The 72,089-nt window shown below is 40.6% G+C and overlaps 2 protein-coding genes across 2 annotated transcripts; one reads left to right on the top strand and one right to left on the bottom strand.

The window, feature by feature from the left end:
- Positions 1 to 42,745: 42,745 nt before the first annotated feature.
- LOC110901936 lies at positions 42,746 to 43,665 on the bottom strand. The gene is made up of 3 exons (XM_022148692.1): positions 43,633 to 43,665; positions 43,271 to 43,586; positions 42,746 to 43,188 (listed from the first exon to the last, which is right to left on the bottom strand). The coding sequence occupies exons 1-3, from the start codon at positions 43,663 to 43,665 to the stop codon at positions 42,746 to 42,748; spliced, it is 792 nt and encodes a 263-aa protein (XP_022004384.1).
- A 12,665-nt stretch (positions 43,666 to 56,330) lies between these two features.
- On the top strand, positions 56,331 to 57,141 carry LOC118481654 (TMV resistance protein N-like). Its single transcript, XM_035976825.1, has 2 exons — positions 56,331 to 56,804; positions 56,919 to 57,141. The coding sequence occupies exons 1-2, from the start codon at positions 56,331 to 56,333 to the stop codon at positions 57,111 to 57,113; spliced, it is 669 nt and encodes a 222-aa protein (XP_035832718.1). The 3' UTR covers positions 57,114 to 57,141.
- The last annotated feature ends 14,948 nt before the right edge of the window (positions 57,142 to 72,089 follow it).

Genomic DNA, 72,089 nt, shown 5'->3' with positions numbered 1-72,089 from the left:
GTCCTTGAAGTTAAACAACTAAGGATCCCTGATCCTTATTTCTCTCTAAGGTTTATCTTATAGTTATCCTGATTATGGTTAGGATCCTAACTTGGATCCTCAGGTATGATCCTTAACTATTTTTATCTTCTTCATTGTTTGTTTGAATAACCCTTATACTTTGACAACTGAACTTATGATCCTTAAAACATATACTACTTTTTGGGATTTTTCAACTATAGGATATTTGATCATGGATCATATCCTAAATGTTTCCAATATGAGTTAATTCAAAGTAACTTATTTAATAAGTGTTTTGGTCAAAAATCACACAAGGATAATGTAACCAAACTTTATGAAAACGGGGTATGATTCTTGGTTAATTATGAAAGTAAAGGATCACTTCTGTGATTGATGTATTGCAAAATACATCGGTATTCGCGTCGGTTTTAGTCGTTAGTTAGTTAGTTTTAGTGTCGATTTAGTTTAGAATGTACATACTATTGATTTATTTATGTTTCCAGGTTTTTCCAGCCAAAAGGAGCGAAAACGAGCCGGAATCTTGAATGGCAAAAGGCTGGCACGGAAACCGAGGAAGTCGGGAGCTGAAACTAACAAAATTTGCAGTTCTGGAGCTTCCAGGCGGCCCGCGTTGACTAAACATGCATTCTGAGGCGGGCCGCTTTGACTTAAAGAATGAACAGAAGAAATACACCCTCTCGCGCCCCGCGTAAACTTGAACAGAAACGTGAGGCGGGCCGCGAGCATCTTGTAAAACAACTCAGGAGTTATTAGCTTAGGCGACCCGCATAAGATCAAGTTAATATTCCACGCGGGCCGCCTAAAGTTGTTCTGTCGGCAGACTTGCGAGGATTGCATGGCAAGTTAGGGTTTTCGGTTATAAAAACACATGTTCGCATCAGCAGCCGAATATTGACGAACGAGGGCAACTTTGGGGCTGTTTTGACTGCTGATTGAAGGCTGTGATCGTGTCGGAGGCATACCGGAAGCTGGGAATCATCGGGAAAGCATTCGTGAGCATTCGGGAGTGAAGATTCGGGTTTTATACACCTATTTCTTGCATTCTTTGTTTGTTTAGACTTAGTTAACGATGAATTCAGTTGATACCTTGATTTTGACTTTGTTTCTGATTATGTTTTCCGGCTAAAACTCATAAACTACCTAGACGCAGGCTAAACTCGGACTGGATTCCTAAATGATAGTGATGTGGTGTGAAACCGGGATCGTGAAATTCTCACTTCTAGGGAGATCTAAGGACCCCTAATCCCTCTCAAGAGCACACTAAGATTCCCTAGAGGTTGTTAAACTACCGGTTTTCTAGATTTCTTGTCCGTCCTCTAGTTTCTTGAAAGTGCTTATGCAAGACGCTCTACTTTGCCGCGCGAACGTCTAAAGCAACTATGGGTTCAATCTTGGCTTGATAGACAATGGGTGGTTAATTCCTTTTAACTACTCCTAGACCTACCAATATCCTCGAGCCTTTCCGCGACGAGTCTAGCAGCACACTTGATTTTAATTAATTACCGAATATTGTTCCTAAGGTTACTAGTGCACTTTTCACCCTAGAGAATTAATGACCTATTATGTGATATAGACACTCACCTAAGCCAAAAACCCTAATTCAACTCTATTCCGTGATAAAGACCGTCACCAAGAATTGAATGGAACAAATAAACGATTAACTAAGAAATCACAAGCATACAAACGCACCAAGACAAACTAACATAGTGTTTACAATGCAAGAAAAATCACAACCACATCAATAATCATATAAAAATCCAATCTTCGTTATGCCATAATCATCGCCTAGGTAGTTTATGAGTTTTAGCCGGAAAACATAATCAGAAACAAAGTCAAAATCAAGGTATCAACTGAATTCATCGTTAACTAAGTCTAAACAAACAAAGAATGCAAGAAATAGGTGTATAAAACCCGAATCTTCACTCCCGAATGCTCACGAATGCTTTCCTGATGATTCCCAGCTTCCGGTATGCCTCTGACACGATCACAGCCTTCAATCAGCAGTCAAAACAGCCCCAAAGTTGCCCTCGTTCGTCAATATTCGGCTGCTGATGCGAACATGTGTTTTTATAACCGAAAACCCTAACTTGCCATGCAATCCTCGCAAGTCTGCCGACAGAACAACTTTAGGCGGCCCGCGTGGAATATTAACTTGATCTTATGCGGGTCGCCTAAGCTAATAACTCCTGAGTTGTTTTACAAGATGCTCGCGGCCCGCCTCACGTTTCTGTTCAAGTTTACGCGGGGCGCGAGAGGGTGTATTTCTTCTGTTCATTCTTTAAGTCAAAGCGGCCCGCCTCAGAATGCATGTTTAGTCAACGCGGGCCGCCTGGAAGCTCCAGAACTGCAAATTTTGTTAGTTTCAGCTCCCGACTTCCTCGGTTTCCGTGCCAGCCTTTTGCCATTCAAGATTCCGGCTCGTTTTCGCTCCTTTTGGCTGGAAAAACCTGGAAACATAAATAAATCAATAGTATGTACATTCTAAACTAAATCGACACTAAAACTAACTAACTAACGACTAAAACCGACGCGAATACCGATGTATTTTGCAATACATCAAATATCCCCACACTTATCTTTTTTTCGTCCTCGAAAAAGAATAATGCAAACGGAATCATAGTCAAGATAGTCGATCGGGACAAAAGCTTAGATTATTTTATTAAATCGATACTCGTGTTAGCCGCGATTGCAAGTATAATGATCCTCTTAAACCCAACCCGGTTTCAAGCCCTTATCATGCAATTTAGGTTCAAGTTCGGTCAATCCACCTAGGGTCTCACACTACGAATTGCAAGTCCACCTACTCCCCCCTCAAGCTTATAGGACAAAAGGAACCACCACTGGGTTATTTCCTAACCGCCTTATACCAAGATCAAGAGAGTTTAAAATCAAATCTATTTTTCCATTTTTTTTTTTCATTCATTTTTTTTTTTCATTTACGAGCGTAGACGTTGCTTTCCCTAATCCTAGAGGTATTCCGGCTGTAGAGTCGCTATCCCCAACCACAGATTACATAGGCCTCAGTACTTTTTATTTATTTTGCAAGGTCGATTTCACACATTCTAGCGGTATTCCGGCTGTAGAGTCGCTATCCCCAACCACAGATTACATAGAATGGCTACTTTCATTTAGTTTCTAGCTCGCTTATTTATTTATTATTTTTTTCTTTTTCGACGAGATAATGACCAAAAACTCTAACGATCTTAGCTTATAACGGCATCCCTTATACTATTATTGGCGGTTTCAATTTCCCCACTTTCCCTAGATGAGAACCCACTAGTAGACCGACAATTAGGTATAATTAATATCAAAGGAACCCGAAACCGAATCAAGCCTACCCGCGCATCCCAAACTAGACACAAGCACGAATATTTTATCTCATATTATTATTATTTGAACCCGATCAAAAACCCGACTTTTCTATCATTTTCCGTTTTTATTTTGCAAACTTCTTATTTCAAAAGACATTTTTCTATTTTTTAATTTTTTTTTTTGGATTTTTTTTTTTTTTTCAATTTATGACTCACTAACTACAACTTACTAACTACAAGTTCCCATCCCCACACTTGAATGTTGCATTGTCCCTAATGCAAGGATGGAAACCGGACTCCTAAAAACTCAAAACAAAAATATAATAAAATAATATACAAGTATACAAGTGGAACGACTTAGCTGAATCATATGTGAGACTGTCAATATGCCAGTCGATACCACACATGCCCTCCAATCCATAACGCGCTCAGCAAACTGTACTAACTCGGACACGCGAACGGAAGCGGCAAAACAACCTAACAATTCAAACATACCAAACCCAAAATAATATATACAATCAAGCATCAACCAACAAGTATCATCCAACCCAAAAACCCAACCAACCAAATATATCGTATTATACAAACCGACTATCGAGGATTAAAACAGCATAAAAATAAAACAAAAGATATAACCGCTGCTATCACTGCTGCTCATCCTCATGCATCTCCACTATCCTGCTCCTCCTCTCCACCAGCGGGACCCCCCTGCTGTGGCTGCAGTGCTGGTGGTAACTGTAACTGAAAGTGGTCATACAGACCCTGAAAACCCAGCTGCATCTCATGTCTCACCTGCTCGACCCGATCATACAAACCCTCTAACGTAAGCGGCTCTGACCGCGGCTGCCTGAGTGGATACTCCCGAGCTGGGAGCTGATGTCGCTGAAGTGGCACCTGGTACCGCTCCGGAATCGTAGTGGTCGCTGCCTCCTCGGCAGTCGGATCCGGAGACGGTGGTGCTGGCAAAACCTCTGTCCACGCTAGCGGCTCAATGAATGTGACAATCCCGGCTAGCTGTAGACTCCTCAACTCCACAAGAGATGGAGCGGGGCCCGCAGTCATCCTATCAGCTGGAAACCTAGCAAACACTCCTAAATTGGCGGCCAACAAAGTGATATACGGCCCACCATACAACCTGGCCGTACTACCCCCCTTCTTCGGCCTCGCCAACGACCACGCCAGAATACTAGCTAAATTGGCTGGCCGCCTCTCAACCATGCACATCAAGCAGAACAAACTATGCTGGTTCACCTTATCTCCCTCGTGCTTTCCTATCAGCGTAGAACATAGAATCTTATGCACGAACCTATAAACTGGATCCCTAATGTCCGACGCCACCAAATTGCTAGAAAACGGTGAAATAGCAATGGTGTGCCAGAAACGTGCTAAATCCTCCTTCACAACACACGCCTCAGCTGGGTCCCTCATCACCTGCCTCAGTAAACTCCTAAACTCAGCTGACCCAACCTCCTCAGCTGAATACAACCCTGTCGCCTCTGCAAACTGAATCAGGCTCATATTGTAAACCTGTTTACCTAATGCAAACGACACTAAATCTGACTGATCAAACCCCCCTGGGTGCCTATAAATAAACGTGGAGTGAAACTCCATAGTCAGCTCTAAATACTGTGGCCACTCACACTCCACTGCCCACCTAAACTTATCACCCAGCAACTCCTGAACTCTCTCAACCTGCCCTAACCTCCCAAGCAAACCCCAGTCAACCCGCTTACTTTCTAACAACCTCACATCCTTCAGCGCCTCAAATTTCATAAACTCGTACGATCCTACCTCAAACCGCAACAACGGACTCTGAACCAACCTATCACTCTGTCCATGTGGGACCCCAGCATCCCTATACCTAATCTCCTGAAGTACCGGAGTACCCGGCTGCTCCGATGCAGCCGTCTGTGAACGAGTGGTGCGCCTCTTGCGCTTTGTGCCCGACGACGTTCCTTCACCTGACATCCTGTTCACAAAGAATCAAACAAACACGCAAAACAGGTGAACCGTTAGTAATCACAAACTATTTTTGTTCTTTTTGAATTTTTTTGATTTTTTTTTTATTATTTTTTTATTATTATTTTTTTTTTTATATAATAAAATAATATTATAATAGTGTACAATCGGACGACGGACGTATAGCATTTCGTTCGCGGCCGTCGTTCGATACAAGTGCATATCACACAACAACTCGAAACTAGGCCAACCTCGCTCGAATGGAGATTGAGTACGAGCGACGTGGCCTAAAATCAAGCGATGCAATAGTACGCGCACGACACGAAACTAAAAAAAAAAAAAAACGCGACTATGACTCGAAACAAGTAAAGGACCCTAAATGACGCGAAACTAGACGCTACGACACTACATGACTCATTTACAAAACTTTACAACACTTACCCCCTCCCGGCACCTTGCTCGCCCCCGAGCAATCCTGAGTGCCGAGAATTGAAGACTAACCTCGAAGCGTGGAAGCAATGGAGGCTATTCGCGCAAAGTGGGTGAAAATGGTACTTTTTATGATATGGCGCGAAAAACCTCCCCACACTTATCTTAAAACAACTGTCCGCGCCTAATAATGTGATCGCACACTCCGCGGACAAAACCACCCCTCCTATATTTATCTATCATACCCCACGCGCACGTCGCTCAAAACAAGCAATCGATACAAACAAACCAACCCTGTACCGCCCGCACCCTGACAATATTCAACACGCAGAAAATACGGACTCGAACACAGACTGACTCGAACATAATTGTACAAAACTGACGCACACAGAACTGGGCTCCATAATTCTAACCGGAACTGACCTGACATCTAAACATTGACCAAAACACTGACTAACTACTGACCCGACACCGAACAATAACCGAGACACTGACTCGAAACAAAACAGACCTAAAATACGGACTCGACACAAGAGTAGAGTGCAAGAACCATACCTGGTAACCGACGACTCAGAACCCGATGGTAAAACAGATGGCGGATGCACAGCGGGTGTGGTGGTTCAGTGACAGGTGGTGCGTGGTGTACGGTGGTCTCAGGGGGTATGACGGTGGTAGTGGAATGGGTGGATAGTGGTGATGGCAGTGGTGGATCGGTGGTGGAAAGTGGTGGTTTAAAGTGGACGGGATGATGGGGGTTGGTGTATGGCAGTGGTGGAGATCGGTGGTGATGGTGGTTGTCGGTACAAAGTGGTGGTGACCGGAGGTAATAGGGGATGGTCTAGTTGGTGGGGGTGGTGGAAAACGGTGGTTAAGATGGTGGAAAGTGTGGGGATCGGCGGAGAAAAGGGTGGTTGTGATGGTTTGATTCGCCGGAGAGGGGTGTCAAAGGTGACTAGGGTTTCAAATGATGCATTTTTGGGGGTTTTGAAGGGGGAACCGACTGAGATGATGTACGCGACCCGCATGAAGTGTGAAGCCAATATGAAGCGGGTCGCTTCATCTTTATTATTTTTTTAAATCTTTTAACAACCAGGCGACCCGCGTGAAAGATAATGGAAAGTAAAGGCGGGTCGCGAGTGTTTGTTGATTGCTGAAAACGTTTTTAAGTCCAGGCGACCCGTGTGAACTAGGGAATAACCCTACGCGGGCCGCTTGGACAGTGCAGAACTGCACTTTTGTTAACAGCAACAGCATGTTTCAACTACAAATCATTTTCTTTAATTCCCATTTTACCCCCTGCGTTAATTTCCGAGTTTTTAGCGTTAAACGTACCTGCATCACTGTTGGTTGATCGATGTCGGCTCCGATAAAGGCGATGAATCCTGCAACAACACTCAAAACACACACACGACGCAAAGACACACAAAACGACACAAATGACGCAAAAACGCACAAAAACTAAACTAAAGACACGACACGGACAATGACGCAATATACAAACTCTACACTTGAGTTTTCACTCAAAAACCTACGTGGCGGTGCTAGGCGGGTCCGAAAGAGGAACGGTTTCCTCTTCGGTGGTATCGATAGGACCTCCGATGTAATGTTTCAACCTATGCCCATTTACCTTCCACACATGCGAACTCTCCTCATCAAACAACTCAATGGTACCATACGGGAAAACCTCCTTCACGACGTACGGCCCGGACCACCTCGACTTCAACTTCCCGGCGATCAATTTCAACCTCGAGTTGAATAATAGCACCCGATCGCCCACTTTAAACTCCTTCAACTTCCGCAACTTCCTATCATGCAACGCTTTCGACTTCTCCTTGATACTCCAAGAACGATCATACGCGGCGTCACGAAGCGCCTCTAACTCATGGAGTTGGAAAAACCGTCTCTTAGCGGCCTCGGTCAAATCTAAATTCACCGTTTTGAGCGCCCAAAGAGCCCGATGCTCTAACTCGACCGGTAAGTGGCACGCTTTCCCGTAGACGACCATAAACGGTGTCGTCCCTAATGGCGTCTTGTAGGCGGTTCGGAAAGCCCACAACGCATCGTCCAACTTGTCGGACCAATCTTGCCTACTCTTCCCTACCGTCTTCTCTAAAATTCGCTTCACTCCTCGATTTGCATTCTCCACTTGACCGCTCGTTTGTGGGTGATACGCGGTAGACAAGCGGTGCGTAACCCCGTATCTCTCCAACGCCTTCTCCATAACCGCATTGCAAAAATGCGTGCCGCGATCACTAATAATGGCTCTAGGCGTACCAAATCGCGTAAACAACTTCTTCAAGAACCTCACCACCACTCGTGCGTCATTAGTGGGCGAAGCTTGAGCTTCCACCCACTTCGAAACGTAATCAATAGCAACGAGGATGTACCGATTTCCTCTCGAAGATGGAAATGGTCCCATGAAATCGATGCCCCAAACGTCGAAGACTTCTAATACCTGAATGGGATTCTGGGGCATCTCATCCTTGGATGAGATGTTACCGGTTCGCTGACACCGGTCACATTTCCTCACAAACTCGGCCGCATCATCTACTACTGTCGGCCAATAAAAACCACAATCAAACACCTTTTGCGCGGTCGCATGCGCGCCATGGTGTCCGCCAGTCAATCCCTCGTGCACGTGCCTCAGGATACTCTCGCCCTCTTCTCTACTCACACATCTCCTCAAGACTCTATCACCGCCTATCCTGAAGAGATAGGGATCGTCCCAAATGTACTTCCTAGCGTCCCTCGTCAGCTTGCGCTTCTCCTGCAAGCTCCAACTCTCCATCACAAACCCGTCGGCCAAATAATTGGCTATGTCGCTAAACCACGGGAGGTCTACGGCTCCTGCCGTGACAGCATCAATGGACTCGTGAGGGAATCTATCTCCTATCGCCTCCTCACGAATCTCCTCACGCTTCGGATCCTCTAATCGGGACAGGTGGTCCGCTGCCACATTCTCTGCCCCCTTCTTATCCTTAATTTCAATGTCGAACTCGGAAAGAAGCAGAATCCATCGTATGAGACGCGGCTTCGCGTCCTTCTTCTGAAACAAGTGGCGAAGAGCAGAATGATCAGTGAACACGACGGTCTTTGAAAGAACGAGATATGATCGGAATTTATCGAACGCAAACACCACCGCCAACAACTCCTTCTCCGTGGTGGTGTAATTTTCCTGGGCATCATTCAACGTTTTACTCGCGTAGTAAATCGGGTGAAAATGCTTCTCCCGTCTCTGCCCTAACACCGCACCAACTGCGTAGTCACTCGCATCGCACATCAGCTCGAATGGTAAGCTCCAATCAGGCGATACGAGGATCGGTGCACTCACTAACCTCTCCTTCAGAAACTCAAACGCTCGAAGGCACTCCTCGTCAAAGACGAAAGGAACGTCCTTCTCCAACAGTCGTGTCATGGGGCGAGTGATTTTGGAAAAATCCCTAATGAAGCGCCTATAAAATCCCGCATGACCGAGAAAACTACGAACCGACTTGACACTAGTCGGCGGAGGAAGCTGGCTAATCGTATCTATCTTCGCTCTATCAACCTCAATACCTGCTCGCGAAATCTTGTGCCCTAGCACAATCCCCTCGGTCACCATGAAGTGACACTTCTCCCAGTTCAGCATCAACTTCGTCTCTACACATCTCTTCAACATCCTCTCAAGATTCACTAGACACTGATCGAAAGAATTACCGTACACTGAGAAATCATCCATAAACACCTCCATCGAACTCTCGACCATATCCTGAAAGATCGCGATCATACAACGCTGAAATGTAGCAGGAGCGTTACATAATCCAAACGGCATGCGTCGGTACGCATAGGTGCCATATGGACATGTAAAAGTGGTTTTCTCCTGATCCTCTGGTGCAATAGGAATCTGGAAATAACCCGAAAACCCGTCGAGAAAGCAATAGAACTGCTGACCCGCGAGACGCTCAAGCATCTGATCAATGAATGGGAGCGGAAAATGATCTTTACGAGTGGCGTCATTTAACTTTCGATAGTCAATGCATACACGCCAACCCGTAACAGTGCGAGACGGAATAAGCTCATTCTTCGAATTCAGAACAACCGTCATCCCCCCTTTCTTCGGGACAACCTGCGTAGGACTCACCCAAGCTGAGTCAGAAATGGGGTAGATCAACCCAGACGCTAACAACTTCATCACCTCCTTCTTCACTACCTCCTGCATATTCGGATTCAACCGACGCTGTGGCTGCACTACAGGCTTGAAGACGTCCTCCATCAGAATGCGATGCGTGCAAAAGGTAGGGCTGATGCCCTTGATGTCAGATAGCCTCCATGCAATCGCATCACTGTGCTCTCTAAGCACCTCAATCAGCCTCGACTTCTCCTCCTCTGTCAACCTCGACGAAATGATGACAGGCATATCCGGCTTTTCTCCTAAGAACGCGTACTCGAGATGGGATGGAAGAACCTTAAGTTCTAAGGGCGGTGGAATCTCTACCGGAGTACTCTCATCACTAATCGCATCTAGCCCTAATGGCTCAGCACTAACCTCATCGCTCTCATCTAAACACTCCTCCTCTACCTCGTCTACCTCATCCTTAGAATGCTCGTCGACAACTCCCTCACATACCAGATCGGCTCCACTAATGTACTCGAAGCACGTGTCGACACAAGACATGAATGAATTAAGAAAATAGACGGAATGACACGGCCCACTAACATCATCTCCACAACTAGGATGCTGCATCGCTCTATCGATCTCAAATGTGACAACCTCGTCACCCGCACGAAGAGAAATCTTACCGTCAAAGACGTCAATGATCGCCTTTGCGGTTCGAAGGAATGGACGGCCAAGAATAATAGGAACTCTCTCATCGGCCTCCATATCAAGCACAACGAAGTCTACTGGGAACACAAACCTATCGACCTTCACCAACAAATTCTCTACTACCCCCCGAGGATACTTGACTGATCGGTCAGCCAAGGACAATGACATGCGCGTGGGGGTAAGCTCTCCTAGACCAAGACGCTCATACAACGAGAATGGCATCAGATTGATGTTGGCTCCTAAATCGGCTAAGGCGTGAGAAGGGGTAGCGGCTCCCCCGAAGAAACATGGAATCGTGAATGTGCCGGGGTCAGTCAACTTCTCTGGTAGCTTATTCAAGACTACCGCAGAACAACCCCCTGTCAGTGGAATATTCGAAAGCTCACCGATCCTCTCCTTACGCTTCAAAAGATCCTTAAGAAATTTTGCGTATTTAGGCATAGACTGAAGCGCCTCGATGAACGGAAGATTTATCTTCAACTGAGTAAACATCTCAAGGAATTTCCCGTATTCCTGAGCATATTTCTGCTGCCTGGCACGGGCGGGAAATGGAAGGCGGGAATGATCAATCACGGGTGCCGGCCGACCTCTCGTCGGCTGTCTCTCCACTCTCTGCTCTACTGGCGACTCCTCGGCGTGTGCTGTACTTGCTGGGGCTAGCCTCGTGTGCACCTTGCCTGGAGCCTCCATCTCAATCTCCTCATCAACCTCTTCCTCTACCTCTTCGACCTCTCTCTCTCTAGCTACCTCTCCTACACTCCTCCCACTACGAGTCGTAATCGCCTTCGCTGACTGATTCGCTGGATTCGGGAAAGTGTTTCCCGAAAACTGACCCGGTGGGTGCTCCTGTAACTGCTGAGCAATTCCGCCTACTGTCCTCTGAAGGTCGAGGAGGGCGGCCTGCTGATTTTTGAACTGAAGGTCATTATTCTTATTGATTTGCTCCTGATTTTTCATGAATGCATCGCTACGCGTCATCATCTGAGCAAACATCTCCTCTAACCTACTCGTGCTAACCTCAGGGGCTTTCGCACCACCCTGACTCTCCTGAGGCGGTCCCCTATTCGAAAACTGACCACTAGACCCCGACCCACTAAACTGCCCTGAACTAGACTGCGTGTAAATACCGGGCCCTCTACTCTGATACTGACCAGAAAAACCAGGAGGGTTTCCAGACGAACGATACCCACTCGAATTACCACTACCTCGCCAGTTGGAACTAGAATTATTGAACGGATTCGTGGGACCCCTAGGCTGACCAGCTATATACTCTACTTGCTCAAGAGTGAGCGTGGGGCAATCTATGGTGTCGTGACCTCCTCGACAAACTTCACACCTATCGACTTTCTTCTTTATCTCACTCAACTCCTGCCTCATCTCCTGCCTAATCTCCTCTTTCGCTCTCTCGACTGCAGCAGCTACCGATGAATCCAAGCTAACTTGGTTTACCCCTCGACCGGCCGAGGTGGTACGCACAGGAATGGAAGTCCTGCTGGTAGTGCTGTAGTCCATATCGGAGTGGGCAAAACTCTCAAACAAATCGTTGCACTCTGCAACTGTCTTCTTCCCCATAAGCTGACCTCCTGCTGAGGTGTCGAAACGAGCCCTAATCTCTGGAGTAAGTCCATTGTAGAACTTCTCCACTAACGCCCAATCAGATAGACCATGCTGAGAACAACGGGTGATCAGGGTCTGAAAACGCTCCCAAGCCAGATGATACGGCTCATCTGGCTCCATACGAAATGAGTGGATCTGGTCACGAAGGCGAGATGCCTTGGCTGGCGGAAAATATTTGGCTAAGAATGCATCGCGAAGGCCTGCCCAAGTACGGAAAGTGCCAGCAGGCTGGGAATCGAACCAGACGGCTGCGCGTCCAGCAAGTGAGAACGGAAAAACCTGGAGATACCTAGCGTCAAGATTGACACCCTCAATGGAGAAGGTGCTGCAGAGACGAGTGATGCGATTGATATGAGCGGGGGCATCCTCGTCGTCACGACCATGGAACTGGCAGGAATTGGTGATGGCGGTCATAATGTAGGATGGTATCTGCCAAGATCGATCGTTCGGGATCTCAGGAAGGGTGATGGGGGAATTACCACCGGCGAAGCCAGTGGTAGCCTGGTCGTAAACTGTCCTACGGGCCATGTGAGCTACGGGTGGTGGACTAGGTGGGCGGGTGGGTGGTGGGGAATTGTGGGGTGAAGATTTTGGTGTAAGATCGAAAAATGGGGTGGACTGAGAAAATGAAGTAGAGCTAGAAGCACGTACCTCAGACGTAGATGACGAGAAGGAAGACCTGAGTGCAAGCGGCAACGGCGGCGGTCCCTGCGAGCGCGTATGGGGCATCCACTGCAAAAACCGAAAACAAACAAGTAAGAAGACTCTACTAAACGACTCGACTAACTATAAAAAGACACTAAAAATACTTAGACACCTACGACTCAAACAAAGAAACAAAATAGCACGTAATATGTCAAGTAAGTCCAAACAAAGTAATCAGCGCAATCGCCAAGAGTCCCCGGCAACGGCGCCAAAAACTTGATGTGCTAAAAATGGGTCAAATAAAATTAACTAGAATACCCTAATTCTAGACTCTCTAAGCTTTAAATTTATAAAACTAAGACTCGACCTAAACCCTAAACACACAATCGGCAAGTGAACCGATCGAATGTAGTAAAGCTAAAGTAAGTCCGAGTGTCGAACCCACAAGACTCTACTGACTACGCTACGACTCTATCTAGACTCGGACTGACACGACATACTAATTTGTTTATTAATTTGGGGGGGGTTTCTAAAAATCCTAGATAAAATAATAAAATAATACTAGCAAGCAAGACACGAACACAAGCAAAGGGTCTGATCAGTGAGAATGAAGACTACCTAGGCTAGACGCAGGCTAAACTCGGACTGGATTCCTAAATGATAGTGATGTGGTGTGAAACCGGGATCGTGAAATTCTCACTTCTAGGGAGATCTAAGGACCCCTAATCCCTCTCAAGAGCACACTAAGATTCCCTAGAGGTTGTTAAACTACCGGTTTTCTAGATTTCTTGTCCGTCCTCTAGTTTCTTGAAAGTGCTTATGCAAGACGCTCTACTTTGCCGCGCGAACGTCTAAAGCAACTATGGGTTCAATCTTGGCTTGATAGACAATGGGTGGTTAATTCCTTTTAACTACTCCTAGACCTACCAATATCCTCGAGCCTTTCCGCGACGAGTCTAGCAGCACACTTGATTTTAATTAATTACCGAATATTGTTCCTAAGGTTACTAGTGCACTTTTCACCCTAGAGAATTAATGACCTATTATGTGATATAGACACTCACCTAAGCCAAAAACCCTAATTCAACTCTATTCCGTGATAAAGACCGTCACCAAGAATTGAATGGAACAAATAAACGATTAACTAAGAAATCACAAGCATACAAACGCACCAAGACAAACTAACATAGTGTTTACAATGCAAGAAAAATCACAACCACATCAATAATCATATAAAAATCCAATCTTCGTTATGCCATAATCATCGCCTAGGTAGTTTATGAGTTTTAGCCGGAAAACATAATCAGAAACAAAGTCAAAATCAAGGTATCAACTGAATTCATCGTTAACTAAGTCTAAACAAACAAAGAATGCAAGAAATAGGTGTATAAAACCCGAATCTTCACTCCCGAATGCTCACGAATGCTTTCCCGATGATTCCCAGCTTCCGGTATGCCTCCGACACGATCACAGCCTTCAATCAGCAGTCAAAACAGCCCCAAAGTTGCCCTCGTTCGTCAATATTCGGCTGCTGATGCGAACATGTGTTTTTATAACCGAAAACCCTAACTTGCCATGCAATCCTCGCAAGTCTGCCGACAGAACAACTTTAGGCGGCCCGCGTGGAATATTAACTTGATCTTATGCGGGTCGCCTAAGCTAATAACTCCTGAGTTGTTTTACAAGATGCTCGCGGCCCGCCTCACGTTTCTGTTCAAGTTTACGCGGGGCGCGAGAGGGTGTATTTCTTCTGTTCATTCTTTAAGTCAAAGCGGCCCGCCTCAGAATGCATGTTTAGTCAACGCGGGCCGCCTGGAAGCTCCAGAACTGCAAAGACGGGGTATGATAGTTATGCTCTATTTCAGGTCCTTGAAGTTAAACAACTAAGGATCCCTGATCCTTATTTCTCTCTAAGGTTTATCTTATAGTTATCCTGATTATGGTTAGGATCCTAACTTGGATCCTCAGGTATGATCCTTAACTATTTTTATCTTCTTTATTGTTTGTTTGAATAACCCTTATACTTTGACAACTGAACTTATGATCCTTAAAACATATACTACTTTTTGGGATTTTTCAACTATAGGATATTTGATCATGGATCATATCCTAAATGTTTCCAATATGAGTTAATTCAAAGTAACTTATTTAATAAGTGTTTTGGTCAAAAATCACACAAGGATAATGTAACCAAACTTTATGAAAACGGGGTATGATGCTTGGTTAATTATGAAAGTAAAGGATCACTTCTGTGATAAAGATGCAAAGACACGATGATTTATACGAGGAAAAAGCCCTTGATCAATGTATGATCTCCGGCATAAAAAACCTCGGGTGATGGCAACTACCGATCACCAACTTCAATATAATAAAAATGTAGTTACAACTTCGGATAGTAATGAGCTGAGTACAAGGATCACTGAGTGTCTAAGTGTTTGAGAGTTCCTTGAAGTTAAACAACTAAGGATCCCTGATCCTTATTTCTCTCTAAGGTTTATCTTATAGTTATCCTGATTATGGTTAGGATCCTAACTTGGATCCTCAGGTATGATCCTTAACTATTTTTATCTTCTTCATTGTTTGTTTGAATAACCCTTATACTTTGACAACTGAACTTATGATCCTTAAAACATATACTACTTTTTGGGATTTTTCAACTATAGGATATTTGATCATGGATCATATCCTAAATGTTTCCAATATGAGTTAATTCAAAGTAACTTATTTAATAAGTGTTTTGGTCAAAAATCACACAAGGATAATGTAACCAAACTTTATGAAAACGGGGTATGATGCTTGGTTAATTATGAAAGTAAAGGATCACTTCTGTGATAAAGATGCAAAGACACGATGATTTATACGAGGAAAAAGCCCTTGATCAATGTATGATCTCCGGCATAAAAAACCTCGGGTGATGGCAACTACCGATCACCAACTTCAATATAATAAAAATGTAGTTACAACTTCGGATAGTAATGAGCTGAGTACAAGGATCACTGAGTGTCTAAGTGTTTGAGAGTTGTGTCGTATGTCGTGTGTGTTCTTCCGAATGAAGAAGAGTGGTATTTATACATGTGTAGGTGACCTATTTTAGGTAAAATAACTAATTATCAGCTCATTACCCCTTTAGAAATAAAGACAATCTAGCCTAAATTGCTGCCCATGATTCAAGCCATGTTTCCATATCCTGTGCAACGTCCTTCTTCAATTAAGCTCTTGCCATATTTGTGAAGACGCGTCCCTGGATCACGATGTCTAGAGCATATCCTGCTAGATGTTCCTGCAAAACAATATTGTATTAAGCGGAAGTGGCCGTTAGTATGAGGATCACCATAATGTCCCATGATCCTGATTCTGAAGTTCTGCTGAGGATCACTGTCTGCCAATGAAATAAGGATCACTGGTTAGGATCATGTGTAAGGATCACCTACAATTAAATCCAGCCCTAACAATTGCCCCCAAAATATAAGGAGTTAATTGTAAATAGACGAGTTATATTTTGTTTCGATCTTATCTCTAACGGGCGACTCCAAGAAACTAGCCGTTATGTTCGGACTAGCCGTTGTGATCATTACGTCAGAGATGTGACAATCCTGCAGATCATGATTATAAATAGGAGATAGGGTGAGGATCGGTTTGTATTTAAATTCGAGATACTCCCTTTATATTCTTCACCGAAGATCGATCAGGTACTCTCCTCTTCTCTTCTTCCTTCCCTTTGCTCTGTTTTTTGCTTCTATTCTGTTTCCGTCTTGTCATAAACATGTTGCTCCGGAATTCTCCACATAAGGGTTCTAAGAAGGATAGTCCCTTAAAAAGCCAAGGGATTATCAAGGATTCTCCTACGGAGAGATGTTGTTTTACTGATGTTCACATAGACAGAATTCGTCATTGTTTTCCGGCGAATGCGGTTTTCAAGTCCTTTGATCCTACTGTTTTGAGCGATTTTGTCTCGGATGTCTGGGTGGCTTTTCCTGCTACTCCATTCACCATAGGGTATTCATATCCTTTTCCATCCTTCACCCAATCCTTCTTTTCTTTAACCGGCATCTCTTATATCCAAGCTATGCCGATGATCTGGAGGGTTCTGTATACCTTCGAAAGGATCATTGAGCAGAGAGGGATTGATCTGGGGATGACGGAGTTGGCCGAGTTTTACGATCTCACCACCTTTGGTTCTCACCGGTATTTGTTGAAACGGAAAGCTGGGGAGGATCACCCGATCTTCAAAGTTACCAAGAATGATACAAACTGGAAACGTCGGTTTTTCTTTGTTAAGAGGGATTCCATCCCGGATGGGAAGGATCTGCCCAAAGAATGGGCCACTCATGGTAGGATAGAGGATCCTCTAAGGATCATTGTCAGCCTTGTCTCATATGATGAGGATCACTAATATCTCTTTTTATTTCTTGTGCAGCTATATCCATTGCTCATCTGAAATTAAGCCCTGCTGCAAAAGAGAGAGTTCTAGCTTTTAAAAAGCTTAATCCTGAAGTCAGAAGTTTCCAGGTCACCGTCCAAGATTCTCAAGAAGTATCCTCTGCATCTGCCACTATGTCAAGTAAGTATCCTTACAGAAAATAAATTATATGTAGGATTGTTTGATTAATAAAGCAACTTATCTTGTTTTTTGATTGTGTAGGTGCCGGAAAGTCTGCCAGGTCTGTCAAATCAGCTTCTAAATTTGGGTTAAGTGATCTTGCCAATGTTTACGTCTTCAAAGAAGAAGGCTCCTGCTGCCAGTCTTCAGCATCAGCTCCCAAAGCGTCTATCCGGGGCAAGGGGAAGAAGAGGAAGACTACTGAAGATCTACAAGGATTTCCCCTCCTCCGTCAGCAATTCCTTGACTATGTGAATGAGGTAAGGATCACTGCCCCTGTAGGTTATCCGCCTAGCATATCCTGCTTTTCTTGAGGATCATCTGATCCTATGCTTATCTTTTTCTTCTCCTGTTGCAGAAACTTGCCGAGATTGAGACCTATCTTGGCCATGTTGAGGACCAAGAGAGCCAGATTGCTGACCTTCAACAAATGGGCGTGCTTAAGGATCTCAAGATAGGAGATCTTGAGAAGGAACTCCGGGTCATGAAGGCTGAGGCTGCTCAGAGGTTGATTGATATGGATAACGAGAAGCAGGAGATCACCCAAGATGCTAAGGTCTCCGCGGCAATTGCTATGTATAAGATACAACTTCAGATGGCCGAGGAGGCTCAGGATCCTACCTTTGACAAAAGCTCGTGGGATGTTGAAGGTTGGAAGGCAAGGCTGGCAGACCTGGAGGACGAGGATGAGGCTGAGGAGATCCCCATGCTGGAAGGTGGTGATGCTGAGAAGGATCAAGGTGGAGATGCTGGTGGTGATGAAGCAGCGAAGGTGTAGGCTGCATGATTGGGCGATGATGGATATTGTTGACTAGGCCGGAGCCCAATTTTTTAGGATTGGTAGTGGTTTTTTGTGGTTGTTGATGTTTGAAACAATTATGGTCTGTAATCTCTGAACAATAGTTTCTTAGGGTTAAGGATCCTGGATCCTTGGAACAATAGGTAGGATTACAAAAGGTGGAGGGATCCTCTGTTTGGGGGATGAAGCCTTTGTGATCCTGCCGCTTTTATTTCCTGCAAAATGCTAAGACCGCATAGACAATGGACACCCTTTGCCAACCCATGTGGACGGGCCACGTTTTGCTGGTAGAAATGTGGGTTGGCAATTTTGACAACTTTTTGAAAGGGTTAATGATCCTTTTGTTTAATAATATAACTTAACTTTTCTGGCTTATCTTGTGTTGTTATCCTTCAATAATCCTCTTATTTCTCAATTGCTATATTTGTTAAAATAACAAGAGTTGACAAAGTGTTTAATAAACTTAGGATATGATCCTGGATCAAATATCCTCATATTGAAAATTCTCAAAGCGTTTTAGTTCAAGGATCATAGGTTCGGTTGTCAAAGTATAAGGGTTGGTTAGGATAAAGAGTATAATCAAAAATAGTCAAGGATCATACCTGAGGATCCACGTTAGGATCCTATCCTTCAATCAAGACAATCATAGATAAGACTTTGATAGTTAATAAGGATTAAGGACCCTTATATGTTTAGACTTCCAAAACCTGAAAAGTGAGATATAACTTGGGACTAAGCCAATGTAAAGGATAAATTAGTAACTGGGGACATGCCCAAAGTATAACTGAGAATGATCCCAAAGGATCACTGGGGACAAGCCCATAGGATAACTGGGGATGATCCCAGAGGATCACTGGGGACAAGCCCATAGGATAACTGGGGACAAGCCCAAAGGATCGTATGTAAACTGGAGTATGGCCCTTTCTGGCAACTATCCAAACTTAGTGACATGAAAATGTCAAAACCTTAGCTAACGTGAAAACGTTAGAAACCTTAGGAACGGATGTATGGTGCGTCCACCATTATACGTAGGATCCTAAATATAGCCAGTACGATGAGGTTGTCAGCCCCGAAAGTGGGTACTGGTCCCAAAGACGTGAACTATACCAGGATCATCGTGCGCTGCTGGCGGAAACTGGGGATAATCCCAAGGATAACTGGGGTTGTACCCAAGGATCTGTGGTGCTTGTGGAGATCTTTGACGATTTGCTGAAGATACCTGAACTATCATAACTCAAACGGTTTGTGAGTAGAGGATGAAGGATACATGATCCTTATCCTTAGGCAAAAAGTAAGAAAATGCAATAGTTTTAGGATAAGCATATTACCAGAGTAAGGATCACCGGTATCTCCAGGATCCTTCAAGGATACTTCAATGTAAGGATCACATGCAGGAAGGATCATGTTCACATGAAATATTTCTTTAAGTGAACAGCATTCCAGGCTCTTGGTAACAAGTTTCCTTCCATGGTTAGCAACCTGTATGCCCCCTTTCCTGCTTCAGCTTCAATCAAGTAGGGACCTTCCCATTTTGGTGCTAGCTTCCCGTCAGCAGGATTGATAGTATTTTGAAATGCTTTTCTCAACACCATATCTCCGACTTGGAACTTCCTTATCCTGACATTCTTGTTGTAGGCACCAGCCATCCTTTGTTGGTAGCTTGCCATCCTTATCCTAGCTAGATCCCTGTTTTCCTCAGTAGTATCCAAATCCTGAGCTAGGATTGTAGCATTTTCTTCAGGATCACGAGCACTTGTTCTAGCAGTTGGGATCACCATCTCTGTTGGGATCACTGCTTCTGCCCCAAATACTAAAGAGAAGGGTGTTTGACCAGTGGCATTCTTGGGGGTTGTTCTATCAGCCCATAGCACATAAGGTAACTCTTCTGCCCATTTCCCTTTCTTGGATCCTAGCTTCTTCTTCAGATTGTTGATGATGATCTTGTTGGATGATTCTGCTTGACCATTGGCTTGTGGGTGAACTGGTGTTGATGTGATCATCTTGATTCCCCAACTGTCACAAAAGTTAGTGGTTCTGCTTCCAATGAATTGGGAGCCATTATCACATACAATTTCAGAGGGAATGCCAAATCTAGTTATAATGTTTCTTTTAATGAAGGATATGACTTCCTTTTCTCTGACTTGAGCGAAGGCTTCAGCTTCTATCCACTTGGAAAAATAGTCAGTCATGGCAAGCATAAATACTTTTCCACCAGGTGCTTTAGGGAGCTTGCCAACTATATCCATTCCCCATCTCATGAATGGCCAAGAGGATGGTATGGGGTGTAGTAATTCAGCTGGTTGGTGAAGGATATTGCTATGTCTTTGGCAAGGATCACACCTCTTAGCATACTCTATAGCATCCCTTTTCATGGTTGGCCAGTAGTATCCTGTTCTAAGGATCCTTGAGAATAATGCCCTGCCCCCAGTGTGGTTTCCACAATCTCCTTCATGGAAGTCCCTCAACACTTCTTCAATTTCAGGATCCTCAATACATCTTAAATATGGTCCTGCAAGGGATCGTTTATATAGCACATTATTCAAGATTGTGAATTGAGATACCTTGATCCTGAAAGCTCTAGGATTTTCTCCCATTGGAATCTCTCCGTTTTGCAAGTATTTCATTATTGGTGGGATCCATGATCCTGAATAAGGTTGAGCTTCTTCACTAGGGATTACTGCAGTATCCTCTACTATTTCCATGGCCAGCTGATTTTCAATAGCAGGAGCCAGGATATGGATGATAGGGATACTTATATCTTCTGGAATCTTCAAGGATGATCCTAGGTTGGCCAATGCATCAGCCCCTGTGTTCTCCTCCCTTGGTACCTGTGTCAAGCTGAAAGAAACAAAAGAGAGTGCCAATTCTTTGACTATCTCTAAATATTTGGTTAGTTTTTCACCTTTAACAGCATAGGATCCGTTAAAGTGATTAGTGATCAATAATGAATCTACATATACTTTAAGATACTTTACCCCCATATCCTTAGCAATTTGTAAGCCAGCAATTAAGGCTTCATATTCAGCCTCATTGTTAGTTGCTTGGAACTCACAAGCTATGGAGTGGGGTATTATGTCCCCCTGTGGCGATTTTAGTAGGATCCCTAGCCCTGTGCCTTTGATATTTGAGGATCCGTCAGTGTGTAGGATCCAAGGATCCTTGGTCTCATCCAGCTGCTGGACCTCCAATTCTGCTTCCTTTTGTAGATCACTACTGAAATCAGCCACAAAGTCAGCTAGTGCTTGAGATTTAATGGCTGTTCTTGGTTCGTATCTTATATCATGGGCACTAAGCTTCACTGCCCACTTAGCCATTCTCCCTGACATATCCGGTTTCCTGAGGACATTCTTAATTGGAAAATTAGTTTTAACAACAATAGTATGGGTTTCAAAATAATGCCTTAACTTAGTCGATGCCATGATTAATGCAAGGATAAGTTTTTCGAGGTGTGAGTACCTGGATTCGGCATCAAGTAGACTTTTACTTACATAGTAGATAGGATATTGTGTACCTTCGTGATCCTTAACAAGGACAGCACTTACAGCGGTTGAGGATACCGCTAGATATAAGGATAACACATCTCCTTTTTCCGGTTTTGCTAATGCTGGTGCTGAGGACATATACTCTTTTAGGGCTTGTAAAGCATTCTCATGCTTCTCAGTCCATTCGAACTTCTTATTCTTCCTTAGGATATCGTAAAATTCTCTGCATTTTTCTGAGGATTTCGATATGAATCTGTTCAAAGCTGCTATCCTGCCTGTCAGTCTTTGAACATCCTTGGCATTGGCAGGAGATTTGATATTTATTAATGCTTTGATTTGTTCCGGGCTTGCTTCAATGCCCCTCTGGGTTACCATGTACCCTAAGAACTTTCCTGCCTTAACACCAAAATGGCATTTTGAAGGATTAAGTTTCATGTTGTAACTATCAAGGATATCGAATGCTTCTTCCAAGTCCCTTAGGTGATCCTCAGCTTTCTTTGACTTGACCACCATATCATCTATGTACACCTCCATAGTTTTTCCAATTTGATCCTTGAACATCATATTTACCAGCCTTTGATATGTTGCACCTGCATTTCTTAGTCCAAAAGGCATGGCAATATAACAATATAAACCGGTTGGGGTCATAAAGGCTGTATCCTCTTGGTCAGATGGTTCCATCTGGATTTGTTGGAATCCAGATGATGCATCCATAAAGGTTAACAGTTCATGCCCCGCTGTTGCATCCACCATGGAGTCAATGTGGGGTAATGGGAAAGGATCCTTGGGACATGCCTTATTCAAATCAGTGAAATCGACACATACCCTCCACTTTCCGTTTTTCTTTTGGACAACAACCACATTGGCTAACCATTTTGGATACTTTACCTCTCTGATCATACCTGCTCGAAGTAGTCTCTCTACTTCTTCTTGGATAATGGCATTCCTTTCTGGTGCAAACTTCCTCCTTTTTTGATGGATTGGCTTGATAGACCTGTCAATGCCAAGTTTGTGAGTAATAATATCCTTAGATATACCTGTCATATCTTCATGTTTCCAAGCAAAGGTAGATTTTCTTCTTTTGAGGAAGGATATCATGTCTTCTTTCATGTTGCCAAGGATCCCTGATCCGATATAGATTTTTGATTCAGGATCACTAGGATCCAAGAGGATTTCATCTACATCTTGTTCCCTTGCCTCCAAGACATTCCTTGGAGGATACTGTAATTGCTATTGTTCCCTTGGCTTCGAGGTTGGCTTCATAGATGAGGTATAACAATCCTTAGCCTCTTGCTGATCACTGTCGATCTTGATTATCCCCCATGGGCTAGGGAGCTTCACACATTGATGGTAGGTAGATGGAACTGCTTTCATGTCATGTATCCAAGGCCTGCCAAGGATAACGTTGCAACAGGATAAACAGTCAATAACACAAAATTTTTGGTAATTATGTAATCCTTCCACGTAGATTGGGAGTTTGATGTCCCCCAGAGTTTTCTTCGTTTCCCCACTGAATCCAACAAGCACGGAGGATCTTGGTATGATGTCTGATTCTGGGATTCCCATCTTCTTCAAGACATCAAGCTGGATAATGTTCACTGAGCTCCCTCCGTCAATAAGGATCCTGCGGACAAAATGATTAGAGATAAAGAGAGTGATAACTAAGCTATCATGGTGAGGATCCTGAACGTTAATGCGATCATCCTCATCAAATGTTATCATCTTCCCTTCTGAGACACTTGAGGTTCTAATAGGCCTTTCTCCATTACCCATTTTTGATTCTTTTGCATGTCTTTTGGCCGCTGAAAAGGATGTACCACAAATGTCTGATCCTCCGGATATGAAGTTAATCACTTGTGCGTTTGCCGGAGGTGCTGGAGCCTTTTCAGGGATCCTTTCAGGATCCTGGGTCCTTTGCTTTTTTCTCCCCAACAATTCTTTTAGATGCCCCTTGCTTAGCAGGTATCCAATTTCTTTTCTTAAGGCTATGCAATCTTCAGTTAGATGCCCGAAATCCTCATGGTATGCACACCATTTGGACTTATCCTTAGTTCCGGATGGTTTATCATTCTTCCTGGGCCATCTGGCTTTTTCACCTAGGTTCTGCATTGCAAGGATCAGTTCATGATTATCAACGGAAAAACAATATTCTGAGATTGGAGGATATTCTTCATCATCCTCTTCTTGGTCAACAGCATGCACACTCTTGTTCTCGTTTCTATGGTAGGATTTGAACTTGTTGCTTTTGAAGGAGGATCCTTGCTTATCTTGTTTTGAGGATCCTACTTGTCTTTCCTGGATCCTCTTGTCGTCCTCTAGCCGGATAAACCTGAGTGCTCGAGTTCTTACTTCATCTAAATTCCTGCATGGTGTCATAACAAGATCATCATAGAATAATGAATCCTTAAGCAGTCCCATTTTGAAGGCTTCAACAGCCGTAGCCATATCCAAGTTGGGAATGTCCAAGGATTCTTTACTAAATTTAGTTATATAATCCCTTAATGATTCGTTATGATTTTGAGTTATCCTGTACAAATCACTAGTTAATTTTTCAAATTTTCTACTACAAGAGAATTGGTTATTGAATAAATTAACTAAATTGGCAAATGAAGTAATAGAGTAAGGGGGAAGACTTAGCAGCCACTTAAGAGCTGATCCAGTAAGAGTAGATCCAAATCCTTTACATAGGCATGCTTCCTTCAATTTTTCTGGGATAGGATTGATCTCCATTCTCTCCCTGTATTGTGCTATATGCTCCTCCGGATCCGTTGTGCCATCGTACAACTTCATGGTAGGGATATGGAACCTTTTGGGTACCTCTGCGTCACAAATTGGTGGTGCAAAACGAGATACCTTGTGGCTTCCATCTGCAATCTCTGGGATAGGCTTGACTACCCCTGGAACACTTGAGATCATGTCCTTTAGTTTCTGTAATTCCCTGGCCATAGCATGATTGGTACCTGTATCCTGCATGAATCCAAGGTTAGTAGTAGGATAATTATTTAAAGTGTTACCTCCCATTGGGTTCAAGTTAGGGAATCCATATTACTGGGACTCTGGAACAACGGAGGGACCAGTGGAAGCAATGGTCTGCATTGGAATGAAGTCCCCTTGATGGACATCTAGACTTCCTGTTTGCAAACTTTTTAGGGATCCTGGCATCTGTAAGGATCCTGGTATCTGGGATGATCCTGGAACGAAGGAGGATCCTTGAACCTGGGATGATCCTGGAACAAAGGAGGATCCTTGAACCTGGGATGATCCTGGAACAAATGAGGATCCTTGGCCCTGGAATGATCCTGGAATAAAGTAGGATCCTGGAAACTGCTGTGTCTCCGGATAGGCTCCCGAATTCCTGAAGGATCCCATGTACTGAGGATAGGATCCTACGGGCTGAAAATGTGAGCCTGATGTCTGAGTCATTGCTGCCGAGTTGAGATGTGATCCTCTTGACTCCCCTATAATTTGCACGTCCGGGATCCCTGATGGCTGGGAAGTGATCATTGGAGTATCAAAGCTCAAGGATTTGGGCATCAGTGGAGAATGATCCTCTGCCGCTTTCTTTTGTCTTTTGAGATCTCCAATTTCCCTGAGGATCCTTTCGTTAGTTTCATCTTGCCGCTGCATACGATCCTTCATCTGCAAAATTAAAGCAAATACATCACTAGTACTGGGAATAGAAGAATTCATAGCAGAAGAAGATAGAGGTTTAGAGGAAGTGGGAGTTGATCTCTTCTCAGTATTTCTCTGAGATCCTGCCGGTGGAGGAGGCAAGGTGATCTGTGATGAAGTGACCGCAGACATCGCTGTGGGCGTGTTCTTCAATGATGAAGCCATGTAACTCTCTGAAATGATTTCGAACAAAAGATTTTCTTATGAATGAAGCACCAATTGCCCCACGGTGGGCGCCAAACTGTTTTGGTCAAAAATCACACAAGGATAATGTAACCAAACTTTATGAAAACGGGGTATGATGCTTGGTTAATTATGAAAGTAAAGGATCACTTCTGTGATAAAGATGTAAAGACACGATGATTTATACGAGGAAAAAGCCCTTGATCAATGAATGATCTCCGGCATAAAAAACCTCGGGTGATGGCAACTACCGATCACCAACTTCAATATAACAAAAATATGATTACAACTTTGGATGATAATGAGCTGAGTACAAGGATCACTGAGTGTCTAAGTGTTTGAGAGTTGTGTCGTATGTCGTGTGTGTTCTTCCGAATGAAGAAGGGTGGTACTTATATGTGTGTAGGTGACCTATTTTAGGTAAAATGACTAATTATCAGCTCATTACCCCTTTAGAAATAAAGACAATCTAGCCTAAATTGCTGCCCATAAATCAAGCCTAGTTTCCATATCCTGTGCAACGTCTTTCTTCGATTAAGCTCTTGCCATATTTGTGAAGACGCGTTCCTGGATCATGATGTCTAGAGCATATCCTGCTAGATGTTCCTGCAAAACAATATTGTATTGAGTGGAAGTGGCCGTTAGTATGAGGATCACCATAATTCCCCATGATCCTGATCTTGAAGTTCTGCGGAGGATCCCTGTCTGCCAAAGAAACAAGGATCACTGGTTAGGATCATGTGTAAGGATCACCTATAATAAAAATCCAGCCCTAACAGGAAGTTAGCACCAAAATGGGAAGGTCCCTACTTGATTGAAGCTGAAGCAGGAAAGGGGGCATACAGGTTGCTAACCATGGAAGGAAACTTGTTGCCAAGAGCCTGGAATGTTGTTCACTTAAAGAAATATTTCATGTGAACATGATCCTCCATGCACGTGATCCTTACATTGAAGTATCCTTAAAGGATCCCGGTGATATCAGTGATCCTTACTCTGGTAATATGCTTATCCTAGAAACTATTGCATTTTCTTACTTTTTACCTAAGGATAAGGATCATGTATCCTTCATCCTCTACTCACGAAACATTTGAGTTATGATAGCTCAGGTATCTTCAGCATATCGTCAAAGATCTTCAAAAGCACCGCAGATCCTTGGGTCCAACCCCAGTTATCCTTGGGATTATCCCCAGTTTCCGCCAGCAGCGCACGATGATCCTGATATAGTTCACGTCTTTGGGACCAGTACCCACTTCCGGGGCTGACAACCTCATCGTACTAGCTATATTTAGGATCCTACGTATAATGGTAGACGTACCATACATCCGTTCATAAGGTTTCTAACGTTTTCACGTTAGCTAAGGTTTTGACATTTTCATGTCACTAAGTTTGGATAGTCGCCAGTAAGGGCCATACTCCAGTTTACATACGATCCTTTGGGCTTGTCCCCAGTTATCCTTTGGGCTTGTCCCCAGTTATCCTTTGGGCTTGTCCCCAGTTATCCTTTGGGCTTGTCCCCAGTGATCCTCCGGGATCACCCTCAGTTATCCTTTGGGCATGTCCCCAGCTACTAATTTATCTTTCACATTGGCTTAGTCCCAAGATATGTTCCATTTTTCAGGTTCTCGAAGTTAAACAAATAAGGATCCTTAATCCTTATCATCCATTAAAGTTTTACTTGTACTTATCCCGATTAAAGGTTAGGATCCTAACTTGGATCCTCAGGTATGATCCTTAACTATTTTTAATTTCATTATTCATTTGAATAACCTTTAGACCTTGACAACTGAACCTATGATCCTTAAAATAAACTACCTTGAAAATTTTCGATTATAGGATATTTGATCCAGGATCATATCCTATATTTCTTGAACATGGTTTGCTTAACTATTGTTACAAATATATTTCTAAAACAATTGGAAACTAAAAAGATAAATAAAGGATAACAACACAGGATAAGCCAGAAAGATTAAGGTTATATTATTAGCAAAAGGATCTTTAACCCTTGCAAAAAGTTGTCAAAATTGCCAACCCACGTTTCTACCAGCAAAACGTGGCCCGTCCACATGGGTTGGCAAAGGGTGTCCATTGTCTTTGCGGTCTTAGCAGGTACAGGAAAGTAAAAGCGGCAGGATCACAAAGGCTTCATCCCCCAAACAGAGGATCCCTCCACCTTTTGTAATCCTACCTATTGTTCGAAGGATCCAAGATCCTTTACCCTAAAAACTATTGTTCAAAGATTACAGACCAATTGTTCACAAACCATCAACAACCACAAGAAACTATTACCAAACCTAAAAAATTGGGCTCCGGCCTAGTCAAAAATATCCATCATCGCCCAATCATGCAGCCTACACCTTTGCTGCTTCGTCACCACCAGCTTCTCCGCCTTGATCCTTGTCAGCATCACCACCCTCCAGCATTGGGATATCCTCGGCTTCATCCTCGTCCTCCAGTTCCGCCAGCCTTGCCTTCCAGCCTTCAATATCCCATGTGCTCTTATCGAAGGAAGGATCCTGAGCCTCCGTAGCCATCTGCAGTTGTATCTTGTACATAGCTATCGCGGCAGAGACTTTAGCATCCTGAGTGATGTCATGCTTTTCATAATCAAAGTTGATCAATGCTTTGACAGCCTCGTCCTTAACAGCCCGGATGTCCTTCTCAAGATCAGCAATCTTGAGATCCTTCTACACACCCATCTGTTGGAGGTCGGCAATTTGACGATCTTGATCTTCAACCTGGTTAACATAAGTCTCCATTTCGGTGAATTTCTACAAGAAAAACAGGAAAACAACATCAGACATAGGTGATCCCTAAACTTGTCAGGACAATCGACAGGGGCAGTGATCCTAACTTCGTCAAAATAATCAAGGAATTGCTGACGAAGGAGGGGAAATCCTTGGAGATCTTCAGAAGTTTTCCTCTTCTTCCCCTTGCCTCGGATAGGTGCCTTAGGAGCTGAAGCTGAAGGACTAGCAGCAGGAGCCTTCTTCCTCGAAGACTTGACGTTGGCAAGATCACTTATCCCAAATTTGGAGGCAGATTTGACAGACTTGGCAGACTTCCCAGCGCCTACACAATCAAAATCAAGATAAGTTGCCTTATTAATCAAACAATCTTACATATAATTTATTTTCTATAAGGATACTTACTTGACATAGTGGCAGATGCAGAAGATACTTCTTGTGAGTCTTGGACGGTGACTTGGAAACTTCTGACCTCAGGATCAAGCTTTTTAAAAGCTAAGACTCTTTCTCTTGCAGCAGGGGTCAATTTTAGGTGAGCAACGGAAATAGCTGCACAAAAGACAAAAGAAAAGAGACGTTAGTGATCCTCATCACATAAGGCAAGTCTGATAGTGATCCTTCCAGGATCCTCTATCCTACCATGAGTAGCCCATTCCTTGGGCAGATCCTCCCCATCTGGGATGGTATCCCTTCTAACAAAGAAAAAGCGACGCTTCCAGTTTGTATCGTTCTTAGTGACCTTGAAGACAGGGTGATCTTCCCCGGCTTTCCGCTTCAGCAAGTATCGATGAGAACCAAATGTGGTAAGATCATAAAGTACGGCCAACTCTACCATCCCCAAATCAATTCCCTTCTGCTCGATGATCCTCTCGAAGGTATACAAGACCCTCCAGATCATCGGCATAGCTTGGATATAAGATATGCCGGTTAAAGAAAAGAAGGATTGGGTGAAGGCTGGAAAAGGATACGAATACCCTATGGTGAACGGAGTAGCAGGAAAGGCCACCCAAACGTCTGAAACAAAGTCGCTCAAAGCAGTAGATATGAAGGATTTGAAAACAGCATTCGCCGGAAAGCAATGACGAATCCTGTCTACATGGGCATCAGTAAAGCAACACCTCTCTGTAGGAGAATCCTTGATGATCCCCTGGCTTTTTAGGGGACTACCCTTCTTGGAATCCTTGTGTGGAGAATTCCGGAGCAACATGCTTGTGACGGAACAGAAACAGAATAAAAGCAAAAAACAGAGCAAGAGAAGGAAGAAAGGAAAGAGAGAAGAAGAAAGTACCTGGTCAATCTTCGATAGCGATTATAAAGGGAAGATATCTCGAATTTAAATGCAGAGTGATCCTAACCCTATCTCCTATTTATAATCATGATTTGCAGGGATTGTCACATCTGTGACGTAATGATCACAACGGCTAGTCCGCTTATAACGGCTAGTTATCCGAATAGTCCGTTGGAGATAAAGATCCGAGCAAAATATAATTCGTTTATTTACAATAAACTCTTTATATTTTGGGGGCAATTGTTAGGGCTGGATTTTTATCATATGTGATCCTTACACGTGATCCTAACCAGTGATCCTTGTTTCTTTGGCAGACAGTGATCCTCAGCAGGACTTCAGGATCAGGATCATGGACCATTGGAAGGATCCTCATGCTAATAGTTATCTTCGTGTAATACAACATTATTTTGCAGGAACATCTAGCAGGATACGCTCTTAGCATCGTAATCAAGGGACGCGTCTTCACAATTATAGCACGAGCTTAATCAAAGATAGACGTTGCAAAGGATATGGAAACTTAGCTTGATTTAAGGGCGGCAATTTAGGCTAGATTGTCTTTTATTTCTAAAGGGGTAATGAGCTGATTATTAGTCTTTTTTCCTAAAATAGGTCACCTACACACGTATAAATACCACTCTTCCTCATTCGGAAGAATACACACGACATACAACACAACTCTCACACACTTAGACACTCGAAACAATACTGATCCTTGTACTCAGCTCATTATCATCCAAAGTTGTAACCATATTTTTCTTATATTGAAGTTGGTGATCGGTAGTTGCCATCACCCGAGGTTTTTTATGCCGGAGATCATACATTGATCAAGGGCTTTTTCCTCGTATAAATCATTGTGTCTTTGCATCTTTATCACGGAAGTGATCCTTTACTTTCATAATTAACCAAGCATCATACCCCGTTTACATAAAGTTTGGTTACATTATCCTTGTGTGATTTTTGACCAAAACAGTACGCACACAAGGTGTTTGATGAAATGCCTAAATGACAATAATAGGTGAAATTCGTACCATACGCTTGAATGATGTGATGAATATATATGGAATGTTTGATCGTATTAGTTTCAACTTAAGAATGGTTATGGAACGAATGAGAATCCTAGAAAAGAGTAAACTTAATTGATATTGGCGTTAACTATAAAGATGTGTTATGAACGGAATCGTATGTATATGTGTATATGTAATTATTTGATTATGCGGCCAAATATGTCCTACAAAATGAGTATGAAGCGTAGATGGCATAATGACTATATTCCAACAGGTTAATTTGTGAATGAATGTGTGTCCAAGTTGGAAGTTGAAATGCTTGATAGTTGACTTTCTAGAAAGTCAACAATGGTAGGAATGTTGTGAGGTAGATCTCTTATCATAAATGTACGGTTTAGGAAGTCAAAGTGATGCACGAAATATTTATAGCAAGATATGTAATGGCGTGTTTACATTATGCGAGTAGAAAGGATCTCATTGTTAATCTATGCTATGAGTTGCAAGAAATTCATTAATGAAAGTCAATTGTTGAGCATAGATTTATTGTGATTGATGCTTTGTGTGGCCTTGTTTACTAACAAGGGTATCGATGTATGGTCATGTAAGGATAGATAGCATGTCTACGGGCGCAAGCACGGAGGCTAATGGGTCAAAAGAAAGCATGGAACCTATGCTTGAACTTGGACGCTCAAGGTAAGTGACTTCCGACTCACTTCTTAGTATGCATATAGATTTCATGTTCATGAGTATGGGAAATTATGTAAGAATATGAAATAATGAAAGTTTTAAGATATGTATTGATCTAGTTTAGATGAGGGAAGTTATCTAAGTCGAAGGTAATCTGATGGGATTAAACGGGTCAAGATGAGGCAAGGAAGCGGGTATGAACACGAATGCACAAGGTAAGTGATTTCCGTAATCACTTCTTAGATCGTTTAAGTAATATAATGTTTTAATTAATTAAACATGATGTTGAGATCAAATATGTGATGAAGTCCTTCGTCGTAAATGTGGGATCCTAAAGAATATGTAGTAATAGGGTACCTAAATGTGGGATCCTAAAGCATATGTAGTAATAGGGTACCTAAATGTGGGATCCTAAAGAATATGTAGTAATAGGGTACCTAAATGTGGGATCCTAAAGCATATGTAGTAATATGGTACCTAAATGTGGGATCCTAAAGAATATGTAGTAATATGGTACCTAAATGTGGGATCCTAAAGCATATGTAGTAATATGGTACCTAAATGTGGGATCCTAAAGAATATGTAGTAATATGGTACCTAAATGTGGGATCCTAAAGCATATGTAGTAATATGGTACCTAAATGTGGGATTCTAAGTTAAGAATTTCCTTAATCCGGAGGTAGGATTTTAAGTTAATATGATAGAATGTGAATTTACAAGCATGTAGGAAGAACGAGAGGTTAAACGGATAAACGGTTCAAAAGTTATGCGCGTTTTAGCGCGTACGAACGACAAAACATCAGTTTTGCCAGACGCCTTATTTAGCTGTTTACGGGTATTTCTGGCTACGGGTAAAGGCAAGGCCCGTCGCCGACGCCTCTAGGGCCGTCGCCGACGGCCTCCCCAAGTCTCAAAAGCTGAAATCTTGTTATTTAAGTTGATTTATGTATCGTAGGCTTCGGTTTGTTACCCGTGGACTACGGCGTATGTAGATACGCATGAAGTGACGTAGATGTGTTTATATAAGAGTATGAACGTATGTATGTAATTGGTTATGTGTGATACGACAGTAATTCGGGGAGAATTAGGTAAGTGATATGTTCGAGTTAGTATGTATGTATGAATGTATTTATGTAATTATGTAAGTATATGTACGTGTGAGCGAAGGTATGCACGTGTGTAATTATGATTCGTTTTATGAATGCATGTAAGTATGTAATTATGTATGCAAGATCGGTATATATGTAGGTATCGGTATATGTATGAACACAAGTAGCTATGTATGGGCGTAAGCATTATGTATTTAGGTACGAAGGTACATACGCGTATAGGTACGAATGTATATATGTGGATGCAAGTATGTATGTATGTATGTGAGTAGGTGTGTTTGTAAGTAGATATGTATGTAATGATGTACATGAGTATATGTGTGGGTATGTACGTATGTACGTAGATGGTCATGTGTGAACATATAAATATGTATGAAGGTAGGTACGCAAGTATCCAATGAAATTGAGTACTAACGTTAATATTAGCGTGCATGGTGAAGGAAGTGTAACGCAGGAATAACAAAGAAGTCTCACCACGGAATGTATGATCAGATGGAAAGCTGGGATGTAAAGAGTTAATGGATCAATAAGTAAACGAGAATAAATCGTGTATGTTTATAATGCGTACTAACGTTATGAATTTATGTGGTGAGCGCAGGTAACACAAGTAATGAGGATCATCAAGGAATAGAGATCGAGGATCGAGTCACATGAAGGATTGTACGGGGTGTATAAGAATGTAATTTGTTATATATATAAGTTATGTTTTATTCTATAATTGAGTTAGTCTGATGTGTTTAATATAGAGGAGTTATTTTAAAAGTGAACTTTCAAGTAAGACATGAGGTTTATAATGAAAGAAATTTTATGGTACGTATTTTCCGCTGCGTCTTTTAGTTAAAGCGTGTTAGGGCGTTACATTGGCCTTGTTTTATAAATTATAAGGCTAGGTCTTGGTTCACTTTAGATTTTACCAATTAATTATAATGGCAGATCCTTTAAATATTTCATTTATTTTCATAATTTATGCATGCAATAAAATGAAAACTTAATTAAAACATCCCAGAATTATTTTAAATCGGTACAATAATTGCCCAAACGGGACTTCTACTAAAAATAAATGAAAATGCCCACGCAGGGGCGGGAAACAAGAACAAACCCACGCAGGGGTTAACTAACCAAACTTGCTCACGCAGGAGCGGAATACAAACAACAAGCTCACGCAGGAGCTAAACACTGGAATAACAAGTCCACGCAGGGACTGAATGACAACATAAATAAAAATATAACAAGGGTTCTCAATGACCCCTCCTCTTCGACTTCCCCTTAAGCAAGTCTGATAGCCCTTTGAAGAAACCATGCCGCTCTCTGCGGTCTTCACGAACTTCTTGTTCGACTTGGTTCAGCCTTTCAAGGACTTCCTGCTGAATCTGTGGCTGTGGCGGCGGATACACCGGTGGAGGAGGTGGCTGATGCTGGTACCCATAAGTCGGGTAACCAGTAGTCCATGGCCCTCCGTATGGTCCTTCAGGATGAAGGGCATTGTAATCCCGAGCTACTTGATACGGATCTACCTCCGCATAACCGTAGTTGTAGTTGTAGTTGTAGTGGGTGTGCGCCGGCTGCTCGAATGGGTTGTATGCCGCTGACCCAGCATATGCAGGAATCGGGTTATCGAAACCCAAAGGTGGTACCACAGGTACTGAGTTAACATCTGGTATAGGGCTCGTTGGACCACCTGTTTGCGGGTCCTCTTCCTCCTGAAGTGGCGGGTAATAGCTGCCACTCGATGGTTGGGGAGTACTAATCTGAATTCCACCTCGCACGGACATCCGTGCATTTGACCTTCTTCGCCTTGGTGGCTCCGGAGGCGGCTGCTGTTCCACTGGCGGTAGAGGCGGCGTCGTGACTGCCACAAACTGTTGACCCACCGAAGGATCCTTCTGCTGCTCGTGATGCGAGTGTTCAGACGGGGTAAAATACCAATCATACTGGTTGAACTTCTCCATAAAACTGTCTGGTCCGCGATATGGCGATCCATGGAATGATGACCCATCTGATATCTCAATGGGATGGTTCGGTGTTCCCGATGCAGGCTCCACAGGGTCAGTATCCTCATCCATGTCCTTTTCCCCTGAAAAGTGGTCTTCCGGTCCAAGTGGGTTAAAACCCACGGGTTCTAGCAGAAGGTTGGCCGGGTTAAATCGGCTTTGGAAAACGGGTGTTGGGTCGCCAAAAGAATGATGAGAGTTGGATCTCTGTAGAGGTATGAAAGCTGGCTGCTGGTTGTTGGGCTCGTTTTCCGAATGGGGCCCAAATGAGTGTTGGTACGAGGGTGAAGAGCTAAGGGATACAGATCGCCTTCCGGGTTCGATATAGAGCCTCCATGGCTCTTGCGGGCTTGTGCTCATAGTGATAGATGGAGTACGACGATGCGACGGCCCGGCCTCGTGATCATGGCCTGGCATGGGTCCTTTGCCTCTACCTCGAAGGAATCTGGGTGGCATGATGACCTGCATACAATATTTAGATAACAATAATATAACAAAAGACTCAAAATAAAACAAAGCAGAGTTTGTCCTATGTTCAATGTCTAGACTTGGAACTCGAAGAATGTGCAATTTGTGCACTGAGATTAAACACAAAAGGCTAGTGTTTAATTCACTCAGTGTTGGCTCTGATACCAACCTGTCACACCCCTAATTTCCACGTGTCACCGGTGGGCCCGGTGGGGGAGTATCGTGACGTAGTTGATATCATCCTATGTCAAACAACACAAATTATAATGCACAGCGGAAGCAAATGAAAATAGATTTATTTCAACCATTTAAGTGTAATATCAAGTATCACAACTAGTCGAAATAGATCCACAGGCGGATCGGAAATAAAAGAAGGAAATTGTTCAACGGATATGTGCATCCCAAAGCTTGCGAGACTCTATGATGCTAAGGAGAAACCAGCCTATTGCGTATAGCACCTGCACTTAATCTTTTTGGGGAAAATACGTCAGTTTGCACTGGTAAATACAATTTAACTGACTCATTTTGAAAACATTTGAAAAATTGGTTTTAAATGCACAAGGCACAAAACATTTTATAACTTGGGAATAATTAATCAGAGTTAAACTTGTAAAAGATTTACATGTTTGTTAACCGTTCAGTCGCCCGAGTCGTATCGGGTTTAAGGTTAAATGACACACCACTTAGTATAAGTCCGCGGCGGGAAGCCAACGCTTATACCTTAATAATGGACATAATACCGGGTGTACGCCTACACCCGGGTGTCAAGGTCGTGGCCAAAAATGATGCCAAGGATATCCGGGACATGGTCATTAAGCTCCCAAAGGCGTAAAAACAAATAAAACCAAGTTTTCAAACGGGTCACATTGATAATACCCAACTACTAATGGGTTGGGGTCAATTGCCCGACCAAGCGGTATTTTATATACCGTACCCCCAAGCCCGTATAAGGGAAAATAAGTGAAAAGTATTTACCTGAGCAAGTATAATCACAAATTCAAAAATGCACGTGTCTTTTACTAGGCTCCTATTCTGGAACGAAGGTTATAATAACCTTTTAGAATCCTAACGGGTCTTTAATATAGCCTAGGCCTAGACCGGTTAGTTTCAAAGAGTAAATATGGTTTAATCGCGAGGAATGCGAAAACCGGGGAGGAATGTGATTTAGACCCTACAAGCTTGGATACTTGTATAATATGGGTAAACTAAACACATTCTGAATTTAGAGACTAAGATGATATGGTTTGACCCGTTTCGGCTAATATGCGCGAACTAGTCACATAAGCCGATCCGAACGCGAAAGTGCGTAACGAGTAACCATATAAGTCATATGCAAGTTTCCTGAGATTATATGCACCAAATATATCGTAATATCAGTAAGGTATGTCCAAATATGCCCCAAATGTTTTTAAACGCCAACTACGCCTCATAAGGGCATTTTGGTAATTTTACATAAGCTAAAAGGGTAAAAACGGAAAATCTGAGTTTCTAACTTTAGTCTACTGTTATAATATAAATTTTTTTATTAAATATATCAGTAGGTATTAGACCTTATATATAAAACTAGTTTCGACATATATTATGTCGTAAAAATGCCTAAAAATGCGATTTGGAGCCATTTCTGGGTTTTAAAAGAAAAGCTGATATTTTTTATATTTCCAGAAGGCTCAAAATACTATATTTAACATAACAAATCAGTAGAAAAAGGTTTGGGGTCAAAAGGTTATGTAAAACTCATTTTATGACCAAAAAGGGTAATACCGGCATAAGCCGAATAAGCTAAGAACCTCTAGTTATGCTCAGCCTAAAAATAAATAAAAATCTTTAAAATTCCCAAAATATTATTATATAACAGTGGGTATAAAGTTTTGGTATAAAATTCGGGTTTAGATAGGTTATGCGTTAAATACGCTAATTATTTACTAAGAAGGCTTCTAGTTACGCTAATGAGCATAACTCTTAATCTAGACCTCAAACTGATGTCAAATTTTGGGGACAACTTTATATTTCAGTAACTAAGGTGTCTACCCTTTTATATTTTCAAAAATCATGATTTTTGGACATTTGGGCATAATGGTCAACATATGGGCATTTAACGGAAACATGCATACGAACTAGATATCTAATGAACCACATTGTATAATCACAGGAGGATATACTGTCATGTTAATAGGTCCAAAAGAAGCTCTAAGGCAGTTTTAGTCTTGACTAAAACGGGCCAGAACTGAAAGTCAAAGCGAAATTCAAACTATGCGACTTTCGGTTCCGAACCGGGCCTAAACAGAAAATTGTCGAGTTGAACATGTTGGAACATGTTCTTATGCTTATTACCAAGTTATATTAATGTTCAAACAGGTTACATGCAACCTACATTGCTAATTATACGTTAATTTGAAATTAAGCATTCTGTTGACTTTTTACGATTAGCTTTGACTCGACAATTGACTTGCTTAGAGTGGGAATCTGGAAACACCCTTTTAAGGGTTTGTTACCCACTTAATTACCTTCCTAAAGGTATCTTTAATTCATGATTTGACAAAGCACATTATGCTTAATCACGAAGTCAAACCTTAATTACGACGGTTTGACTTTTACTTAATTAGCTAAGCTAGAAAGGATTAAAGAAGGTTAAGGACACTTACAAGAGTCCTAAGATGAATTAGAGAGCCTAAGAAAATGAGTTAGTGACCAGAGAAGTTCCAGAGAGCCTTGAGCCACGTGTTCCAAATGAGCAAGAACAAATGAACACACTTGAACTCTTTATATAGTGAACTAGGAGCTCCAAGATCTTGACAAGCAAGTCTAGGATAGTTACAAGATCATCCCAGATGTCCCTAAGGGTCTATATACTGCCTTGGAAGCCCATAGATTCACCATTTTACGTTTTAAGTCGGTTTAACTTGTTGGACAGGCAGCTGTCCAAAACCTGCTGCCAGCGACGTCCTTACGGACCGTAAGCATATGGCCTTGCGGTCCGTATGCCTTCCTTACAGACCGTAAGCTTAAAGCTTTGCGGTCCGTAACCGACCTTGCTGAAACATGGTTCAGGTGTCATCCTTACGGACCGTAAGCCTAAGGCTTTGCGGTCCGTAACCGATCCTTGCGGGACATTCTCATGCACCCTGCTTACGGACCGTAAGCCAAGGGCCTTGCGGTCCGTAAGCGATGGCCATAAGACAAAAGTTTGCAAACTTTTAAGTCTTGACCATGCAATCCACAATACCCGAAACATGCCTTCACTTTTCAGATTGTGGGACCATCTTGACCAGCCATTGCATGGCTCATTTGCCCTTACATGTCCCCCATTTAATCTCTACTCAAAAAGGACTTGTAATTGACGGAGATTTCAAAAATTGAGTCTTGGATTCTCAATACTTGGCCAAGCTTATATCAATTCTTATTCATAAGAATTTTATTTAGATTAGGAGTAGTAACAACTTATAAGTCCATAGCCCTTAATAAAGATGAAACTTTATTTATTCGAGAACAACCGGTTATCGTATGAGATGATCATCAATTGATTTAAGGATCTTGGGATTTATAAAATTTGGGTCGCTCGGAGGTGATTTAATAACGTGTCGCCCTTGGGTCGTTCAGAGGTATTCTAAATAACATGACGCCCCTTTTTATCAGAAATCCTACCACATATCTCTTTATTAAATCCGGTTTCTCTGACACGCCTGTCACACATGACACGTGTCTTTATTCTAATGGACAGGAATTTTCGAGGTGTTACAACTTAGAGGGTTCAAAACCTTATAACAAAGGGTTCAAAACCATATAACAGAGGGTTCAAAACCTAGTAATCAATCATCCAAGGATAGATGATTAATTTTCGAAGCGGATTCGTTATTGTGTTCTCGTTGTGGTTATCACCTAAGGATAGGTGACGGTATTGTTTTAAAATTCGAAACACAAGTAAACTTGTGTTAGGGTCCTAAAGTTATAGTCTAGGTCAAAGCATTGCTAATAACCAAATTCCCTAAAACAATTGGCTCTGATACCAACTCTTCTGTCACACCCGACCACGTTAAAACAACAAACCGTGGCGGAAACGTCGGGGAGTGTTGCAACAGAATTATTGTTCCACAACCATGGTAATCAAATGTTTCGTTTTATTGAATTATTAAGTAATGTACATTTTCTTTAAATCAAAACAAACAAACTACATATTTTTTATAACTATTTTTAAGTCACTAAGGCCTTGACCAGGTCCTATGTGACACGAGCTTCCTAGCATGCAACATCAAGCAACACCACCTGAAACATATGTAAAAATAAAGTCAGCAAAGAAATGCTGGCGAGTACATAGGTTTTATGAGAGTATTGGATTCATGGCTTGTTTATATGTTGCAGTACCTTGTTAGACTACAAGAGTCAAAATACAAACCTCGTTTTGAGAAGTGTATTGCAACATAGTTAACCAACTCAAATCAAGATGCTTATCGTTTATAAAAATATCGTAGCCATGATTCTTAACTCAAAACATTTGTTTTAATAAACCAAATTGTATAACATCTCGTAAAAACTCGTTATTAAAACTCGTATGGTTTATATCATTTCCAAAACCTCGTTATGTGACATCGTTTCCAAAGTGAACTAAATAATGACACGCAATGTAATATGATAGAAGCACTTATATATAAGATGTACCAGCGGCATATCTACCATGCTTTTATCATGCTACACGCGTCCCATTATCTAATAACTACCCAAAACCAATCGTCTAATTCGTTTAACTCGTCTCAAATTGTGTATCTCGTTTCAAATCGTTTAACTCGTCCCAAAATTGTATTCTTTTTAATAGTGAAACTACTTTTGGTCATCTCGTTAACAACATTCAAACCTTCGTGACTCGACTACCTCGCTTCTCGTATTAACAAACCACCAAAGGGTAAGTTAATAATCACAGATTCGGTCATTACCTACATAACCCCCACACATAACCATGGGTGTAGTCTGATCGGGATTTGTCAGATCCTATGGTAGCATAACCTAATACTGGTCGGCTTGATTAGAGCTAATGAATGTCATTCGTTATGTAACTACAACCAACAAGTTTCGTTCACTTTATTCAAATCGTTGTTAGTTTGGTATAAACCATCCTAATCGTTTTTGAAATCATCGTTTAAACCTTGAAATTCGTCTTGTACATATGAATCACCCCAAAACAATTAAAAACAGTAAAATAGGGGAACTATGTACTCACATTGAAGTGCAAAGTATCCTCAATCTAGAGAACTTGATAAGCTCAATCAAACCAATGAAACTTAAGCAGCACCTAGTAATCGAATCGCTAGTCAAACAATAGACGCCTAAATCGGAAGGTCGGGTGTAGGAACTCGTGTGATATGGTTTAACAAAGCCTACATTCTAAATCGGAACCTAACCTTAGTGCTTTCGACCCATCGCGACCCATTAAGGTAGCTTACGCTACTTTAACGCGTCGTGCGCGTAAACACGCGTTCGAGACGTCTAACTAGTCCTATGACAAGTATTATATGCCTAAACATGTTTAAATAGGTTGCATAATCAGTTATGTGACAAAAGTTTTGGTTACATAGGCTTAAAATCCAATTATGCATGAAAAGGGCATTTTGGTAATTTACCTAAGGCATATAAACCACCAATCATACAACTACTTAAACTCGGTGACCATAAGGTATAACCTTGGAAGGTTATTCCCTATTCAACTATGGTCACTAAACATGCTTAGTCAGATCCTAAAAATCGACCAAACGGGTCGAGTTCGGAAGTCTTAGCGGTGGTTTAGACCGCTCGACTCACGACTCTAAACAAGCACTAACTATTAGTGACTAGTTAAACATGTCAAAACATGTTTAACCTACTGATTTGGTATCAAGACAAAGCGTTTTGATACCTAATAGTAGTTCCGTTGCAAAATGCGTGCTAAAACGCATTTTGACCGAAACTTCGACTCGTCACTACACCTAGATAACGTGGTAATCAGTGGGTATGGTCACTAAGGACTATAACCAACGTGATTAGGCTCACGTTGTGAAGTTCAAACAAACTTCTCGTTGACCAACTCGTGGTCAAAGCTGAAAGTCAAACTATATTTGACTTTCAAACTAGGAAAACAATAAAAAGAATGAAAGAATGCTCACAATGGGTCCTTGCTATCTTTTCTACAAGAAAACCAAGTTCCCAATCAGATTAGAGAGCTCCTAACACTTGAGGGAGCCTTCCAAATCAGATGGTAGAGAAGAGAAGAATGAATGAGCAAAGAACAAGTGAAATGGATGGCCTATATATAGTTTTTCGCAAACCGTTAGGATCATTCCTTGGAGAGGAGGGCATGATCCAAGCCATAGAAGTGTCAAGGAAGGATTGGGGGACTTGGAGAACACACAAACCAGCCCCTAGCATTGAAAACTAGAGATCAAAACCAGCAAAAACGAGCTAAATGACCAGATTCAATGCTTCTGCCTGACAGGCTGCCCCGCGTAAGATCTTACTTAGTCTTACGCACCCCGCCTGACCATCTTTCGCAGAGTGTCAGTTTTAGTCCCTGCAGCTTAGAAACTTGCATTTCGGCCTATTTTTGACATGTTTAAGCCCTGTTAACCTCATTTCAAGGCTCTAAAATGAAGTTAAAGTATTGGGAACTCAAAACATGCTCAAAAATATCTCGGATGTCAGTTCGTTTGGTCGTACGATCGCGTTGTTCGGTTAATTACGACGGAAGTCGTAACGAACGTGAAAACGATCCAAATTAAGCGACGAATGGAATTTTATCAAGCCAATCACTAAAATAAAATATTTTAATGATTACATAAATTTTTGGATGTCCGGATATATTCAGAACGTATGATATGCGCGAAAATGCAAACTTGTGCACTTTTTGACGCTTTTAGTCCCTGAATGACCAATAAGTTAATTTTAGCATACTGAACCCCTCAAAGCCTATTTCTAAGGTATGTAAAGGATATTTAGGGTATGTTTAACTTATGATCAAGTTCCGGAATGTTCGTTTCTATACAAATCGGTATATTTTCGCAGTTTGATACAAATAGTCCCTTCGATCGAACAACCTTGTTTTCGACACACCAAACCATCCAAAACTTATTTATAAGTTATGTGAAGGTTATTTAAGGAATGTTAAGCCTATTTCACTATCCTGGAGTGTTTGTCGCGTTTAACTGATTGCGTTTGCGCACCAGTTTGCGTATAACCTTCCAGAAAGCGATTTAAAGCTTGAAATCGAATCAGATCGAATTGTAAAACCACCAAACACATAAAACACATATAATAACACCAAAACACACTGTAGTATTGATAATTAACATTGCTTTACATTGTTCATCGATTAAAGAGCACAGTTGTCACAAGATTTTGACTCGTACTTGGAATATCACCTTTCAGTTCAACTCTTTGTAGACCCCTACCCGCAAAATTCTTTATTCCAATCATGTTAGCTTGTGTATCGAAACTTGCTATCTTAAGTTTGATCTTGTACAAATGGTTCTTGGTCCTTGTCACCTTCATCATAAGCTTACATGTATCATCATGAATGGTTAGCAAATCACGTTTCATGTGAATATCACATCCACCTTCCGTTGCTTTAACAAGACTTATGATATTGCTTTGCATACTCAGTATGTAGTAAACATCGGTTAACAAGCGCTTCTCCCCTGTTTTCCCTTCAAGTAATACCGATCCTTTTCCCCGTATATCAATACACGATCCATCTCCAAACTTCACCTTTCCCGTGACATGCTCATTAAGTTCAAAGAAATAAGCTCGATTACCCGTCATGTGATTCGATGCTCCGTTGTCGAGATACCAAGTGTCTTTCTCCATTGGCTCAGTCTCGAAACGCTTTGGATTCACCCATTCTTCATTTAGAAAAATCGTCTCTTGATCACATCTCATCATGAATAATGATGGATCAAAATCATCGGATTTAGCTCAGTTAGCTTCATCTTGTTTCTTCATACGATTCGGACACCCTGACGCGAAGTGACCAAATTTATCACAACGATAACACTGAACCTGTGATCTATCTTTCCTTCCTTTTTGGCGATCATTGGTTCTTTTTTGACCCATCTGTTTTGACCCATGACCTTGACCATCTCGGCTTTGACTTCCATCTTGGTCCTCATCATCCCGGTCTTGACGTCTGCCTCGGTAACTTGAACTGTCTCGCCCACGCCCCCATGTATTTTCATAGGATTTGGATTTTGAGGACGACTCACCATTGGCAAACATTAGATTACCTTCATTTTCTGCTAAAGACTCGATACCTTTAATCCCGTCTTCAAACGTCTTCAGTCTAACGATTGCTTCCTGAAACGTCATGGCCTTCAAATATGCTAATTGTTCAATTGAAGCTACAATTGGAACATACTTTGCTGGAACAGAGTATAATAACTTTCTGGTTAGCTTTTTTTTAGTAGGTGGTTCCCAAACTGGCTGCTTTCGTCACCAACTAACTTATTCTGCCCGCGAAAGAATCAATCATCACTGTTTCTTTTATCTTCAAGGATTCGAACTCATTTTCCAATTGCTCAATCTTTGCCTCTCGAACCCGTTCAACCCCAATATACCGTGTCTTCAACGCTTCCCAGATTTCCTTTACAGTCTGAAACTGAGCTACTTGAAACACGAGCTCTTCGGGTATTGCCTGAAGTAGAAGTGCAATTGCCATGTCATCCTTTTTGGCTTCTACCTCATCTTCACCTAGTTCTAAAGCTTTCTGTATTCCATAAACCTTGAATATCGCTTTGCCCCCAGATGTTGTAATTAGTTTCTGTTAATATTGGACATTGTAAAGGTATGGTACTTTGATCCTTAACCACAGCTGGTGGTGGTCTGTTCTCGTCTGTCATTGATTTCTGAACAACTTTTCAGAACCGAATGTGTTTGCTCGCATAAACCCGGAATAAAGGACAAATCTTGTGTTGAACTCGCTTGTTCAACCCAAATAATAATGAACGTTTAATGATTAAAACCCAAACTTAGTTTAAACCAAAAAATAATTATGATAACCCAACTTGTTATAATATTATTATTTTTGTTTCAGACGTTGTTCAAAAAAAAAAAAAAAAACAATAACACGTTTTGACTTTTGGTTTCTTTCTATCCCCAGTTGAATTTTAGCTCCAACTTAATTAATTACTTTCACGAATCATCCATCACAAAAGACGATCAAAATTTATCAACTTCTCAAAATCGATTTAGCAATGCCTTGTGTCACCACCGGTGTTCCTTTGTCAGTCTCTTTGACGCCGGGAAAAACCCCGATGAATTGTGATTCCAGTTACTTCCCTTTAATCGTCGGTTACATGAACTCCTTCCGGAACAACCTCGCTTGTAGGTATAACTCATCTATTGTCACACCCCGATATTTCCACATATTACCGGTGGGCCCGGTGGGGAGTATCGTGACGTAGTTGATATCATCATGGTCAAACATACATAGAATAGCACAGCGGAAGTCTTGGAATATAAAATATTATTACAAACCCGATTTTCTGAAATATCAAAGTATATATTATAGACGAGCCTGTAATTTCAAATCCACAGGTGGATCTTTATAGAATTGTATAAGATGAAGTTTAGCAGACTTTAAGGCATCTTTAAGGATTTTCAAGATCCTCTATTCGACGCCAAGCAGCTACCAGCCTATTACGAGTAGTACCTGTCACTTAGTCTTTGGAAAATACGTCAGTTTTCACTGGTAAATACAATTAACTGACTCTTTTGAAAAGAGTTTGTGAAAATTGATTTAGGCGCACAGGGCACGAAACCATTTATAACTTAGAACAATTATTTAAGATAATCTTGTATATAGTTTTATATGTTTGTCATACATATGGGGCCAGTTTGGAAGCTGGTCATGATTAACCGACTCACCACTAGAAAACCCACAAAGGAATTATCCCCAACATGTGGGTTATTTAGCATTTTGTATCTGTCAGGTGTATGCCTACACCCCGTGCATAGGTTGTGGTCATTTACAAATGAAATGAGCCAAGGATATACAGGATACGGTCGTATTAACCCCCAATGTTTATGTTATCAAACAAAACAGATTAAAACAGGTTATGTAAATTTATTAACCACAATCCGATTAAATGATTTCATACCCGACCAAGCGGTATTATTATAATACCGTATCCCAAGCCCGTATAACGGAAAATAAGTTAAAAGTATTTACCTGAGCTAATACTTGATTCACAGCAAAATAACTCAGTCACATCCAATCTATCTAAATGCAAGTAGCTTTTACTGGGTGGCTCTAGTCTGGAGTGATGGTAATATATAACCAATTCAGAATGCTAACGGTCTTATTTAAGGCGTAGACTTAGACCGGCTAGCTTAAAGTATCTAAGGCAATACGATACGCTAGATTAAGCGATGACCGAAATAGAATGTTATTTAGACCCAACAAGTACGAAGACTTGTATAATATGGGTAAACTAAGTACATTTTGGATTTTGAAGTATAAACGATAAGGTTAAACCCGTTTTGGCAAACTTACGTAAACTAGTTACGTAAACCGATCCGAACGCGTAAATGCATAACGGGTAACCAAATGAACCATATACAAGTCCCATATGTTATTATGCTTAAAATGTGTTAATACATCAGTAGGATGGTAACATATATGCGCAAAAAGTATTTAAAACCAAACTAAGTCCCATAGGGGCATTTTGATCATTTTAATATTTATAAAAGAGATTTTAAAGCAAACTGAGGTTCTGGTCTAAAATGCTCAGTAAAAATAATTATTTTATCATGTTACATCAGTAAGATATAATACATGTGTGACGTTCACTATTTACGGCCAAACTATGCACCGTAGGGGCATTTTGGTCATTTCACATATGCTTTTAGGGACAAAATTGGAAGTCTGAGTTCAAAACTTATACTTACTGTTAAAGTATTAAAATTTATTTATAAAATAAGTAGGTAACAAGTCTTAGGTGCTAAATGTCACACCCCGATTTTCACGTGTCTCACCGGTGGGCCCGGTGGGGGATTACCGTGACGTAGTTGGCAACAATATAGTCAAACCACACAATATATGAATGCACAGCGGAAGCATAAAGATAATTATATTTCAACCATTGTTTGTAATATCAAATGTATTACGAATAGCCGAAAAGTATCCACAGGGGATCAAATAAAAATAGAGGTATTGTTCAACAGACGAAGGCATCTTAAGCTTGCGAGACTCTTTAAGATGCTAAGGAGATGTAGCCAGCCAATTACGTTTAGTACCTACATTTAATCTTTTTGGGAAAATACGTCAGTTAAACTGGTAAATACATTCAACCGAAACTTTTGAAAAATGTTTACTAAGATTGATTTGAATGCACAAGGCACAAACTCTTTTATAACTTGGGAGAATTATTTAATTATATAATCTTGTGAACAAATTACATGTTCCTTATGCGTTCAGTAGCCCGGATCAAGTCCTGGTTAAAGATCAATAGACACACCACATAGCATAAACCGTGGTCGGTAACCAACGACTATACCTTTATAATTATAGACATAATGCCGGGTGTATGCCTACACCCGAATGTCAAGGTCGTGGCCATCGTAAAATGCTGCCAAGGATATCCGGGACATGGTCATTAACCCCCCAAAGGCGTTTAAGTAAACAAGACTGTTTAAACGAGCCGATCAAATTATTCAATTAACCACCAAACGATGGAAGATTTGATGCTCGATCAAGCGGTATTTTATATACCGTAACCCAAGCCCGTATAACGGAAAATAGGTCAAAAGTATTTACCTTTGCAAGTATAATTCCTTAGTCGAATAAATTGCAGATAGCTTTTAATGGTCTCCTATTCTGGAACGAAGGTTTTAAAATAACCTATTAGAATTCTAACGGGTCTTTAATTTAGCCGTAGCTTAGACCGGTCAGTTTCAAAGGATAGTTACGGTTTAAATCGCGTGAAAGGCGAAAACCGGGAATGGAATGTGATTTTGACCCAACAAGTTTGAAGACTTGTTTTATTTGGGTATAATAATCACACTCTGGATTTTGGGGTCAAAACAATATGGTTTGACCCGCTTCGGCTAGTTTATGTAAACTAGTCACATAAGACGAACCGTGCGCGCAAAAGGTGTAACGGGTAACCGTAAGAGTCCTACAGAGGTTTCCTAAGTCAATATGCTTTAAAGAGGTTGTGGTATCAGTAGGATACCTTCCATAATGCCCGTAACGAGTTTAAAGCCAATAAATGCCCCGTAGGGGTATTTCGGTTATTTTTAAAGATTATAAAAGAGGTTTCTGAGTTCTACAGGAAATCTGGGTTTCCCGAACAGTTTATAAAGTCCAAAATACTTTATTTATTATTTAAAATCAGTAGCAACTGGAATCGGGTCAAAAGACCTTGTAGAACTCAAGTTATGGCCGAAAAGGGTATGTTCGGTATTTACCGAACCGATGCCATAACCGTAGGTTATGAGCATGTTAAAAATAATCAAAAATCATTAAAAATCCCAAAATATTATTTTACATCAGTGGGTAAAAGGTTTGGTGCCGAAATTTGAGTTTAAATAGGCGTTATGCTAATTGCGCCATTTAATTACTAAAGTTTTCATAATTGCGTTATTTAGCATAACTCTTATTCTAGACCTCGGATTGACGTGAAATTTTAGGGACATGCTTAGAATTCAGTAACCAAGGGTATGGTCCTTTCACATGTCCGAAATTCTCGTTTTAATTTAAAAAGGGCGTTACGGTCAACTTTTAAGCGTTTAACGGAAAGGTGTAAAAGACTCGGAGAAACAACGAACCGGTCACAGAGGGTTATACCATCATGTAACCTGGTCCTAAGAGAGTCCTAAGGCATATCTAAATCATACTTTAACGGGTCAGAACTGAAGTCAAAGCAAAAGTCAAAGTTTTGCTACTTTCGGCTCCGAACCGGGTCAAAACAGTAAATGGTCGGATCAAACAAGCTTAGACTAGTTAATATACTTAAAATCATGTTTTATGAGTGTTTAAACAGGTTACACATCATCTACATTAGAGATTATGCGTAAAATCGCAAAATAACATTTTGTTGACTTTTTCTAAGCAAGTTTGACTCGTCATTTGAACTAGTTAAAGTGGGAATCAGAGAGTGCCCTTTTAAGGGTTTAATGCCCACATGATTACCAACATAAAACTACCTTTGATTTGGTTAATCACTAGACTATTGGTGATGAACCGTTAAGTCAACCGTTAGTTACGACGGATTGACTTCTAAGCTAAAACTAAGCAAAACTAAACCACAAAGGGTTGAACAAACTTAATGAAGTCCTATGCAAGATTAGGAAGGCTTAGGAATGGCACTTGTGCTCCAGAAAAGCTCCAAGAATGCAGAAGTGATGAGTGAATCACATTGTGCATTTCATTGGCCTTTTATAGCCAATTTAATCCATTGAGATCATGACAACAAGGCCTAATATTGTGTATTGATCACTTACAAGTGTCTCCTACTGTTTAGGATGGGTTAGGAGTCGTCCATGTCTCCAAAAATATCTTACCATTTATGATTTACCGTTTACAACAGCCAACAGCCAACTTTCTGTCGCTGAGCGTCCCTTACGGACCGTAAGGCAGGGCCCTTGCGGTCCGTAAGCCTTTGGCGGAAACATGTTTTACCCCTTCACCCCCTTACGGTCCGTAAGGCATGGTCCTTACGGTCCGTAAGCGCTTAACAGAGGCAAAAAAAATTAACCTTTCTAGGTTTGAATGGTCAATTGCAATACATGATTTGAGTCTGGGAAAAGTCAGTATGAGGCCCTTTTTAACCCATGCTTGGTCAGTTATCACAATGTATCATGGGCTTGCACAAGGATGGGGTTTATGAACAATTATTTGCATTGCATTATTTTCTTAGGATCTGAATTAGCAAATTTGGACATCCTTGGTTAATGGTAATTACCGGATTAAGACATATTAGATGCTTATTAATTATGCTTAGGGTCTTGGGATTTATAACGAAGAAGTCGCTCAGGGGTAAAATTAACATGTCGACATGTTCAAAAATCCTACCGTACATTTTAATTAAATATGGGTTTACAATACCTTTGTCGTATGCGACACGTGTCATTTATTTATTGGACACAAAATTTCGAGGTGTTACATCCTCACCCCCTTAAAATAAATCTCGACCCAAGATTTACTGAAACAAATAAGGGTATTTTTCTTTCATTGTGGATTCAACCTCCCACGTGAATTCGGGACCTCTAAAGGCATCCCACTTGACTTTTACTATAGGTACATGCTTCCTTCGAAGCTTCTTTACCTGTCGATCTTCAATCGACAAAGGTTTTTCCACAAATTTTAAGCTCTCATCAATGTGCACATCTGTATGTGGTATTACCAGTGATTCATCAGCGAAGCACTTCTTTAGATTGCAGATGTGGAACACATTGTGAATTCCATTTAGCTCCTCCGGTAAGTTTAACTTATAGGCAACTGACCCGACACATTCGATAACCTCGAAAGGTCCTATGTATCTCGGGCTTAGCTTGCCTTTCTTACCGAAACGCATCACCCCTTTCCAGGGTGATACTTTGAGTAACACTTTATCACCTACTTCGAACTGAAAATCTTTACGCTTTGGATCTGCGTAACTTTTCTGCCTATCTCGGGCAGCCTTGAGACGGTCTCGAATCTGGACAATCTTGTCCGTTGTTTCGAAGACTATCTCTGGTCCTGATAATTGGACATCTCCAACTTCCGCCCAACAAACAGGCGATCTACACTTTCTACCGTATAATGCCTCGAAGGGCGCAACCTTAATGTTGTTACGGTAGCTATTGTTGTAGGAGAATTCGATTAATGTTAGGTTCTTATCCCAACTACCACCCAATCAATAGCACATGCACGTAGCATGTCCTCCAACGTCTGAATTGTACGCTCACTCTAACCGTCTGTCTGAGGATGGTAAGCCGTACTGAAATTCAAACGTGTGCCCAAAGATTGCTGGAAGCTTTTCCAAAAATGATACGTGTATCTAGTATCTCGGTCAGAGATAATAGACACAGGTATGCCATGTAAGGCTACAATCTTATCAACGTATAGCTAGGCTAACATGTCGGAGCTATAAGTCTCCTTGATGGGTAGGAAATGTGCTGACTTAGTCAGTCTATCAACTATAACCCATATTGTATCATTTCCTTTCCTCGTCTTGGGTAACTTGGTAATAAAATCCATAGTTACACATTCCCACTTCCATTCGGGAAATTCAGGCTGTTGTAGCAAGCCTGATGGCTTTTGATGCTCAACTTTGAGTTGCGCACAAGTCAAGCATTTGGCTACATAAGCGGCTACAGACTTTTTCAAGCCTATCCACCAATAATCTGCCTTTAGATTCTGGTACATTTTATCAGCTCCAGGATGAACGGAATATTTGGAACTATGGGCTACCTGGAGGATAACATCTCATAGTCCTCCGTAAATTGGAACCCATATTCGACCATTCAATCTTAGAATTCCATCCTTGCCAAGAGATAACTGTTCCTCAGTTATTCCTAGCTTTTCTTTAGGATAGTTAGCTTCCAACACAGCTTCTCTCTGTGCAGCTAACAACCTTTCAATCAAATTATTTCTCACTTCAATGCTTTTGGCATTGACTCGGATGGGTTTCACCTTTCCTTTTCGACTCAAGGCATCAGCGACTACATTCGCCTTGCCGGGATGATATCTGATTTCACAATCATAATCATTCAAAGTCTCCATCCAAGGGCGCTGCCTCATGTTTAATTCCTTCTGATTAAACAGATGTTGAAGGCTCTTATGATCAGAATAGATCACAAACTTGATACCATACAGATAATGCCTCCACAGTTTTAGTGCGAACACAACGGCACCCAACTCCAAGTCATGGGTGGTGTAATTCTTTTCATGCACCTTTAACTGTCTTGAAGCATAGGCAATAGCTTTGCCTTTCTGCATAAGTACACATCCCATGCCGGTGTGTGATGCGTCGCAGTAAACTACGAACTCCTCGGTACCTTCAGGTAGTGTCAGCACAGGAGCGTTGCTCAACTTTTGCTTCAGGATATCAAAGGACTCTTGCTGCTTAGGGCCCCAAATGAACTTTACTTTCTTCTTGGTCAAGGAAGTTAGGGGTGCAGCAATCCTCGAAAAAATTTCAATGAAACGCCTGTAATATCCTGCTAACCCCAGGAAACTACGAATTTCTGTAGGTGTCTTTGGCTCTTGCCAATTCATGACAGCTTCTACTTTAGCGGGATCCACTTGGATACGCTCGCTAACCACATGTCCAAGGAATTGGACTTCTCGAAGCCAGAATTCGCACTTAGAGAATTTGGCATAGAGTTTCTCATGATGCAGGAGTTTGAGAATACTGCGAAGGTGTTTCTCATGGTCAGCTCGGTTCTTTGAATAGATAAGAATATCGTCGATGAAAACGATGACGAATTTGTCTAAGTACGGCTTGCAAACGCGATTCATGAGATCCATGAATGCGGCCGGTGCATTAGTGAGCCCAAAAGGCATCACCGGGAACTCATAATGACCGTAACGAGTTCTAAATGCGGTTTTATGTACGTCTTCGTCTCTAACCTTCAGTTGGTGGTAGCCTGACCTTAACTCAATCTTCGAGAAATAACTTGCCCCTTGTAACTGATCGAATAAATCGTCGATCCTCGGCAAAGGATACCTATTCTTGATCGTAACTTTATTAAGCTCGCGATAATCGATGCACATATGTATCATGGGCTTGCACAAGGATGGGGTTTATGAACAATTATTTGCATTGCATTATTTTCTTAGGATCTAAATTAGCAAATTTGGACATCCTTGGTTAATAGTAATTACCGGATTAAGACATATTAGATGCTTATTAATTCTGCTTAGGGTCTTGGGATTTATAACGAAGAAGTCGCTCAGAGGTAAAATTAACATGTCCACATGTTCAAAAACCCTACCGTACATTTTAATTAAATCCGGGTTTACAATACCTTTGTCGTATGCGACCACGTGTCATTTATTTATTGGACACAAAATTTCGAGGTGTTACACTAAATATGGTTTTAAACCATACTAAGCGCCTAATTAGCGTAAAAATCACTAATTGACGATATTTGAGATATTTATGTGATTCTGAGATTTTGGACAGCCTTGTATGTTTAAAATATTATTATTTTTCATATCAAGTCAGTAGAAACAGGTTTGGTATGCTAATCACATGTAAATCTCATTTTATTAGTTAAAAGGGTATTATCGTCAATTAAGGAATTTATACAAGAACTCTATGATATGGTCAGATTATAATCTGATTGAAAATTCCTAAAATCCCTAAAAATAATATCTTAACAGTAGGTAATGAGTTTTGGGTCAAAATCCATGTTTAAACATGCCTTATGCAAGATAGCGTATTTTAATTAATAAAAAGTTTCAATTTACGATATCTTGCATAACCTTAGTTTGAAACCAGAAACTGATGTCAAATTTTCGGGACATACTTATATATCAGTAATAAAGCTTTTTGTCCTCTCATATTTTCAAAAATTTCGTTTATATGACATAAGGGCAAAATGGTCATTTATAAGCATATTAACGGAAATTAGCATATAAATCAAAATATAAATGACCTGGTAATATAACTCCAGAGGGTTATACTACAACACAATATGGTCCTAATGGAAGCTTAAAACATAGAAGAATTAAGCTTAATCGGGTCGGAACTGAAAGTCAAAGCAAAAGTCAAGCTTTTGCGACTTTCAGTTGCGAACCGACCCTAAACTCAGAATTGTCGGGTTGAACCTGTTTGAACATGTTTTGATAATAATTACTAAGTTATTAGAGTGTTAAAATATAATTTATAACCTCTGCATTATTAGTTTTAATTATCATTTGAAATTCTGTCCAGTTTTACTTTTTAACTAAATAGTTTGACCTGACAATTAACTAAGCAAACGAAATAATTAGGAGGTGCGCTTTAAAGGGTTTAACACCTACCTCATAACCACATTCATTTCGAATAATGGCTGGATAATTTGAGTTTAAACCGAAGGTCAAAGTCAGATTATGATAACTTTGACTTTTCGTTTTAAATTATAAAACTAAACTAAAGAAGGGGGCTAAGACACTTACAAAGGGTCCTAGCAATCTTTTCTACAAGAATAAGTTTCCTTTTTGGTCAGGAAACTCTAGAATTTGAGAGAAGGAAGATAGAAATGAAATGGTGCAAATGAATGTGATGGAAGAACACCTATTTATAGTGTTTGAGGATTTCATGGATGATTGACATGTGTTTTAGGGGTCCTTAAGATCACAACAGGTGTAATTCCAGCTGTTTAAAACCATCTAATGGCCCATTGATTCGTTTAACATGGTTTAGGATTGGTTTGGAGTGGAGAGCAAACAAAAACAAATAACAAAAAAAAAATAAAAAAAATAAACTGCAGATATAAGGCTCTCGCGGCCTGCGTAGTATCTGGGCAACTCCTATATGTAGAAATAAATCACCCTTATTTGGGATTGAAAACAAGACCTCCCACTAAGAGGCAGAGCCTCTAACAAGAGCTAGCCTCACTTGACATTTAGATATTAAATAAAAAAATTTTAAAAATAATAACTAACTAATGATTGCTAACCCTTTGGTTGCTAGGGACGTGAAGGTCTCTATCCCCTTAAAAAAATTGGAGGAGCTTTGATTTGTCCTTTATAATTTTAAAATAACGCTTCTACTATTCTCACACCTTTAAATTCTTATTTTCATACCCCTATATATCTATGGTCCGTATAGAGTTATACGGATCGCATAACTGATTGTTGCACAAAAAAATGTCAGAGAATGTTTTTTTGTCAATTTATACGAGCCGTATAACATTATACAGCCCGTATAGGATGTTGTACGACCCATATAATCTTATATGACCCAAAGCTTATATAATGTTATACGACCTAATATTTTCTCTATGTATACGAGCCGTATAACTTCACACGAGCCATATAACATTATACGGCCCAATATTTATCATGTCGGGCCGTATAACGTACATGATGTGAAATTAAAATTTTGGGGTGTGCGATTATAAGAACCCTAAAATAAGCATGTCCCACACTTCCCTCCCTCTGGATTCTCTCTCTTGACCTCTATCTCTTTATAAGGGCATACGGAGTGGAACGCGGTGAAGCTCGGCAACCTAGTTTGCCGATCGGCAAACACCGCCGCCAACCATATGGCGATGCGGCAAACTTGCTCAATCGGTAAACCTTTACCGAGTCGGGAACATGATTTTGAAACATGGGGGGGCCACCTCCAACGGTAATATTACCGTTTAAAAAAAATATTTTTTTTTTTAAATTAAACTATATATATCACAATAAACCATTTAACCATATACCTTCAAATTTATACTCAAACAAACCAAATTTATACTCAAACAAACCAAATTTATATTGAAGACTTATGGTTTTGGCATGCTTTTGCCGGTCCACCCGGTTCTCAAAACGATATCAATGTTCTACAACAATCTCCGTTACTTTTAACGGAACGAAATGGAACCGCGCCAAAATGTCCATTTTACGTTAACAACCATTTATACAAACGTGGTTATTTGCTCGTGGATGGAATCTACCCTTCGTGGTCCGTGTTTGTGAAGTCGATCCCTTACCCTCACGAAGTAAACGAAAAGAAATTCAAGAGGCAACATGAGGCGGCAAGAAAAGACATCGAACGGGCTTTTGGTGTTTTGAAGGGGAAATGGGGTGTATTGAGTCGACCGATGCGAGCAAGATCGGTTAAAAAAATTAGGAATGTCGTGTACACGTGTATTATTTTACACAACATGATTTTGAAAGATGATGGAAAGGCGATAGCACCGGTGCACATTCGGGATCCTCCGGTCGAGCCGGCTCTAGACGATACGGTGCTGGGCGAGTTGATGAATGAAGACACCCATTGGAGACTCAAACACGATCTCATAGATCATCTCGCAAGTCAAGATTTACCCCATCTTTTGGTCGATTCCGACGAAGACTAGTTTAAATTGTTTCATGTTAATGTAATTTTATTGTTTTTTAATTTAGTGTAACTTTGATGTTTTTAATTTAATTTATGAAACTTTATTGTTTTTTAATTTAACAAGAGGGTGGCCAGCTGAACGCTCTCTTCTCTCTCGCCACCTCTAATCTCTCTCTCTAAACCCTAATCTATGTTCATAGAGCAAAAGAAAAGGATGAGAAGATGGAAAGCAGTAAGTTTGGTATTAAAACCCTAAATTGCCCTTTGTTACTGTTCAGTGCCTTCACTTATTAATATATAGGGCAATGTATATATCCTAAATTTATTTATATTATATAAAATATTGCAAAAAAAAATAATAATAAAAGTTTACCACTTCAGCAAGTGTTTAAACCATTGCAAACACTTTTCAGCAAAGTTTAAACACTTTTGCCTAATTGACATGGCGCGCTCTGATTGGTCGGTTTTTTGGTTTGCCACTTTAAAGTGTTTAACCACTCCTTATACCCTTATACCCTTATACCCTAATTTTAAGACAACCACATCGAAGGCGCCTCTTGACCAGCTTCTATCTACTCTCTCAGATTGAGTTAAGGTAAAAGACAACCCCTCTTTTGGCAATTAAATACAGAGTCAACTCTCTTATATATTCTGCCAACCAGGTCTTAGGGTGAAGGGGCACCCCTAATGAGGTGAGGGAAAACTTTTTGTGACCCAATTATACGTTGCCATTTTAATTCCCTTCTATAACTTCCCTCTTGTCCAAAAACATACGGGGTGCACCCCTCTTAGGGGAATTGTTTTTTTATTCAAAAAAAAAAAAAGTTTTCATTGGTTGTTACAAGCTATGGGCCCACCTTCTCTCTCATTCCTTCTTCGGTGACTTCTCCCCCAACCCCCTCCCCGATTTCCCTCCCCTCTTGGTTGGCGGCACCATCACCGCTCGGCAACGTCAGTCCTCGAAGGGAGTCGCCGAGGGTGCCCCCATCCACAATAAGGGAATATGTTGGTGTTTTTTGGGAGAGAGAAAGTGATGTAGAGGAGAGAGGGTGTGACGATGTTTGTGTACAAAATTAGAAAAAATAGATGGGTGTGAGTTATGTGAGTGTAGAGAGGAGAGAGAGAAGAAATGTGTTTATGAGAGGGGCAAGTGAGAGAAAGAAGATGTTTGGTTAGGTATGTGCCAACTAAACACCCTCCAAAATGAGAAAAAATGTCACTTCTTGAGTATGCTCTTAGCAGTTAGCACTCTATTTTTTAAGCCCACTTATCTCCTATATATATTCTGCCCACCACGTCTTAGCCGTTAGCACTCTATTTTGTATTTGATTCATTTGCAGTAAAATAATTATAGTCAACGGTGAAAGCGCGTAATCAATAATTTTGAAGAAGGGTTTTGGTACAAGTCTTTATCTTTAAGTCAAATAGGAATATTTTATTTTTTCCAGCCCATTATAAAGGTTTTCGAAACAATTGTCTTTATTTATTAATCTCTTATCTTATCAGTTCATGCACATTTGCTCTAAACTAACAAAGATATGGCTTCTACTTCAGCTTTATCTGTTCAAAAGAACTTCAAGTACGATGTCTTTTTGAGTTTCCGGGGTGAAGACACCCGTAAGACCTTTGTTGATCATCTCTATGTTGCTCTTGTCAGTAAAGGCATTATCACTTACAAAGACGATGAAAAAATTGAGAAAGGGGAAAGGATCGGTGAGCAGCTCAACAGATCCATACAAGATTCGAGATTTCACATAATTGTATTCTCCAAAAACTACGCATCTTCATCATGGTGCTTGGACGAGCTCGTAAAGATCATAGAGTGCCAGAAGATGAAGGAGCACACTGCTTACCCCGTCTTCTATGATGTAGAACCCACTGAAGTGCGCCACCAAAGTGGGGCATTTGGGGAAGCCTTTGCAAAACTTGTTGCCAAGCATGAAAATAGTAGCTGGATGTTCTCCTTCTTTGAGTTGTTCGCAAGGAAGAAGATGTCGGAAGATGTAGACCAGGTAACATATTTATCATTGCGTTTGTAGTTGTTCACTGAAACGAGATATGTTTTAAAGTATAGAAGAAGTTTCCTGATTTGTTAACATTAAGAAAGTTTGCACCTTGCCAAACAGGAAAAGGAAGAGGATGTTAAAAGATGGAGGTATGCTCTAAATGAAGCAGCAGGCCTGGCTGGAATGGAGTTGAAGAACACTTTTAATGGGTATTCTTCACTTTTGTTTCTTTATAGTCTATGCTTAATATGGACATCAGTGTCATCCAGGGGCGGGCCTACACTTTTAATGGCTGCCCACCTTGATTTTTTTTAATGTTAAGTGAAAATCTCGATTTGACTCCCATGATTGTTAAGAGAAGAATAGTTGGAGCAAATTGTGATTGAAAGAAAAAAAAAAAGGAAAACAGTGTTCTCCGGGAAAAACATTTCCGATACGGCTGCATATATGCAATATATATAACATATATAACAATTTTGAAACCTCTTTTCACTCTAGCCAATGTCAACGTGAAAGTTTTATTTGGTTTTTTTTTTTTAGTAAATTGCGATTTTAGTCGCAGAGTTTATATCTAAATTGTCATTTTAATCCAAATAATTTTTTTCTCCTCGGGGTCCCTGGCGTACTTCTTTTGCCACTTTGATCACATTGTTTAACTTAGTCTGAAACCAGGTTATAATCAATAGTATTTTTGACATTAAATCATCATGAGGTTTGTAAATTATGTTTGTAAACTACACTTAGTTATTACTACACAACAGTTATGCCAAAAATAACACTGGTTATAACCAGATTTTTAGACTTAGTTAGGCAATGTGATCAAAATGACAACAAAATGGGAAAGTCGGGGACCCAAAGGAGAAAAAAACTATTTGGACTAAAATGACAATTTGTATCAAACCTTAGGGTCTAAAATTGCAATTTACTCTTTCTTTTTTCTTTTTTTATTTGTTTTTTCTTTGTGTTTGTGTTTTTCTTTTTGTATCTCTTAATTTTAATAACTTTGTAAAATATTGTTTTAATATTCTCGAGTTTTACGTGATTATATTTATGTACCTGGGTTAAGTATAATATGCTTACGTGCCTATTCCAATGTCAATTTGACGGTTTTAATTATTTATTTTTCTTTTCTTTTTGTTTGTTTTTTTCTTCGTGTTTGTGTTTGTCTTTTTGTATCTTTTAATTTTACTATTGGCACTTTTACTCTTCAACTTTTTAATAACTTTGTAAAATGTTATTTTAACACTTTTGAGTTTTACATGCTTATATTTATGTACGTGGGTTAAGTATAATAAGCTCACGTTCATATTTTTATGTGCGATTTTGGTTGGTCTACGTTATGACATATTTTTTTACGTTTACAGTAAGAGATATAAATTTGAGTTACTTTACGTTTTGAAGCCGTCGCAACCCGCGACACCGTTCTTTAACTAAAAAAAACACTATTTTCTTATGTGCTTATCTTTAGGTACGTTTTGGTATAAATCCAAGTTAGTTTACGTTTTAACGTAATTTTTTATCCGTAATAAGTTAGATTAAATATATTACGTTTTTGTGCTTATTTATATGTGCGTTTTCAGTTGATTTAAGTTTTGACGTAAACTTTGTTCGGAAATAAGTCGTTCAAACATTTAACGGTATATATTTGAGTTACTTTAAGTTTCAAGACCACCGCAACGCAGACGGATCAAAAATCCAGTTACAAACATTTTATAATAATTCTCTCATTATTATAAATATCAAACAACATCACTAGTTTGAACCAGTCATGTTTTGTGTATTTTAGGTTTTTGACACTTTAGTTTCTTCCTTTCAACTTTACTGAACTACCAATTCTTAGGTTTTTGACACTTTCGTTTGTTTCTTTCAACTTTAGTGAACTACAACTTTTTATAAAGAAGAAAGCACCACACGAATTATTAGTTAATTTGAAATACGTAATAATCATAAAGTAATTTTTTTTAACCCAACTTATCACTTTTTACATTTTATAGTTTAGTTTAACAAATGTGTGTTTACATATGCATACATCTAATATATATCAAAAAACATCACTAGATTGTGCAAGCCATGTTTTGTGTTTAGGTTTTTGACACTTTAGTTTCTTCCCTTCATCTTTACTGAACTACCAATTCTTAGGTTTTTGACACTTTCATTTGTTTGTTTCAACTTTAGTGAACTACAACTTTTTACAAAGAAGAAAACACCACACAAATTATCAGTCAATTTGAAATACGTAACAACATTAAAGTAATTTTTTCTTTAACCCAACTTATCACTTTTTACATTTTATAGTTAAGTTTAACAAATGTGTGTTTACATATGCATACATCTAATATATATCAAACCACATCACTAGGTTGCGCCAGTCATGTTTTGTTTATTTTAGGATTTTGACACTTTAGTTTCTTCTTCAACTTTACTGAACTACCAATTCTTAGGTTTTTGACACTTTCGTTTGTTTCTTTCAACTTTAGTGAACTATAACTTTTTACAAAGAAGAAAGCACCACATGAATTATCAGTTAATTTGAAATACGTAATAACAATAAAGTTATTTTTTCTTTAACCCAACTTATCACTTTTTACATTTTATAGTTTACTTTAGCAAATTTGTGTTTACATATGCATACATCTATATATATCAAACAACATCACTAGTTTGCGCCAGTCATGTCACTAGTTTGCGCCAGTCATGTTTTGTGTATTTTAAGTTTTTGACACTTTAGTTTCTTCCCTTCAACTTTACTAAACTACCAATTCTTAGGTTTTTGACACTTTCGTTTGTTTCTTTCAACTTTAGTGAACTACAACTTTTTACAAAGAAGAAAGCACGACACGAATTATCAGTTAATACATAATAACATTAAACTAATTTTTTTCTTTAACCCAACTTATCACTTTCTACATTTTATAGTTTAGTTTAACAAATGTGTGTTTACATATGCATACATCTAATATATATATATATATATATATATATATATATATATATATATATGTGTGTGTGTGTGTATAAGGTGGGGTTCTAAAATGAACACTAGTGTATTTGCGAACTGAATGAACAAATCCTAGCCATTGATCTACACACGTGTATGTCCAGGATCTCATTATCAAATTGTAAAATACACTAGTGTATTTCAACATGAAATCCTGACCATTGATCTACACACGTGTATGGCCAGAATTAGTTCACTCAGTTCGTAAGCTACACTAGTGTTCACTGTTGAACCTAATCCCATATATATATATATATATATATATATATAGATGGGTTAAAATGAGAACCACCTTGAGTTGTGAGAATAATGAGAACTAGTTCATTCAAAAGGTTTTTCCGAATTTTTTTCCTCAAAAGTCATTAAAAATCATTTGTTTCAGCAAAAAAAACTAAAAAAAAATGTCGCATACCCACATTTACTTGTGCCATAAAAAATATTTATCTTCATACAAAATTTGCACCTGCGCGTAAAAAAACTTGTATCAGTCAAAACTACCAATTTGACAATATTTTTTACGCCTCATTTAAATGTGGGTATGAGGCATTTTCTTTTGCTGAAAAAAGTGATCTTTTATGACTTTTGAGAAAATAAAATCGGAAAAACCTGTTGTATGACCTAGTTCTCACGGTTTTCACAACTCAATGTGCTTCTCACTTTAACCCATCCCTATATATACATACACACACACACACACACACATATATATATATATATATATATATATATTGTAATATATATTTTCTATATATATTAGGTTCATTTGTGAACAACTTTTTAAGAGTTAATTTAGTGAACTAATCTTGTTCCTTGATATTTTTTAACTCTCTCTCTCTCTCTCTCTCTCTCTCTCTCTCTCTCTCTCTCTCTCTCTCTCTCTCTCTCTCTCTCTCTCTCTCCCATATCTTTATTATAAGATATTGTAGGACTAATGTTTTGTTTTAAATAAACCCTTATGTTCTTTTTAAAATTAAATATTAAACCTAATTAAATTATGTTTTTTTAACATATGTGTATACAGGTTACTATTTACGAGACTTATACACTTGTGTATTATTACATCTTGTTTCCACATGTCGGATAAACCAGATTTATACACTTGTGTATATTCAAGTACATAGTGTAAACAGGTCGTATATACCAGACTTATACACTTGTGTATGATTACATATTATTTTCACAATGCATCTTTTCAGCGAACATTAATGTAGGTCCTTAAATCGGAGGATCGATTTTCACTACCGAATCCTTGTTTATAACAAACAAAGTTAAGTGTGCGGAATCCACTTAACTTAGCCAATCAAACATAGAACATAAAGAACACAAGGGTTAACCAAAGAAACACAATCGTTTGATTAACTGGATGAGATATGGTAACTGATACAAACACAGTTCTTACAAGCTTGAAGGGTATACTCTCATCTCTAACTAAACTGTGAACATATATGTGCCTTATATAGAAGATGGGCTGTTAAGCTTGACGAAACTGAACATGGGCCGACGAAACAGAAGTTAGCCTAGTAAGAGGCCCAACAATCAACGAATCACATTTGATTCGTTGACTACCTTGACGAAACACAAACAAAGTCAACAAGTCTGTTTCGTCGACATCCATTTGACGAAAACAGACCTGTTTCGCCAAGGCCTGCAAATGATTAACTGTTTCTGCATAACAGTTTGCAGAAACAGATGGCACAGAATGCATAATAACATGACAAAATTACCCTTAGTATGCGACAAGCATAGTTTTACGACCAATTACATAAACTAGGAGACAAACACGTCGGACACAAGCGGATAGGAGGATATCCGACTTGGTCGACTACGAATACATACTCGATAATCACTAAAGACCGTACAAAATACACAAATACATACAAGACTACTGACAGACACAAAAAGTGTATCAACAAACTCCCCATTGTCTGTTACTCATCTTCGATCTTCATTTCGTTCTTCTTCAGTGACGTTCGGACCAGGAACTGCCGGATGTATTCCCCGGTAATAGCAGTAGCAAGCAACACGTCGAAACTTCAATGCCTGGTGAGCATCCTTGTCTTCATAAAAGATGTCGTGCCTGTACAACTTCGCGATGTCGGATGCAGACATATTCACCAGCCACATCGGATCCAATATTCTAAAGTTCTTGTCATCGTTGAAAACAATCACTGCCTGATGCGTATCTGAATCGTAGCACCATAAACGCATGTCTCCAAGAAAATCCTGCTGCATCGGCATTAACGGAAGCTTTTCAACCACTTTTGCCGGCTCGTACACTAGTTTTAGCTGCCGGTATTGGTTTCCAGATCAAGTGTGAACCTGATCTGCTGATGCCTGGGGAACTGAGGTTTGTAGGATTTGTCTTTCCACCCCGATTTCCTGTTCATCTTGATTAGACGTGCAAAGAGTGAAGCACCTTCAAAGTTTGAGCGATTGAGGAGCTCAAGCTTTGTAAGTGCCGCCACATCATAGAATGGCAATGATAAGATACTCAGCAACGACCTTAAATAATGGATCCCGAATTCCCTCTTGATCGCAACACAGTGGATTTCCTTAACAAACATCCAACACAAGATAAGCCCACTTGGCTTGGCCTTTTCTAACTGTAAGAAATCGACTTGAGTAGCTTCTGGAACCGGCTTCGAAACCTTTGACAAAAACCGTTGACGCCACGCAGCAAACGCATCTGTGGCATTCTCTGAAGTGTCACGGTTTTTCAGGTGTTCATCAATATCTTCAACGTTGTCTTTCAACCAGTCCTCATCAAAAGGAGCAAATTCGGTACCATCTTGTCTCACATATGTTGATTTCTTCACTTCCCCTTCGAACACAATTTCATCAACATTTTCAACATTTACAGACTCCGGTGCACTTGGCATCTTTTCAACTTCATCATCGTTTATATCTCGCATCGCCCTTAGTGTGATCAACTGTTGAGGCGTGAGATCTTCCACTATTTCACCCTCTTCCGGTGATTCTCCGGTGACTGGATGCACAACCTGTAAAGCAAATTCAGCAGTACTGGGAACAGAGGATGTAGCAGCTAACGCTTCTAGGAGCTGTTCTTCACCAACAGTTCCACTAGATCCTGCTTGAGATGACCCTAAAGCTGATGGCTGATAGACGATTATCGCAGATGATGTACAGGCTGGAGGTTGCTGTGGTGCAGCAGCTGTATCAGGATTCCCTTGATCCTCTGGGTCTTCATCCCGGTTCTGCAATATTTCTTGTTGTTTGCACCTATCTTCCCACAGAGTCGCAACTCTCTTTCGTAGGAAGTCATGCCCCTTGGTCATCGTTTTGACACCCTCAGCTATTGTTGTGTTCCTAGTTTCATACCAGTTCTTCATAAAATCACACCAACCTTTCAAGTCTTTGGCCAATTTTTGAAGAACTGAGCTCCGTCTATCCCGTTCTACTTCAGACACTTTCAACCTTTCATTATCAGCTTTGAGTCGATCAATCTCTGCCTGTTGGTGTTGGATGGTGGCCTGTTGTTCACCAACCGTAGTTTTCAATCTTTCAATCTCCACCAGTTGACTGATTTGGACATTCTTCGTGAGACGAATAAAATCAGCCTGCCTTTAAATGCGATCAGCTGCAGCTTCAAATTGCATAAACAGGAAGTTATTCTTTTCTTCCTGTGTCATATCTGAGAAAATCCTTTGGCGTTCAACACTGGGCTGAGCTGTTGTGGCGCGAATCAAAGCCGCCATAGATCGCTGAGGAATCGCATGAGGAGACACAGGCTGAGCTGTAGATGGAGATGATACCACAGGTGGTTCAGGAATAGGAGCTTGAGGCGCTGATCCTCTGGAGGAGGTACTTAAGTATTTCCGTGCTTTCTTTTTCTTATGATGCTCTGCAGCTTTATCAGCTCTCCTTTTTCTAGCACGTTCCGTTTCAGGATCAGAGGGAACATATTCAGGATCATCTTCCTGTCTGATCTTTCTGTATCTTCGTACCCCGCGTTCATCCAGATACATCTCGTATCCGGGTTCAAGTAAGAGATCATCATCAGAATTTGAATTCGCCTCATCATCACCACCAGCTGAGGTGTCACCAGCTGACACTTCCCCTTCTGAGGTACCACCAGCTGACACGCCACCAGCAGTGCCTACACTTGATGCACCAACGGCACCAACATCACCACCATCACCACCATCATTATCACTGTCAGATTCATCAGACGCATCTGGTTCTGGACCAAACTTCTCACTCATCATTCTCTTTAACTCAGGTTCTTCATCATCAGATTGGCTATCTTCATGACGCCACTTGTTGTCTGCCGGAGCAACATATGCTGTGTTATGAAGAGCACCAAATAATTTCCTTGGAGGAACACTCTCCTTGTACCTTTTATGAGCTAAATTCTTGATAAGTCGTAATGAGTTGAAGTTCATAGCTTCAATCTTCAGCACATCATTATCTGCTTTTGGAAGATTTGGATGTTGAACATTCATTATCATTTGCAGAAAACGAGGGTACATCCAGTACTTGCTTCCAATTGTCCGGTTCTTTCCCGTTCTTGTAAGATTTTCCTTCATGTTCTCAAAAATGAACCTTGAAATACTAAACGGTTTGTTTAGTACTAAGGCCACAAAAGACCCATGAGTTCGTTGCTAGCCATGTCGTAGCCGGCCCGTTTGTTGCTCAAACATTGGATAAGAACATGTAGTAGAAACTTGTATCTTAGCGGCAGATCACCCTTGTTAATTTGCATACTGAAGATATCACCGGTGCACTTCATCCGTAATAAACAGCCTCGGATACACATGATCAGGACAGAATCTGGCGCGTCCGGATTATCCTGCAACTAAAGAACTTCATTGAGAATATCCGGTGACACAATCACATCCACATTCTCTACCCGTCCACTGATAACTTCCTTGCCATCCACTTGACCAACATTCGCCGAATTCCAGAACGCTTTGATGAGAGATTTGTATACTGGCGTTGAGAATGTAACACCATAGTTGATACGTGATTCCCGGATCCATCTAGTAATATCTTTTAGCTCAGCAAGTTTCTCCTCCGGATCCAAATATGCAACCTGGTTATGGCGTTTTTCTGACATGATTTCCTCCTCCGTCTTATTTTCTTTCTTTGTCGCCGGCTTCCTTTTCCCTTCTTTAGGTGCCATCTGCAATTTTAAAATGTCCACAATAAGTAATAATCACTTACATATACATTTGGACATGTATGGATACAAGTTCATGTATCCATTTGATAGACAGACTGTCAAACCATGTCCACTGTGAACAAATTGCAAACTGTAAAATTTTCTAAGGCATGGTTGGCGAAACAGAGATCATTGACGAAACAGAAGATGGTTTGACGAAACAGATCTTGATTGTTGACCAAATCTGTTTTGTTGACCCACTCTGATTCGTCAAGAGATCCTTTGACGAAACAGAAATGTATTTGACGAAACAGAACTTGGTTGTTGACCAGTTCTGATTCGTTGAACATTTTGATTCGCCAAACAATCCATTGACGAAACAGAAGACTATTGTGATTCGTCAACGAATATTCGTTGACTATCTGATTCATCAACGATGTGATTCGCCGACTGTCTGTTTCCCCAAATCTGTTTCGCCGACATTCAGATTCGCCGGAGTTAGGGTTTGGGATTTGGGTGTTTCGCCGAATGTCAATTTAATGAAGAACAGATGATCATAAGTAAACAACCATTCAGTGAATATACAAAACAAGTTCAATATTCTATCCTAATCATGACAAAATCCTTGTTCCGGTTAAATACCCATTTAAAAGCTTCAACATTCAAATGGCTTAACACCCCCTGTTTTTCATTTATTCAAACCCAACCCGAAACAAACACACACATGCTTAGGTTTAACAGTTATAAGGCAAAATAAAAGTTCAATATCATAAACATGTAAAATCGAACAAGAAGCCGGTCACAGAGGAGGATTCCGACGATTTCCGGTGAAATCCGACGGAGCCAAAAACTAAAAACAAGACAGTAAACAACATTGCACCTTTGATTTTTGTGAGAATCTGATGAAAATCCGTAGATATGAGTGAAAAATGGTGTTTTCTCAACAATGGGTTTTTGTGTTTGGGAGAGGAGATGAACAGTTGCATACTTGAGAGGTTTGAAAAAGTAACCAACTCCTCTGACATAAGAGACTTTTATACACCGACTCCCTTTTTGGCGAAACAGAAGTTGACGAATCAGGAGTGGGCTTTGACGAAACAGAAAATGGGCCTGAGCTTGGGCCTGTGAAATTAGCCCATGGCGAAACAGACTTGGGCTCCCTGTTTCGTCAATGTCTTCGACGAGATAGATCTGTTTCGTCAAATATGAGACAGATTGGCCTAAGGCTGACCAAGACTCATACTTTGACTTTGACCATTTATGTTTCGTCAACAGCAGTTTCATTCGTCAACCAAGTTTTGATTCGTCGACTTCTGTTCCAAAATCACCAAGGCATGGAACATTTTGCATACTGCACACAGGGTTTTAGCAATTTACCATTTTGACATTCGTTTGAGTTTTCAAAAACAAGAACGATTTCTGAAGTAGGTTTCAGGCTTCCGGTCATAAACACCAAGCAACATCTTTGGCATAATAAAAAACAAACTTAAACACCACATTACAGATAATTCTTAAAATGCTGAAAACTAAACTATATGCAATTAAAATTGACAAGATAAACAACTGTACAGATGCAACTTTTGCGAGTTTCAAGGATAAGGAATCATACCAGCTTAAGGTCTTAGTCAACATGATTTGATTTCTGTTTAAAGTTCTTGATAAGTATACTACCTCGATTATTGATATTGTTGTCCACATAAACTCATGCTTATCAAACGTAATCACACTTAGGAGGTACGCTTTACGGTAAGATTTATACTTACAAGTCGATGTGAATCCACCTCACGACACATTCCCGTATCAAGGCATGCACGAGAATTCATCTTACCGGTGAGTATACCGATTATCATCTGTTTGATTTGAAAACAAGCCCTATGTGACAGAATCACTTATTGATGAGGAACTTGTTTTTCGAAGCATGAGGGCACAGGAGCAAGTCCGTGAACATGTCAGTACTTTCGTACAACAGAGAGACGAACTTGACTCCCGGATAGATGTGATATTTTATCACTTATTTGTTTGGACATGTGATTGTTTATCACTTATTGAGGTCGGATGCAATATGTACACGTATGTATGGTATCATGGAAGATCTAGACTTGCTTCACCGTTATTTTTCGGTAAAAGATACAATCATGATACCCAGATGATAAGCAGCATAAAGACCGAATATCTCAGAACCTCGGCAATCTCTCAAACGAAATTTCGGTACTAAGAATGGTCCCCACCTGACTTGAAGTCTGTTAGGTTTGTATCATCCTGCACATTTTAGGTTGATTGTGAGTCTACCGATACATCGTTAGAAGAGATACTTATCATTTGTTTAACGATTTTAACCAGGTTGACCAACCATACCAGTGAATATCATCACGATTTTAACCAGGCTGACCGACCACACCACAGAATCATAAAGACATCTTTTTGGATTTTTGTGTTTTTCTAATGTTTTTGTATTTTCTTGAGATTTTCTCCCCCTAAAATGCTAAAAGATTAAGAAAGTGAAAATCTTTTTGTATTTTTCGAATTTTGAAAGAAAATATTTACAAAAACGATTAGCCAAAGGGTTTACTCGGGTATCACCTTAATGCCGTTGACCAAAAGTAGATAATCAAACCGTGATTTATCAAATGCTTTTGTAAACAGGTCGGCACGTTGGTGATCGGTGGGGATATGAACAACATCGATTAATCTTTTATCAAAACAATCACGTATGAAGTGATATTTAATTTCGATGTGTTTGGTCTTGGAATGTTGCATAGGATTTCTAGTGATCTGTAAGGCAGCATTGTTATCAACAAAAATAGGAGTAGATAGGAATTCAAAACCGTAGTCGCGCATTTGTTGTTGTATCCACAAGACTTGGGAGCAACAACAGGAGGCAGCAATGTATTCTGCTTCACAGGTTGATGTAGCAACACATGTCTGCTTTTTGCACTGCCACGTAACCAGGCGACTTCCTAAGAACTGACATCCTGCTGTTGTTGATTTGCTGTCAATTTTGCAACCGCCGAAATCAGAATCACTGTATGCGGTCAAATCAAAGCTATCATCTCTAGGGTACCAAAGATCAGTGTCTTGACATCCCTTCAAATAGCGAAAAATCCTTTTCGCAGCTGTCAAATGGGAGGCCTTCGGATTAGCTTGATATCTTGCGAGCAGGCACGTTGGATACATTAAGTCAGGCCTCGAAGCAGTAAGATACATGAGAGATCCGATCTTTGCACGATAATAGGAGGAGTTGACGCTTTCACCCTTCAAATCCGGAGTAATCCCGTGATTCTGCGGAAGTGGGGTACCAATGGGCATTGCATCTGACATCTGGAACCGGCTCAAGATGTCACCAACATATTTTGTCTGATGGATGAATATCCCAGACTCGGTTTGCTGAACTTGTAAGCCCAAAAAGAAACTCATCTCCCCCATAGCGCTCATCTCGAACTTTTCCTGCATAATATGCTCGAATTCCCTGCACAAAGATTCATTAGTAGAACCCAAAATGATATCATCAACGTATACCTGCACCAGCAGAAGATCTCCATTTTGTTCCTTGATGAAGAGGGTGCAGTCAATAAGGCCTCGTCTAAATCCATTCTCCAGAAGATAGTTGGATAGGGTTGCGTACCAAGCTCTAGGTGCTTGATGTAAACCATAAAGAGCTTTGTTGAGCAACCAAACCCGATCGGGATGGACATGATCTTCGAAACCTGGAGGCTGATCGACATACACCTCTTCTTGAACTATCCCATGAAGAAAAGCACTTTTCACATCCATCTGGTAGACCTTGAATCCTTTGAATGATGTATAAGCAAGAAAGATCTGAATAGATTCCAGACGAGCAACTGGTGCATAGACTTCATTGTAGTTAATCCCCTCGATTTGACGAAATCCCTGAATGACCAATCTTGCCTTGTTACGAATAACCACTCCACGGTCGTCCTTCTTGCATTTGAAAACCCATCGTGTGCCAATTTTCTTGTAGTTTTCTGGTCTTTCAACAAGCTTCCACACACCAAGCTTTTGAAATTGCTGCAGTTCCTCCTGCATGGCTTCAACCCAAGCATTATCTTTCAAAGCTTCTTTCCACGATTTTGGTTCTTCTTGTGACATGTAACACGCGAAGGATCAGTCATTCTGAAGACCAGATTCTCTAATGGCTGAATACAAACCAGCATTCTGGTTGTTTCTCTGCTGATTACGCATCTGCACACCGCGATGGACATCTCCTATAATATTCTGCTGGGGATGGGTATCATGAATCCTCATTTCAGGATTTTCTGGCACACGAGCATTGATACCCAGATTATTAAGATTAAGATCAACAACCAACTCCACACCAGGAATGTGTGTAGAGGTGGATGCATTCCCTTCAGCAATGTCTACATTCTGCACATGAGGTGTATCAACAGAGGCACCTTGAACAGGAGCAACTGGAGCTGAAGATCCTTTTGCTGCATCATGATATTCATCATCTTCCGAAGACTCATTATAATCAGCAGCATCTTCATAAACCTCATTTGAACCGTATTGTTAACCGATGAAGAGCCTTGTGGGTCAATAATAACAGGTCTGACCAATGGCGAGACAGTAGCATGTCACTTTCAAATAACATTCTAGCAGCTGCTGATTCTTCATCAAAGGTTGGCAGATTGAAGGAGTCAAACAGTCCATCATAATCGAACATCCTCGGATCACCCGGAGCCCTAACAGGACTCGTGTACCTTTGAACCTTCACCTCACTCCATAGCTCAATCTTTTTGGTAGCCAGATTCCAAACACGGAAATTTGGAGTAGCATATCCAAGGAAGAAACCCTCGATAGCTTTCGCTCCAAATTTTCCATCCGGCTCAATCATAGTACACGGGGCACCAAATGGTTCTAGGTAAGAAAGATCTGGTTTCCTTTTCTGAAGGAATGCGAAGCAAGTTTTTCCATGTCTCTTCACTGTAAGAACTCGGTTTAAAGTATAGCACGCAGTCGATACAGCCTCCCCCCAGAATTGAACACGGAGTTCCGACTCTACTAACATCATTCTTGCAGTTTCGATTATCGTCCGATTCTTCCTCTCCGCGACACCATTTTGTTGTGGAGTATAACGAGAACTGTATTCATGAAGAATGCCTTTAGATGTACAGAACTCATCCATAACTTGATTCTTGAATTCGGTTCCATTGTCGCTTCGGATCCTCTTTACTTCCAACATTGTAAGAAGATCCTTGAGGATGCCAGGAGTTTCACTCTTGTGAGCCATGAAGGATACCCAAGAAAATCTAGAATAGTCATCGGTAACGACTAGACAATAAGCATCTCCGAATGTTGCCTTGTGCTTCATAGGTCCAAAAAGGTCCATATGAAGACGTTCGAGAGGCATGCTGACAGTGTTGATTTTCTTCAAAGGGTGAGACTTCTTCGTTTGCTTCCCCTTTTGGCATGAAACACAGATATCTTGTAAATGAAAGCTTCTCACGGGGACACCATTCACAAGATTATTTTTCACCAAATGGTTCATCTTCCTCAAGTGAATGTGCCCCATTCTTCTGTGCCAAGATATAGACTCCTTTTCAGTGGCTTTTGAGACAAATCAAGTGACTTGTGCAGACGTTGTAATCGCTTCGCTCATATCAAGAATATAAAGATCATTAACTCTCGGAGCCGACAAGAGCATCCATTCTTGTGGAATTTTGAACCCAGGTTTCAGCACATAACAACCGGCATCATCAAAATGCACGGTGAACCTTTTATCACAGATTTGCGACACACTGAGAAGATTATGATCAATTTGACGAACATAATTGATCTTATCGAAGCACACAATACCATTGGAGATACTTCCCTCTCTAGTGATGTATCCGCCTTTGTCTCCCGCAAATGCGACATAGCCTCCTCTAATATTTCTCACGTCGTACAGAAGCCGTAAGTCGCCAGTCATGTGCCTGGATGCTCCACTATCAACAATCCAATGACTATTAATAGTTCCTCCTGGAACACCCTGCACATATCGTTCAAAAATCAGTTGAGGATGGGGACCCAAGCCTTAGTGGTCTTGGGTCGTCCCTGAGCATCACGAAACGTGATCTCGATTTGTTGATGATTCTTAAAAACATTTGCTCCCCCTGAACTATCACCCGCTATAGGTTTCCAAGTTTGTTTTTGCCTACCAGATTGAGTGTTGTAAACAGTTTTTGAAGCTTCTGGTTTTAATGGTTGTGACACACTTGGTTCCCTTTTAACTGTTTGAACTTCAGATTTTAAAGCTTTCTCAACAGTTTTTATGTTCTTACGTCGCAGTTTCGTTTCTTGTTCTTTAATTGTCCGTTTATCATGTTTTGCTGAAACTGACTGACGTTGAGGGTGAACCTTTTCAGGTGGTGCCTTCTCAACATTTTTTTCTTTTGGAGCGTTTGGGCAATTTTTAATGATATGCCCAAATTCCCCACATTTAAAGCAGGTTCTCCTTTCAACAAATTTAGAAGAATTTGATTGACCATGAGATGTCGAACCCGTGGAACCAGAGGTACTCGCCTTTTCATCACACCCATTTGTATATTAAGCGTAATTGTTATCACCGTTACGCTTTAAGATCGTGACTTGTCGTACAAAATCGGTGTTTGATTTGTTCTCAAAAGTTTCAATCTTATCAGTACCCTTGGATGACACGAATTTGACATCTTCTGCTTTCTTTTGCAACCGAGCTCCTTTTGTTTCAGATTTCTTTTGAGAGACATTAGGCCTTTGATCTCGCTTGACTGGTTGTTTACCATTAGAAGCACAGGGTTGTTGAGTGGTTGGTGATTTTTGATTACCAAACTGTTTTCTGATCTCAGCCCTAGGAATTGGATCACATTGTGTTACAACAATTCCCGGAAGAGTTTTTCCCAAAAATTTGTTTGTATTATCTTCAAAAACTTTATCAATCAAAGATTGATTGACATTTTCAATTGGGAAATCGTGATCTGAGTAAATTTTATCACCACCAACCAATGTATACAACACATTACTGCTTTTAACAGCAGACACAGATGTCTTGTCAACTTTGACAGGATCTATCACTTGTTTCTCGACTGATGGAACAACAGGAGTATCAGGATCACAAGGATGTGATTCTCAAGTGGAATAACTACTCCTTTCATCTTGCCAAGTGATTTATCCTGATCACTTACATCCAATTCTGATT

Source organism: Helianthus annuus, chromosome 9 (genome assembly GCF_002127325.2).
Source record: "Helianthus annuus cultivar XRQ/B chromosome 9, HanXRQr2.0-SUNRISE, whole genome shotgun sequence".
Taxonomy (NCBI): domain Eukaryota; kingdom Viridiplantae; phylum Streptophyta; class Magnoliopsida; order Asterales; family Asteraceae; genus Helianthus; species Helianthus annuus.
Note: the sequence above shows the minus strand (reverse complement) of the source record. Positions and strands in the feature narration are given on the sequence as shown.

What these genes read in the sequence shown, in the direction of transcription:
- LOC110901936 (XM_022148692.1), bottom strand. Translation starts at nt 43,665, where the DNA reads ATGACAGACGAGAACAGACCACCACCAGCTGTG. An exon ending in ACAGACCACCACCAGCTGTG is followed by an intron (nt 43,587 to 43,632) that starts GTTAAGGATCAA and finishes CAATATTAACAG; the next exon opens with AAACTAATTACAACATCTGG. An exon ending in TTCTTTCGCGGGCAGAATAA is followed by an intron (nt 43,189 to 43,270) that starts GTTAGTTGGTGA and finishes ACTCTGTTCCAG; the next exon opens with CAAAGTATGTTCCAATTGTA.
- LOC118481654 (XM_035976825.1), top strand. Translation starts at nt 56,331, where the DNA reads ATGGCTTCTACTTCAGCTTTATCTGTTCAAAAGAACTTCAAGTACGAT. An exon ending in TGTCGGAAGATGTAGACCAG is followed by an intron (nt 56,805 to 56,918) that starts GTAACATATTTA and finishes CTTGCCAAACAG; the next exon opens with GAAAAGGAAGAGGATGTTAA.